The sequence below is a fragment of the Alnus glutinosa genome, chromosome 1 (genome assembly GCF_958979055.1).
Source record: "Alnus glutinosa chromosome 1, dhAlnGlut1.1, whole genome shotgun sequence".
In the NCBI taxonomy this organism is placed as follows: Eukaryota; Viridiplantae; Streptophyta; class Magnoliopsida; order Fagales; family Betulaceae; genus Alnus; species Alnus glutinosa.
Genome location: NC_084886.1, coordinates 5,833,775 through 5,904,772, shown reverse-complemented (window position 1 = coordinate 5,904,772; position 70,998 = coordinate 5,833,775). Strand labels below are relative to the sequence as shown.

Sequence of the window (70,998 nt, the reverse complement as noted above, 5' to 3'; positions counted from 1 at the left end):
AACAAGTTGCAACCCATCACAACGACTAGTCTCAAACTAAATTGAAATAAATCAATCTTCTCACGTCTTTCATTTATTTTCTCCAATTCACACTACATAAAAATCTTCAAAGAATTATTAATTCTTTCTTGACTACAAAAATTAAAATTGTCAGCTAACACGCCGAAACCAACATCCAACTTATTACTAGGTGAATTTGATAGAAATCTTTCAATCCCAATGAAATCAACATAACTAATTTCCTCATTACTCAACTGAAATCCCTTATTATGTGGACTTTCATCAAACACATGGTAATCATTATTTTCTTCAATAAATTTTATTGCATCAACCAAAAAACTTACCTCATTCAATAAATCATCTTCGTCAGGTTAGATGTCGTCATAAATTGTTGGAGAGACCCAATCTACTACAGATTCGTTCTCTTGATCATATGACAAAGAATCTCCCACAAGATCTTCATTATTAATATCGATATCATAAGTTGGTGGAAAATCTCAATCCATTCTTTAGCATCTTCATGTTCAACATCATCATGAACATCTCCATGTTTGAACTCCTCATCAACGAAACACTTATTTATAAAATTGTAAATTCTCAAATTATGTGAATTTATACCGTTTCATACATCGAACAACATAAAAAATACTACATATTAAAAATGTGACATGTTAATTACATTGAGAAATGAGTATATTTTTATCAAATTCTTACACTTTATGTCGTATAAAAGCTTTCAGCAAAAAATTGTGTTTTGGTTTAGTTAAAAAGAATCGTGTCTTCAAAAGTGAAGAAAAAGCATTTTGGAATGATTTTTTTTTTTTGATTACCTCGATAACATGTCATATATTTAATATGTAGCATTTTTTATGATGTTCGATGTAAAAAACGGCCTGAATTCATATAATTTAATAGTCTAAAATTTTAAAGAAATTGTAGAGGATCCTAATCCTGCCATAACCATACCTCAAAAATGAAAAATAAAAAGAAAATAAAATTAATGCCTTGCCAAATGTTCTCCACGATTTTATTATGGGGATGGAGACATGTCTTGCTTTCACACACACACCTGGCTTCTACATTTAATTAATAAGTTCTTTTTCCGCCTCATCTAAGCAAACAGAGACACAGACAGAGAGTGAGAGACATATATCCTAGATTAGAAGGAAGGGAAGTCAACAATGGAGGAACATCTCCCATTTGGTAGAACCGGACATTTGATGAGGTTGGACCCAGACGTGTCTACACAAAGATAAATCTGGTAAAGCAGATGGCTATTTCCCGATGCATCAACATTACATTCTATCCCAGGAGCATACCCAGTTGCTCCTCTTATAGCTTCACTTATGCTACTTTTGCTGTAAGATCTACCGTCTGCTCGGATTCCTGTCAAATTTTAAAACAGATTGCCTTTTGGAAGTTAATTAAACATGGTTGGGGTTGGAGATGAACCAGTTGGCAATTGCACGCACGTTAAGGAGATGGTCAGAGGTTAATTACCTAATTTACCTGAACTTTTGAGAATTTGGAGGAGGTCTATATACTTTGTCTTTGAGGCTCAGAGCAGCTTCAAAGTATCCATGCTGGTCAAGGTCTGACTCGGAGCAGGTCCCATGTTTCTTCCATTCGTGTGACCAAAATGCCGAACCATTGCTGCTTGGGGAAGCTAGCGATGGCCAACTTGTTTGCATTCTACTGATCAGGTCTGAAATCTATTGAACCATACACACTTAACTTTAATACTAAGAAAATGATAACATCAAAGTGATCGATGCGGGATGTGACATGAATAATTACGCCGGTTATCAGTATTTAATTTGAAGAGTTTGTTATTATGTAATTCAATAAAGGATTTGGTCTAAAATCAGTCAAATTAAGATAAAATTTTTTGTAGGTGTCTATTTAACTTAACTGTTCTTTTGTACTCTTACGGAGACAGATTAAAATGGATGAATACACATATATTTTCTTTTGAGATGTAACTCCTCTTCCTCTCTTTCCTTTCTTCCAAATATATATGAATAAACATATATTTTCCAGATCTACGTTTCTTCATTGGTTTTCTCAAGACACGCGTGACGCATTTCCTAGCCGTAATCACCGTTATCATCTGGTCGGCCATCTCACCGGTAGCCTTGCTGTTCTTTCTTGCCAGCGTGTGGTCTGCATGTGGGGGGATCTCTCTCCCGAAATGGGCACGTGTGGGTCACGCCATCTTGTCAAGTTATGGTTGGTGGTGGTCGGTGGATGGAGATGGTTGTTTTGCTTCTGGGGAGTCTCATGGGACGGCACGTGTCCTTCACGCTCTGCCTCCAGTGACAGTTTGGCTTCTTCCGACGTTTCTAATAGTGATGGTACGGTGCTTCTTGTTATTGTGTTTGTTTGTGTGTATTCTCTGGTTCTCTTTGTGTTTCACAATGTCTTTTTGTAATACACAAATATTTACTGAACTTATTTGTAAAGTGAGGCTTTAAAGAGTATTCATGTAATAGTTGTGTATCATTTAGAAAGCTGTTTTGTTAAACTTGTTTCTGACTATGGATGTAGGGGTGATTTGTACCCCTTATCTGTCTCTGTAAAAGCACTCTCATCAGACGCCCTAAAATGCTTCCCTTCCATATATTTAGGGAAAATATCATAAAAAAACCAGGTCCATCATCTTCCTAAATTTACATATTATTCCCTCACTTTCTCATCAACCAAACACAAAATCACCGTTATCAGAGAGAGACGAGAGTTTCTCATCAACCGTTCGGGGTTCTGAGATTGGTTGGCTTGTGGAGGATTGACTGGAATGGAGAGAATAGAAAGTGAAGAATTGGGTTGATTCTGATCGGCATTTTGCATCCACAGAGAAAACCCAGATAGGAAATAAATTCATTTGAGCTATAAAACTGGTTTTCCTGTGAACTGGGCTGATCTGGGTTTTCTCTTCTTCCGGGAAAGCTTGGGGTTTCAGAAATGGGTCTTGGGTGAGGGCCTTTTGAGAGAGACGAGAGAGAGACGGAGAAGACGCAGATGAGAGAGAGAGAGAGAGAGAGAGAGAGAGAGAATATGGAGAAGAGAGAGGTTGAGAGGAGAAGAAGACAATACACAGAGAGACAAATAAAAGTAGGAAAGAGAAAAGATAATAAAATAAGAATAAAAAATAGTATTTAATTAATATAAAAAAAATTTAAAGTATTTATTATGGTGTATTTTTTTATAAGAAAATAAAAAATAATTTTGTTATCTAAATATAAAAAAAATGGTTAAAAAATGATGAGAGTACCCTACTAACTTATGACTTTGTTTAGAAACGGATGAAGCACATGCTTCTCGTTAAAAATAAAATAAAAAATTCCTTTGTCCTTGATCACAAAGTCTGAGCCGTGGCATATATGTGTGCTATATAATTATGTAAGATATTATGGAAAAGACAGGTAGCTCGGATTGATGGAAAGGGCTGTTAGGATCGCAGTTTGGACGGGTACGAGCCGTCGTTGTAGTTAGGCCAAAGCCCATGAATGCCGAAATCTGTTTCGTTTGTGTCGCAGTATGATCCTGGCCACCGCATTATATTGGAGAAGAGTTACAAAAATTAAGGAGATAAAAATTATAAGTCCTTAATTGACAAAAATTATAAGATGATAAATTAAATTTATTGTTGTTAATATAAAAATAGAAGAGACTTGTAATGTTTAGACTATAAATGCTTTCTTTTATCTCTCTTTCATGGTATCAGAGATATAGACAAACGCCAATTTCGATTATGTGGAATTTCAATTTTTTTTTTTTTCTCATCGATTTGTGTCTAATCTTCACATATATCAGAGAACAAATCCATCAGAGTCTACGTACATAATTTTGTCTTTTTGCCTAACATACTGCTTTTCCATTGGAGACAGGGGCGGAGGGAGGGGTTGGAGAGGGGTCAAATGCCTCCCTCCCCACCTAAAAATTTCTTGAACTCTTTGAATTTTTTTTTCGAAAGTCCTAGTTGCCCCCTCCTAAAAAACTCATCAAAGGGCAAATATTTTTCTAGATAATTGAACTTTATGAATCACACTACGTTCTACCATTTTTTTCGCTGGTTTATTTCACCTAAAACCAGTAACCTGCTGCTGCCACAAGTTGAAGACGACATTCTTTACTTTTGATAAAACGCACCGTTTGTTTGTAGGACCGAGGACACGTTTATGACAAAGTAATGAGACTTGTCTTACTTGAAAGGACACGTCTTATCTTAAAAAAAAAAAAAAAAAAAAGGGACACGTCTGAAAGAAGGTCTTCCGCTTTTCATACCTTTTTTTTTTTTTTTTTTTTTTTTTGTCTATAATTCAACAAATTAACCTTTCTATTTTTATTTTTTTTTTATAAAAAAAAAAAAGACAGACAAAAAAGTCTGGCCTTTTAGCTTAGCCAACTTCTTAGGGTGCGTTTGAGATTGCGATTTCGTTGACAATAAGTGCGATTTTAAATCAAATCGCAGAACATATATCGTTTGGGAACTGTATTTTTAAAAATTGTGATTTGAAAACGTAAAAAATCTGCTTTTTCAAATCGCAAGTAAAATGATTTTTTTTTTAAAACACAGAATTTTAAAGGCTAATTTGCGATTTTAAATGCTAAACTGCGATTTTGCCAAACGCTTAACTGTGTTTTTAAAAATCACTTTTTTTCAAATCGCACATTTTAAAATCGGAATTTTAAATTGCACTTTTTGAAATCACAAACCCAAACGGACCATTATTAGAATATGTTAGATGAGAGTCATGATACCTGTAAATGTAAAAAAAAAAAAAAAAAAAAAAAAAAAAAAAAAAAAAACTTAACTTGGCCTATTTTCTTAGGTAGTATATATTATAACATTATTTGTAACCTTGAGTGCCATATTTGCGATTCTTCATTGTCATTCCTAAAAGTTGCCATTCAAGTTTCAACAATTCAACAATTTTGAGATTTGTGATTTATTTGGATAGTATTACTTTCTAGTTGAAGTCTTCAACAATTCAAATAAATTGCTTCACTATTTTGTTTTAGAGCTCGAGAGGTATGTAATTAAACTTTTACATTAATTAAAAAAAATTATATTTAAATTGTTCTTTGAAATTAATTGTTTATATATATTACATATTTTAATTATATGAAATATATAAATGAACACTAGGTGCGACACAATAATTTGTAAGTTAAATTTATAAATGATAATTAAATTTTGTTGAATTATTTATTTATTGTGTTAGTTATTTTTTAAAATTTTATTTATTTATTTTTTATTAACTTCAGATTTTTTTTTCATCTATAAAAAAAAAAAAAAAAAAAAAAAAAAAAAAAAAAAAAAAATTGACCCCCTAGCCTCAACTAATTTCCTGGCTCTGCCACTGGTTGGAGACCATAGAAGTCCTAAACTACTAGTTGTACTTTTAGGGACTCCATTCAGGTTGCTTGTAAAAACAATGAGTTAAATTCTTTTTTTTTTTTTGAACAGAGAAAAGAGCTCCAAATATTCATTCTAGTAAAAGCCAAATCACAGTGAGTAGAAATACAACCATCCTACACACTAAGTCAGAAAAAACTGACTTGAGTGCTGCCTACAACTATACAAATATTACAAGAACTGGCAATTGAGCCACTCTCTCACAATAAACGCTCCACTACTAAAAAGAGAGGGCTGATCCGAACATACAAGCCCTAAAAATAGACTCATAATATCTTCAAAAATCATAAGCAGACTTTGAAGAAAACTAAGAAATACAAGAGAAGAATAAACACATGGCAGAAAAAACTAACACAAATCCGCCCAAACAGGGAGTTCTTGAACCACCGGCAACGACGCATGGGTGACACACGCCGGCTCTAGAGATCTCCCCACTGCAGTCGACCATCATGGACCATCGAACACCAGCCACCAAGACCTAGAAGATTGGACGTAACCCTCACGCGCTAACCAGGGAGACAACTCCCTGGCGCGTGCTGGTCACTAGCCTTGAAAGAGAACTCCAACGAGGCCGTGGAGAGCAGCGGTCGGACCACAAAATGATGGCAAAGACGACGACGAGGTGCGTGTCGAGAGAAGACCGGCGGAAAATCCCAGATCTAGCTTCAACAGAGCATAAGAACGAATAGAAGAGCGGCCAGAGATCACCGGAGACACGACCGGAAAAGACTCCCTGAGGACTTCTCATGATGCCTTCCTGCCAGAAGAAAAACAAGAAAAGAAAAAGAAAACAAACACAACAACCTCCACCGGTTCAAGGCCGGGAGGACCAAAAAGCTCCAATGGATCTGACCATGGAGAAAACAAAAGAACCAAACTAGCCCAAAAGGGCTAGGTTGGAAACCAAAAAACCCAGGAGGAGGGAGGCGTGAAGCCTACCTCCCCACAAACAACAATCTCTTTTAGAAGCTTCTCTCTCTAGAAAACTCAAAGCCTCTCTCTCTAGAAGCAAAAAGCAGAGATCGGTCCAATGAGTTAAATTCTTTTGGAGCAGATTTCTTGCGGAGTTGCTGGCTGCTTATGCCGCGACCTCCTTTTAGTGAAGAAAAACGTAATGAAGATTTGGTTGCAGATAGCAAAGCACATTCAAGCATTCAACGTGATCCAGCAAAACAGGGAAAGCTCATCAAGGATGAAGATTTGATTGCTATTAATATAGCAATTCCACCTTGCGACAGCATTGATATTCAAAATTTCTTATTTTGCCTTGTATCCATTTGTTGTCTCTCAATAACATCTATTTGCCTTTGTAGTTCTCTTGGCTGCATGTTTAGGATGAAGTTGGAAGGCAAAAGCTGAAGCTAAAAAAAATAAAATAAATAAATAATAATAATAATCTAAAGAGGTTTGTGTTTGTTTCGAATAATATTCGGAATAAAATTCTATTTTTTTCAAAAATAAATCATATTTTATTCAATTTTTTCTAAATTTTATCTCACAAAATCAAACCTCGTAATTCGCACAGTGAATTTGAATAATATTCAAATTCAACACCCAAACGGACCATGTTGCCCATTTCAGCCAACAGTGGTTCTCATTTCGGCCCATAGTTGGCTCATATTTTGGCTCATAGTTTGCCCATTTTTTTGGCTTTTGTGGTATTATTTAAAGACCCAGGCCTAGCCTTTATTGTTTAAAACTCAGGCCAATTTCAGCCCATAGTTTGCTCTATTTTGACCCATAGTTGGCCCATTTTTTTGGCATTTGTGATATTGTTTAAAACCCATCCCCATTTTAGCCCATAGTTGACTTTGATTTTGTCTCATAGTTGGCCTATTGAAATTTATGGTGCATCTCTAATCACTGTCACCAATCTCCTCCAGTCATCATTCTCGACCATCTTTAACCGTTATCATCACTAGCAAAAAAAAAAAAAATCAAACTCAAGCTTCCAGATTCTTCCACCTTGAGTTTAAGGGGATGTTAAAGTATTATTTACTCTCATAATTCTCATACGTTACATATTAATTATGTAACTCTCATGCATTACCCTTAAATTCTGTTAATGTTACATATTGATTATGTAACTCTTCTAATTCTCATAAGCTACATATTGATCATGTAATTATTTTATTCATGACTTCATTCGACAAATAAATAGGTCATTTTATTGTACAATTTCTATCAAGGAATAAGAGCAACAATATAGCCTTTTGGACTTTACCCTATGAATAAAAGTCATAGACCGAACCATGTAAAATATTGTATAACTTTCTCTTTATTCTGCATTAATGTCTTTATTTTTCTATCTGATTCTGTTTTCTTTCATTAGACCATTAAGGGTCACTCAAGAAGTTTGGATGCATGTTAGGAGGGGCTCATATATATATATATATATATAAAAAGAAGACAGTAAAAACAGGAGCTCAGATCATAAGGATGATATCTCGATTGAAACAAAACAACTCCACTCACATGTTGTACAAAGTAGAAGAAATCGAAACCCTGTGAAACACAACCAATTGCTAGACATTGTACACATAACAGCTTGATGAAGATTGCAAAATTGGATTTCATCTCTCTCTCACTCTCTCTCTCTCTCACTCTCTCCTGGACTTAAAGGTGGACCAGGTGGTAGTACTGTCCTGGTGCAAAAGGCTGTATTTATCGGCCAAAATGGAAGTGTGGCACTGGACAGAATATTGGCGGCGGCTCAGCATATCCTTGCTGCTCTTAAATTTTAAGGGATAATTTTACGTTTGGTCTTTGAAGTTAGTCATAATTATTTTTTATTCCCTATAGTTTAAAATGTTTATGGGAGGTACTCGTGAAAAATAATAATTACGAATCACTCTCTGAACCAATTTTTATATGGGAGGTACTCGTAAAAAATAATAATTACAAATCACTCTCTGAACCAATTTTTAATCAATTAAGTTAACAGATTCCATTAGTCAGTCATATCACACCCAATAGAAAGCTAACACATGTCTATTACAATAAAAAAATATAAAATCTAATAAAAAAATAAAAAATATTTGTTTTAAAAAAAAAATATAAAATACAAAGGTGGCAGCCACCCCCAAAGGGGTGGCCCCCCAAATGATTTTAGGGGTGGCCTTTCCAGCCCCAGGGGGAGGCTGCGGCCACCCCCTAAAATCATTTGGGGGTGGCCTTCTGGCCACACCGGCAGCCACCCCTTTGTATATATATATTTTTAAAAAAAAAAAACAAATATATATATATATTATATTTTTATTAGATTTTATATTTTTTTTATTGTAATGAACACGTGCCAGCTTTCTATTGGGTGTAACATGGCTGATTAACGGAATCTGTTAACTTTTGGATGAAAAATGTGTTTAGGGACTGATTTGTAATTATTGTTTACTACGAAGACGTCTCATTAACTTTTTGAACCACAGTGAGTGAAAAGTAATTATGGCCAACTTTAAGAACCAACAGTGTAATTATTCCTAATTTTGATCTACCGCATAAATTTTGTGTGTGAACACGTGGACTTAATTTTTTATAATTTCCTGCTTATTATATGATGTCTGTTGTCTTTGTCTTCATCGGAGTGATTGATGCCCATGTCAGCCAGAAAATATTTAAAGTATGGAAAATGATAAAACTACAACCCCATCACAACACCATTACAAGATCTAATTACCCTTTGAGAAAGGGATTTGATTCATACACAACAACTCTTCATATGAAGGTGGGCCTCAGTATGTGAGTTCCACCCTCTGGTGAGGGATTGTTGTATGATTGTTGTGTTGGTGTTGCAAATTTAACATTTTCCTTTGAGAAATGATCAAAACACTTACGATGCACAACAATAACACAACACCAAGGTACATTGAGGTGGAGCCTACACATTGGGTGGAACCCAATGTACCTTAGTATTGTGCAATTGTTGTGCACAAAGAGTACAAGGATCACTCCCCTTAACCTTTTGTCCCATAAATTTAGAAAGTTTATTACCGATCAAGGTAAACAAGATGGACTGATGGAGGTAACTCTGGTTGCATAACTTTTGTTCGTGGCAGTTTCGGGTAGGAAAACACGAGCGAAGGCAAGAATAGTATGGCTTAGACAATAATGGAACAATTTCACCATCAGCAATGTTAAAACCCAACCTAATCGAATTTAATAAAACTAGACCTTTTCCAATTATTGATGGGTCTCAAAGTAAATGCGAGAGTTGATTTACAATTTGTTTCAAGGAAAAAAAAAGAGGTGCCCAAAACACCAATAAAAGACCCTGTAACTAATATCCCCAAGATTATCATCAATAACCCTAACCAAAAATCAGTTTTGTTTATCTTAAGTTGCAAAAAGAAAATGTGTCCTCAATAACTGTAGCAATCGGAGTAATTATAACTGCATACTTGTTTAGAGGATTGATGAGTGTAGCATAAATTGTTACTTTTAATTTGTACTGATTTTAATTTCTGATATATAGGAAGATTAATGTCACTTGAGACTCTCCGTACATCAAGTAGCCTAGGATGCCCATTGATACATAATTGATGGTGCGGTTGAGTTTTTGATATTAGAATATCACAACTTAAACAAGTTGTTTCCAAACACGTCCTTCAAAATTGCAAGCCCTAAAAAAGGCTTTGTTTGCTCACAGCCCTTGTAATCCATCCTGCCAACTACATGGTTGAAGAGTTTCGGCGTGCTGGCCTATTTGTCTGAAAACCTGCAATGAGAAATAACAACAGTAAAAACTGAAAAGGGAAAAGGAACTTGTAATCATTGCCTTCAACTTTTCTATCCCAAGTAGAATTCATGTAATCCTTGCATAAACTTGTCTAAGTTGTCACCTTCTAATATCAAAAACTCAACCGCACCATCAACTATAGATCAATGGGCATTCCTAGGCTACCTGATGCACGGATAAAATTTGAATAAAATTTGAAGTCTCAAGTGACATTAAATCTTCCTATGATAAACAAAACTGGTTTTGAGTTAGAGTTGATGATAATCTTAGGGATTTTAGTTACAGGGTCTTTTATTGGTGTTTTGGTCACCTATATTTCCCTTAAACAAATTGCAAATCATCTCTAACTTTGAAGGTGAGCCAGAGATGATTCGCTACCTTCAAAGTTAGAGATGATTCGCAATTTGTTTAAGAGAAATATAGGTGTCAAAACACAAATAAAAGACCACAGTACTATTATCAACTCTAATCCAAAACTTCAAGCAGTTTTGTTTATCTTCAGGTAGCATATGTAAGGTAACACCCGTAAAAGCACTAATAAACGCCATAACGTTGCTGAAAAATGGTACAGTACTGCACGCCACAAACACTGCTGATGCCGTTCTGATTTCCACAATGCTTACTTTTATAGACACAAAGATCCTTTTTTTTTATACAAACACACCAAGATCGTATTTTTTTTTTTTTTATACGAACACGCAAAGATCGTTTTTTGTTTTATATGAACACACAAAGATCGGTTTTTTTTTATACGAACACACAAAGATCGTTTTTTGTTTTATATGAGAACACACAAATTAAGATCGTTTTTTTTTTTTAACGAACACACGAAGATCGTTTTATTTTTTTGATCGTACTGCGAGGTTTCCGCTACAATACGAGTCATTAGTTGTTGAAATGAAACTGAATCGCACAGAGGGAACACTACCTCTTTTGATTTAAACAATATTTTCAGCAACACAAAGATGAAAGATCGTATTGCGAGGTTGAAGCCAAAATGCAAGAAATGCTTGAACGCATCCTATATTTTCTGTACACTACGTACTACGGGTCGTCATTAGTTGTTGAAATGAAATTGAATTGCATAAAGGGAGCAGTACTACTGAATATTGAAGCACAAGATAATTAAGGAGAAGGATAAAGATCCTCAACTAACCGAGATACTCTCAACAGCAAATTTGAAGCCATCGTGATACTATACTATCAACAAGACTTCAGCAAACAACGTACTTAATCTGTTGTGATATATACTTAATTCAGTACACTTTAAAATTTCAAATAAATAAGAGTTCGTTGTTGTATTCAAATTCAAATTGTAATTATCTTACAGTTATTATTCTTGTAATCTTTCTATAAATGACAAGCATCATATCCCAAACGTTGAAGGGGATTGTTAAACTCACAAATATTTGTTCGTATACCGAAATCATGGGAATTCTACCGAAAACCCATTATTAATACTCGGTGTACTCTTGTGAATGAAGAACAGAGAACTTAGGAATTAACACGTATATAATCGGTACCCCAAATGCCCTGGTTTTTGGCTTCTTTTTTTTTTTCTTTTAAAAAATAAACAATGGAATTTTAGAAATTAACATGTATAATAATAGTTACTTTGGATATTTTTATAGAAAAAAACGCATGTGTTTTGTGTCAAAGTAGATGGAAATCAGGATCGGTCACATTACAACTTTTTAAACATTAGAGACAAAATTAAAAAAGTTGTCAAACTTTGGGGGTGTAAATTGTATTTTTCCCATTTTTTTAATAATAATAAAAATAAAAATAAATAAATAAATAAAAACTTCACTTATAACCCATATCTTTCATCACTTTTGAAAAAAGTATCCAAACTTTAGAAAGTGTCAATTTAGAGTATCAATCTTTCAATTTGTTTTAATTTCAACCCTCCGTTAGAATTTTCCGTTAAATCCTGTCAAAATTCTCAAAATACCCATATTTCATTTTGGAAAAAATAATAATAAATAAATAAAATTGATAGGATTAGGCATTGGTTAAAATTTAACGGAATTTGAAAAAATACTCCTTTAAAAAAATTTATAATTTTTTTATAAAAAAAAATAAACATAGGGGTATTTTATAAAATTTTGATAGGATTTAACGAAAAAATCTAACGGATTGTTGAAATTGAAAAAATTGAAAGATAGATAGCATAATTTGACACGTTTTAAAGTTTGAGTACCCTTTTAAAAAAAATGATGAAAGATCAAAGATTATAAGTAAAGCTCTTCCTATGAATTTTTTTTTTTAAAAAAAAAAAAGAGAGAGAAAAGAAAAGAACGAATAAAAAAGGAGATCAATTGATGGCGCCAGAGGTTCAGAAGAAATATGGGTAAGTGACGATTAGTTCTTGTTTACTTCCGTGACTTGATATGGATCTTCTCGTTTGATAATATATAATAATAATAATTATCAGTTTTAGCAATTATATATGCCTAGTTATAACCCGTAACCGAGTATATATATAATAAAATAATAAAATTAAAATATGAACCTTAGAATTTTACTTTAACACATCTAATTACCTCGAAAATTTCATTCGTGACGGCCGAAGAGACGTACGATGAAACAAATACCATGGCGAAGTGTCCAAGCAATATGTGGTGCTTGATGCTTCCCTCAGAAGTGAGGAGTGAGGCAAATGGTCTTAAAATACTAAAGTAAACTAAAACAGTAAAACGTTAAAAACACCTCTCAACCAATCTGCACACACGATTTCGACGCCTTCGTCTTCGTGCCTTAGTCGTGCTTGTGGGTTGTGAGAACAGTTGAGAGAGATTTTCGCCCCCTACTTTATTCCACTGTTATACATTATATCTACAACATACTCATTTGGCCATTTGCATGTCAACGCTGTTTCTTCAACCCCAGCTATCACACGTGTTGTGTTTATAGGTGGCCGGATAGAGAGATTGAGAAGGATTTACGAGTCTTAGCCAGAAAGGCATCAACACTTTTTAATTGGTTGCTGCATAATGTAGATTTTTTTTTAAAAAAAAAAAAAAATTCAGTACTCGGTCATGATAATCGAGTACCAACCGGTAATCGCCGGTTATTACAAACCTGATTAACCGGCTACCCGACTACCAGAGCCGATTGACGATTTTAGCCAACTGACCTCTGGTTTTCACCCCTATATATGGGTCAGTGACTATTAAGTCTTGTTTATTTCCGTGACTTGATATGGATTTCTCATCTGAGGTGCTAATTGTAGTGGTCATTTGCAATTTGATGGGTGATTAGTAGCAACAGCCGATGCCTTTCGTAGCCTAAATGGTGTCGTTTTAAATGACGTGTCAAAGCCTATATATGGATAAATGGTGGCTCACCCTAACGGATGTCGAGAAATTGGACGAAAAAAGAATGAAAAAGGAATGGCCTTTTCAAATCTGCAAAAAAAAGTTAAGGCGCAAAAGTTTATTTTTAAAAGTGAGAGAGTGATTTCAAATCGCATGTTGACTCAGAATTTATAATACATTTACCCTTTATTTTATGATAGATTAAAGAAAGAGTGAAAATATTGAAAAAGAGCATGGAAGAGCTTGCCAATACTTAACACAATGAAAAATTACAACTAAGAATAACAAACTAAGGCTAGGCAACCCAACAAAAAGTACTAGAGAAAACAGAAATTAAAAGAGAATGCATCAAATGAATAACGCGGTCCTATTGAATCTTGGGACGAACGCCAAGAAACGTGGCCGCCAATTAAGGCAGTTAAGCAAGACGTGGATAAGGGTATGACTGTTGCAAGACCCTTCAACCCTATCCGAATTCTTCGAAAAAGGAATTCAAATAAGAGCATGAACCTCGTGATACCCTTCAACCCTACCCAAACGTCTGAAGGAGAACAGAGACAACAAACACATACAATGAAAGGGAAAGATACAAATTTAAGAACAATGATACAAAAAGCCAAGGAAAAACATAAGCAACACAGCAAAATCAGCACCGGGAACAAGCAGGAGGCCGTTGTCCTCGATCCCACTCTTCGGCGAGTGGTGATCATTCTCCGGCTCGAAATGGCCTGGAGAGAGAATACCACCTTGGGAGACCCGTAGCAATGGCGCAAGACAGCGAAGGAGGCGGCAGGAGGCAGCACCCACGTTGGAGCGTGTACAACATGTGTCGGCACATGCTGGCCGGATGGAGACGGGGCTTGTGGTGGATGTAAGCGGTGAGGCCAAGAAGCAAGGTGGAGTGGCAAGTGTGAGAGTGGAACTTTCTAAAATTGACAGATATGAGTTTGAAAAACCCAAATCCAAAAACTTCAAAGAGAAGTGGCGGATCCACATATGAAAGTGGTTTTAGAAGGCAGAATCCGAACGGTTGTCAGTGGAAAAGGTGTCGGCAAAGCTGGTGTATAGAGATAAATGGCCAAAGACGATAAATAATACTTCAAAAGAGGCAGATAGGACCTATGAATAGGCAGTTTGGGCCTCAGAAGAGGTGAGAAAGGGAGGGGAGTAGAGTGGGTTTCACTCCCTCCTCCTTGGCAGCCATGGAAGGTGTGTTGGTTGTTTTCAGGAGAGAGAAGAGAACGTTTTGCTCTCGGCAGGGGTTATTTTACAACTTTGCTTACCAATACTTTTTACGTTTACAGAAAGCAGACATTTAGAGAATTGGCCCATTTGTAGGTTATTTAAAATTAGTGAGAGAATTAATTAGGACTTCTTATCAATTTAGTTTAAGACCATTTGTTAATAAGAGAATCAGAGAAAGGAGTACATAATTAGGCTTCTTTTTCTTTAACTAATAGACTTCTCCCATTTATGAGAGGCAAACTTTCTAACTTATCAGGTTTCACCACTAAAAGGCTCATGTCATGTGATTGTCATATGTTCTTAACTATGAGGAAATAGTTCAATATATGTGATGTTCACAATCCTGCAAATTACACCCGGAATTTTTTTATGGTCCAGACGCAATAATTCTCTTGTTAAAATTGCTCAAATCTATGACTGATGTGGGAATTTAAAGCAGAATAAGCATAAGCTCTAATATTGCGGATAAAAGCCTTCAAAATCCACAAGCACAAAAACCAACAGAGTTTATTATGGTGAAGCGATTATATCTGTACAAACTGATACCAAATGGGCAAATATGCGAATTTGTAACAAGTATTCCAACGGCAGTGTGACGTGGAGGGTATGGGATGTAAAATTGAATTCTGTTAGTTGGGTTTTGGGTCCCATATTCTGTTAGGCAGTTAGGCTTTTTGGGCGGGTCTGGAGCTGCTCCTTTCTATCTGGGTTTTATCCTTTGTTTTATGCATTTTATTTGCTAAGTGCTGTAGGCCAATATATAAGGCCAGCTTAGAATCATTTTAGGTTAGCTTTTGGAATTGTGAAGATTGTTCATGGAGGCTAGCAACCTCGAATTGTGCCATTTCTATGTTTTCTCAACCCTATCAATATAACTACTGCAATTTCTCTCCATCTTCTTTCTAATTCTCCATCAAATTTCCATAAAACCCAAAAACAGTAATCAGCGTGTTACAGAATTCATGCATCATACATCATCCTAAACCCAGTTAAAGTATTTGGGCATATTATATAGTATTTTCTCAATACGTACAATCATATATTTCTAATTTGAAAATATACATTTGTCAAAGTCATAATCAACAATGAGTAATGAATTATATTAACCCAGAAATTAAGTTAATGATCCATACCAGCTTGATGTCAGTAACTTTACACTTCTGTAGCCGAAATACACCAATGATGATCCCAAGCCGATATCTACAAGCCCAAACATGGAACTGATCTTGTTTGCTCCTAACAGCTCTCATCACATAAGCATCACTAATAATGTCATAATAAGTGGAGATGCTAGATGCAACTGTAATTCAACTAGAACTCCTTCCACTAACTGCGACAGTCTGACAGAGAATGTCGTGACGATGGCAAGTAGGTCTCTCTGTTACAAGAAACACGACTTTTTATTCAACAAATTCTACTACCAGTAATCCCCACAAGAGCACTTCCCATCCTTGAAATGATGGAATCGTTGGACATCTCTAAGAATTATCTGCCTGTCAAAAATCAATGATATAAGTTTTGCGGCAGAATGGCAATCCCCACATACTCGTAGGTTCTTCACCACTCGAATTGTTATACCAGGGGGAGTGTTTAGGAGCCCAAAAGTAATAGCCAATTTCTCACTGTGATATCTTAGAGTAATTTCTTTGTCTTTATCTTCCATGTCTGCATGAAAGACTAAAGAAGTATCGGGAATGTACCCAACCAACTTCAATTCCTTGACTAACTCATCAAGTGCTCGGAGCAAATCTGTAGATACATATTGCACCCCCTCCCCAGCGAAGAATTCATGCACTACATTGTTCACCTCCACTGAGCTACACCCAGGCACCTTTGCCACCCCTTTATCTTTCATCCATTTCCTCAAATAATTCACATCTTCCCATCTCCCAGCCCTTGCGCACAAGTTTGATAAGATCACGTAGTCGCCACCATGAGAGTCATCCAGTTCAAAAATTCGTTCAATCACCTGCTTCGCTAATTCTACATTGCCATGGCTGCTACAAGCAGATAACAAGGTTCGCCAAAGTATGGGAGTGGGCTTGATTGGCAATCCATCTATGAACTTATAGGCCTCATCTAAGCGCCCAGCTCGACCTAGCAAATCCACCATACATCCATAGTGCTTGTTCCCAGGAATGATCCCATACTTGTCAATCATACTGTAGAAATACCCACAACCTTCCTCTACTAAGCCAGTATGGCTGCAAGCATATAAAAGACCCAAAAATGTAATCTCATCAGGTTGCACTCTCGCCTTCTTCATTTCTTCAAACATAAATATGGATTTTGAACCATGCCCATGAGTTGCGTATGCCACAATTATTGCTGACCAAGCCTGTGTATCTCTAACAGACATGTTCTCAAAGACAGACACTGCATCACCCAGGCTTCCACACTTTGCATACATATCTATAAGTGCAGTGTTTACCTTTACATATTTATCAAAACCATTCTTCTTAACATACTCATGTATCCACCTCCCCAAGTCTAATGCTCCTAACAAAGCACAAGATGAAAGAACACTAAGCATAGTTACATCAGTAGGCTTGAGATTACTTGCTTGCAATTCTCGGAACAATGACAATGCCTCATTGGGCCGACTACTTCGAGCATAACCCGTGATTATTGCATTATAAGTAACAACACACGGCTCTGCTATCTTATCAAAGACACGGCGAGCTGCATCCACATCATTGCACTCGGTATACATATTTATCAGAGTAGGACATACGTATACATTTTGGTTGAGCCCAAGTTTGATAGCAAGGCAATGCAATTGTTTACCTTCTTGCAACGCCTTAGTGCGTGCGCATGCCTTGAGGAGGGACGGGAAGGTATAGTCATCAGGGGCGAGGCCAGAGCATAAAATATCAGCAAAAAGAACAATGGCTCGAAGAGGGGTATGGGAGCGGGCGTAGCCGCGGGCCATGTAGTTGAAGACCAAGATGTCAGGTTGGGGAATTTGATCGAACAGGTGTTGGGCGTGCTCCATGGAGGTCCCACTGGGATTGACGGTACAGAAACTGATGAGCTTGGAGAGGACAGCGGTGTCATTCTGGAGGTGGGTTTTGATGGTAAGGGCTTGGATTTGCTTGAGCTCTCTGAGAGAGGTGCACAGGGGTATGAGGAAGGGAGGAGAGTTTGTGTTGGGTATTGGAGAAGAGAATGGGCTTATTTGCAGAGCGTTAGCTGCTGCCATTTGTGCTTTTGACTGTGTGATTGGGTTTCGTTGTTACTTGTTTGCGCGTGTGTGACCGTGAGGCTGTGGATGGAAGAGTGCTCACGTGGTAACCACGGTCCACGTCCATATGATTATTGCTCGTGACTTGTTAGCCTAATGTTTATCAACAGAACAGAACCGCTAAATCACCAATTCAAATTAGATCCAAAGAAATTTTTTTAATTCAGTCATTTAATACGTAAAATGTTTAATTTAAATAAAAAGTGTGAATTAAGGATCTTAGAAGAAAGATGTGGCATACATTTTTATGCTCATAAGAAATAATAAATTTTATTATATAATACATGTAATATTTAATTTAAATAAAAAGTGATTTAGAACAAAGACAAAATTCGAATTCAAAATTTTTGTTCCGAATATTATGTTAAATTACTAATTATATTAAAAACTATAATTATTTAATTAATATTTTAACAAAAGCCAAAACATCCCTCACAATTCCATATCATTTTGTCATCTTTAGACAGCATTTTATACACTACACGTTAGAACTTAGTTGATTGCTCTCTCTAGCCAAATTTCTTTTTAGGGAGAACTTCACTTAAGAGTATTGAAGTATCGGTTTATTTGATTTAAATGTATTGAACTTCAAAACGTCTTAAATTAGGGTATCAAATTTTTAAAACGTCTCAATAACAGGTACTCTGTTATGATTCGCTATTAAATCCTACCAAAATTCTCAAAATATTCCTCCTGTTTGTTGGGGAAAGAAAGAAAGAAAAAAAAAAAAAAAATTACTAGAATTTCGATATTGGTCAGAATTTAACGGAATTTGTAAAAATACTAATGCCTGAATCTTTGAAATATTTTATAAATTTTTTTAAAAAAAAATAAACCAATGATTAGGCCTTCTTTTTTCTATATTACTATATAGCAAAAAGATATGCTGTCTGATTTCAAAGAAATCCTTAAACCAAGATATCATGCCAAATCATGGAAGAAAATAATGAAAGATGCACTGCAGCCTTTGCATTGAAGACAAAGAGTGCAGCGGTTGTTTGTCTTTCGCGTCTAAACTCCTGTTTTGTCATTTATGCATAACACGTAGTTGTCTGTTGCAACCAGATGAATGTCTCGGTAAAAGACTTGCCAAAATATACGTACACGTGTTTCTGACATGCCCAGAAGGAAGTAAAGATATATACCAAGTGTTTTCGATTGGTAAAACCAGATATTCATTATTTACTCGTTCTTATTAATTACTTATAAGTTCAGGTGGGCCAACCACCTTCAATCTCAGATATGATTTACAATTTGTTTAAGAGAAATATAGGTACCCAAAACACCAATAAAAGATCCTGTAACTAAAATCCCCACGATTATTATCAAGTCTAACCCAAAACTTCGAGCAGTTTTGTTTATCTTTAGGTAGCACAGGCATGGTAATAACATTGACCCTGTAACACTCAAAAAGGCACCAATAAACGCCATAACATAGCCGAAAAATGGTACAGTGCATGCCACACACACTGTGCTGATCACAACTGTTGTTCTGATGAGTATACTAATAGTATATCGGCAGTTGCCAAAAGAAAATGTGTCCTCAATAGCTGTAGCAATCGGAGTAATTATAACTGCATACTTGGTTAGAGGATTAATGAGTGTAGTATAAATTGCTATTTTTGTACTGATTTTTCTGAGGGGAAGATTTAATGTCACTTGAGACTTCAAATTTTCTCCATACATCAGGTAGCCTATGATGCCCATTGATCCATAGTTGATGGTGCTACTGATAAAGCAGACAAGTAAAACCTGCAATGAGAAATAACAACAGTAAAAACTGAAAAGGTACTTGTAATCATTGCCCAAAATCAACCTTTCTAGATGTTACTATAGCTTACCTTAGAGAACTGGCTTCTATCTTTCATGGAATTGCATAGTGTGGGGAAAACTGCATGACCACAGTAACAGAAGGCAAACAAGCTTATAGCAGTTGGCAGTCCACCCAAATTCAAAAGCTTATCCCCTTCATGGAACCCAACACCATCAACTGCACCAACCCAGAAAACACAACCGGCCACAATAACAGAAGCAAAAACCCCTCCAGCAGACAAATAGGCCAGCACGCCCAAACTCTTCAACCATGTAGTTGGCAGGATTACAAGGGCTGTGAGCAGAACAAAGCATTTTTTCCCTGCAACTTTTAGGCCTGCAATTTTGAAGGACGTGTTTGGAAACAACTTGTCTAAGTTGTCACCACCTAATATCAAAAACTCAACCGCAACTAAGTACAGCTCAAGATACAGGAAAATGGATATCACGGCTCTTCCTTTGAATCCAAAAGCTACCTCACCTATATCAGGATAAGTTTTGATGGCAGGGTTTGCATACATACACCGTTGTAGAAGCAACCCTGTGTACCAACAGAGAATTGCTACTATGAGAAGAAGTATTAAGCTCAGCCACCCTCCTTGAGAAAGTGCATATGGAAGTGACAGTATCCCCACACCTGGGAAACAGGGGAATGAGATATTTGTTAGCTCTGCCTCTCTGTGTTACACTGTTAGTACATTTACAGTGATCACAAGTAACGATGACAAGTTATCTTCTGAGAAATAACTCAAAATCAGACTTATTGTTTGGACAGTCAGACCAACCATATTGTTCTACTGGTGAAAGTAGCTTAATATAAACAAAAAATGGGAAAATGAAAGGTCTACTTGGCGAGGATTCAAATGGATGCAATATGTGCATCAACAATCACTGATATAATATATTATTTTGCATAACATTTGAATACATAAAAGATCCATGATCTAGAATGGAGCAATTATGCAACTATGAGCTGAAACTCTCAGTGAAGAAGTGATTCACATGCAGAATTAATATAATGCATGCGTTCATACTAAATGCCCTTTTCGGCAACGTGGACAGCATTCAAATGCTACTTTTATAGCATTTATTGTCTAAGTTGGCCCTATATATGGTATCTAAAACATACTTGCCAAGAGGCAGAGATGGACCTGATAAGGCATTGAGCCCATTGAAGCAAGTTTTAAGGAAGGTGGTTCCTTTGCCTTGATCCTCTGATTGTGGGAGCTGGTTTTGGCTCTCCATTCCCTCTGCTTTTAGACCTTCCATCTTTTGTTGCCGACCACCCAAGCTTTTGGTTCAAATATATAAAAAATATTCAGACACTTGCAATTTGCAATAGGTGCATGACACACTATCTCTATTATTGGCTTTTTCTTTTTTTTTTCTTTTTCAGATAATAAAAAGCAATTGCTTTCTTAAAGTTGGTAGATTAGGATGAGTAGATAGGCATCCAACTTGAACAATTACAACCAATACTTTGGGTGTTCATCGAGTTGGTGACAAACTGACAATTACAAAAAAGGAAGTGCACTCACATGTCACAACTCACAAGCATCTTCTCCTTGGCAGCCCGGCCCTCAGAGGAGTCGTGCGATTTTCTACTATTGCTCACTCGTTGTCCATGCATCCCTACCGGCACGGCTGCATGAGAAGACTGTTCTTTTTATCTCATTAATAAAAACTCCAGTTTATAAACCTACCAAGCTTTTGAATAGCGGTTCTGAAGCCATATATTTCATACTTGTAATTTTTTTCTTTTCTGTGGTAGAACTGTTAAGCGAAGTTGAATCTGCCATGCCAAACTGCAACGATCGATGGATGCAGGGAATCGGCCGGCTTCTTAAAGTCAAACGCAAAGGAATGTTATTGTTGAATAATAAACTTAATTTTACTTGGCTTGAAAGGTTGGCTTTTTTGGTTTTCAAGAGTTATTTTAGAGTTACACGGGATTTATATAAGATGTAAATGAATGATGTAAATGTAAGAAGTTGAAAGGATCATTTGTATCTTATAAATATTCATATAAGCAAATTATTTTTAATCAGGTTGAATAAAATAATAGAAAGTCATCTATCAATTTATTGTCTCTCTAAAATGTTTGGTAAATTTCAACCGTAAAATCTAGCCAAGGACGATTGATTGCTATGCACTAGGGGTAAAAAAGTGGTTGCGGTTAGCGGTTACTGGCTAAAACCGCTAACCGCAACTGCCTAGGCAGTTGTTGGAAATCAATAACGGCCGGTTCCAAACCCGTTACCTGCTAACCGGTTTTTTTTTTTTTTTGCTTTTTGGCTGTTGGACCTTTTTTGGCCCTTTTTTTCTTTTTTCTTTTTTTTGGTGTCAATATGTCCATTATAAATTGTAATATTTGATTATTTACTTGACAATCATATAAATGAAAATTCATAGTCCAACACAATCATATAAATGAAAATTCACAACATCAAAAAATCAACAATCCAAGACATTATATCCATAGTCCACACATCCACACCAGGGCTAGCTAAAGCCTTAGGTGGATTAGGCCTCCAGTTTAATAAGGACCCCAATTAAAAAATAAAAAAAATAAGACCTTAATTACCATCAATACACTTTAATAAGTCTCCAAATTAAAAAATGCTAAGAAGATATGGAAAGTCTCAAAAGTCATGAAGGTCTTAATTATCAAAATTGAAGGTCTTAAGTTAAGTCCAACGTTCAAAGACAAAATAGAATGAAAAAATTAATTAATTAATTAAAAATTAAAATAAATAAATAAATAAATGTTAAGAAAATATGGAAAGTCTCAAAAGTCATGAAGGCGTTAATTATCAAAATTGAAGGCCTCAATTACCAAAATTGAAGACATTAAATTAAGTCCAACGTTCAAAGACAAATAGAATTAAAAAAATTAATTCTAAGAAGATATGGAAAGTTTCAAAAGTCATAAAGGCCTTAATTACCAAAATTTAATGTCTTAATTACCAAAATTGAAGGCCTTAAGTTAAGTCCAACGTTCAAAGACAAAATAGAATGAAAAAAATAAATAAATAAATGCTAAGAAGATATGGAAAGTCTCAAAAGTCATGATGGCTTTAATTACCAAAATTGAAGGCCTTAAGTTAAGTCCAAACGTTCAAAGACAAAATACAGTGAAAAAAAAAAAAAAAAAAAGAAGCCAAGAAGATAGAAAGACTCTATGTTTCCATTTCAAATCCTACTCTTTATAAGTTTCCATTTTTTATCTCAATTTCTCTATTCAAGTCTTATTTGAATTTGAATTTCTCTCTTCTTCTCCGTTTTCATCTTTCCCAATAACTTACTATTCAATTCCTTAAAATCATTCCAGAAATTTTTATTTTCAAAACTAAAAGTTTTAACATAAATTTTACAAATAGAAAAAAATGCTCAAATTGACACATTAAATTATATAAAAAGACTTGATTCTTTTTCTAATGCAAGTATCGCGTATAGAATTTTATTGACAATACCTGTTACAGTTGCTTCTATAGAAAGAAGTTTTTCAAAATTAAAATTAATAAAATCCTACCTAAGATCAACAATATCACGAGAAAAATTAAATGGATTAGTCATATTATCAATTAAAAATGAAATGTTAAAAAAACTCGAATATAAAAACTTAATAAGTAATTTTGCATCCCAAAAAGTGAGAAGAATGAATTTTAAATAAAAATATAATTTTAAATTAAATAATATTTAATTTAAAATAAAAGGCATCACTTAAACTTCTAGCCTAAGGCCCCAAAATATATCGAGTCGGCCCTAACCCGCACTCAACATATAAATGAAAATTCAAATAATCAAACCCAACATAATGAGATTCACTTCCACTTCCACTTTCATCCACTTCCATTCCCACTTAAATGGATTCAAACAAATAAGGTTTAGTAGAGAAATTCAACTAATAAGACATTAAATACATCAACAGTTTTGCATCTAACATCTCCTTTATTCAGTTGGCGGCCATCCCTAGACTTCACCCTTCAAAAAACATATCTGAGAGGAGGAGGTATGCTCCCTCCACTATGTATCCGTCCATCTACCTCCGTGTTGTGCCGTTCACATCCTCCTTGACCGTTGCTGCTGTTTGCTGGTTGTATTTTTGCTTTGTATATGAGTTTTCTTCTCTTTAGATCTGCACTCATGGACGATCTATGAGATGAAGGTAAGTCAAGTATGAGGAGTTATCTCTCACAGCCTGGATAATTTGGTGTGAAGGATTATCTCTCACGGCCGGTTTAAATAAATTTTTCTAGGATATTTGGCTACCCTTGTCTTAGATCCAGTCTGCTCAAAGCAGATCTGCTCTTTAACTATTTTTGTATATGGGTTAGCGGAAGATGAAAGTCATAGATGGCAATTTTTTATAAAAATGTTGTTTGTATCTATGACTTTGTAACCTCAAAACATGTGGCTATGATTTTGCAGAGCTTTATGCTTTGTAATATAAGAGCTTTATGCTCGTGATCTTTGATCAATGAAATACTCAAATCTTTCGTTCAAACAAAAAGACAATAACAACAACAACAAAAAGGACAACGACACGACTCCCATTTAGTCTTCTAGCAAAATCCATTGGAGATAACAACAAGAAATATTATAAACTTAACAAATTTGACAAACTAAGCAATTGTATTGTAATATAAATAGTATGTCAAGTCAAAAAATGATAACCTTCCTTTAGGCATAAGATGTTTCACTCCTTGAATTTGAAGGTTAATTGTGAGACCCATCTACATAGAAAACGTTTGAGTTAAATAAATAAATAATGAAAAGTAAGTGAAATGAATTTATAAATAACTAATTCATAAACATTTATCATGCTCATCATAGCTTTCTATAAAGTCCTCCAACTCCTCTTCATTGTTGATTGAGCGGTTCTTTAACCAGTCTTGTGTACAAATCAATGCATCAATAGTAAGTAGAGACAATGAACTCCTAAAGGGATCCAATACATGTCCTCCGTTGCTAAAGGCAGACTCGGAGGCAACAGTGAAAATATGGATGGCAATACATCACGGGCTATCTCTGCGAGAGTAGGATATTTTTGTGCATTAACTTTCCACCAAGTTAAGATATCAAAATATATGATATCTAATTCACACACATCCAACAAATATCGATCCACCTCTGACCTACATTCCAAGTCATTCTCTGCCACAATGTGTTGGGAGAATATCTTCCTAAATTGTCTCTCTCAATCTTCCTTACTACCATCACTACGAACATTCAAAGGATTGACACTTGATCTTCCTATATCTACAACAATGTTAGACGACCCCCCCTCCTCCCCCATGAAACTTATTGCATTACCCAATTAAACGATTCAATAGGTCTCTCACTTTTGCCTTTATTCAAACAGCCCATATAGGCCCATTGCATTTTCTCAACCAAAATACCAACAACTTCATCTTGGAACGTGGGTCAAGAATAAAAGCAACATACAACATTAAGTTGGTCATATCCATAGTCCCTCAATACTTCTTATATTTATTTTTCATATTAAAACTCACAAAACTCAAGACTTGATCAAGACTGAGACAACCATCATTCAAGGTATGTTGAATAATACAAAGTTGCAAGAAATATGAATTGGAGGTGACATAAGTTGAGCCATAAAAAATAAATGTGGCATCATAAAAAGTTTGTAAAAAAGTCACAAATGCCCTAGCATTTTCCCAATCAATAGTTTGAGGAACAACAAAATGATTATGCTCATCCTCCCCCAATAGGTAAAAAGTTTTTTGGTACTTCTCAGCGGTACTCAACATTAAATATGTAGAGTTCCATATAGTTAGAACATCTAGACACACCATATTCGTACATTGAATATTTTTTCACTCTATACAATCTTTAAATTTTGCCATCCTCTCTAGTGAAGACCTCACATATCTCACTGCGTTCCTTATATTAGAAACACAGTCACCTAAGCATTTCAAGCCTTCATTTACAACAATGTTTAAAATATAAGCAGCACCGCATGTGAAGAAATTCTCCTCCCAAAACCGTAGAACTCTTGTTCTACACCCAGGGCTGAGCATGGGGGGGGGGGGGGGGGCGGGGATGGGGTTTTTTTGCCCCCGCACCCCGCTAATTACCCCATGCACCCGCACGGGGAGGGGTTGCGGGGCGGGGATCCCCGCGGGTTATACTTCATAAAAAATTGGAAAAAAAAAAAATTGCAACAATACATCACAGGAGAACATGAAGAACACAAGTTCTACAGACAATGATTGTCTGTACAAATCTAAAACTCCACAAAGACAGAAAAACACAAACTTTGGCCACATAGCATTGTGAATCCTTACAGAGATCGTAAGTTACAAAGTTTCCCAAGCTCCGGTGCCAGTGTCCCTTCCAAAGAAAGCCCACTCAAATCCCTACAAGAAGAATTCAAAAACAAAATTAAAGCAATTACTCTGTACCATACGTATCAGAGAATCCGAAAAATGGGGTATCTACTAAAACGAAGTCTTTCATCAGAAAAGTTTCAGAAGGTCAGCTAAAACAGGGTCTCATACAAAAACTGTGTAAAACAATGCAACATATCAAACAAATATTACCATTTTTATCTAAATAACCACACAAAACTAAGCAAACTAAAATTTATACAACAAGCTAGTAATTTCAAAATACAATTACGAATCAATAATCTAAGATAAGTTCCCAACAGACCCACAATAGGTTAACGCATAGTTAGAGAACCCAAAAGGAGGAAAAGCCCAAAAGCGTTAAAAACAACACCGTTGGGTTTCAAGGTCGTCATTGGCATCTTCAGCTTCTTCGAAGGAACCAGAATCCAGCGACGCATCGAGAAACGTCGTGAAATCATCACTGCTCGATGAGTGAACCGGTGAATCGGTTAGAAACTTAAAGAAGTTAAAGTTAGGGTTAGGTTAGAGAAGTTAGAACTTAGAAGGTGAAAGGGGCCAAAGGCTGAAGCCAGCGGCTGCTTTAGGCCTTTAGCCTTTTCTGCCCTTTTTTTTTTTTTTTTTTCAAAATTTGCGGTGCGGGGCGGGGCGGGGACCCCCGAAATTTCAAGGGCCACCCCCCCCCCCCCCCCCCGCCCCCCGCAACCCACCCCACACCGCACGGGGGGGCCCAAAAAATGCCCCTAAACCCGCACCCATGGTGCGGGTTTTAGGCTTTGCAGGGCGGGTTCTACAGGGTGGTGCGGGTTTTGCGGGTATTTGCTGACTCCTACCTACACCCTCCTTCTAATATACTCAATCCCCACATCATTGGCTGAGGCATTATTGATTGTAATAGTGAACATACTATCAATTCCTCATTCCATCAATGAATTATATCATTCTTCCAATAGTTTCACCCCTATGATTGAAAATTAGGCCAAACTTGAGTATTTTTTTTATGCATTGTCTAATCAGAATTTATGAAGCTAGTGGTAACACACATGTAGCTTATATTTTGCAGGGATGTCTATGTATCAGTAGTGATGCAAACCTTTTTACCGCTCAAATAGCCTTCAACCTAAGCTTTTCTTCTTCATATAGTTTCATGCAATCTTTTTGTAAAGTAATACAACATGATACTTTGAACCTAGGTTCAATTCCATTCATCAATTCTCTAAACCCATCACTCTCCACGTGCCTAAAAGGCAGCTTACTTTTGATGAAATACCGAACAACCAAATTTCTTACATTGTTCGAATCATACTTCATGAATCTCACTTGTTTACCACTAGCGCCTTCTACCGTTTTCTTAAATGACATTTGCAACAATGTTTTGTTTTTGGGTAGTTTCGATTTCTTTAGTGGAGAATTTTGGCAATTAGAGGTCAGGTGGGTCATCATGGGTAAAGTGTCATTTCTCTTATAGTGGCACCCTATCAAACTATTGCAGTAATTGCACATAGCTTTAGGGTTCTCCTTGTCGACCGGTTCCGCTTTTTTTTAAGTGATTCCATACAATAGATTGATCCACATGTATTTTTTTATATTGTGACTGTTGTGATTGGATAGAAGGTGCAGGGCTTCCAACATTTGTAGAGGAAGGTGTTACAGGATTGTCCTCTACCATAATATGGTTGGTTGCATCAATAAAAGTATTATCCATCTGTTATTAGATAGATAATAAAATGTATTTAACAACCAACCAGCAAAACATATTAGATACAACCTATTATACTAATAAAGTCTTGTAATTAGATAAGTGAGCTTCCATAAATAGTTTGATTAAATTTTTAAATGAAAACATATAAAAACAGAAAAACATCTTCCAACTTGGTATGAATCGAATACTCAAATTTGAAATGAACACTACCAATAGTAACTATTACATATTTACCAGAACCAAAAATCTTGAGTAAATCAAGATTTTATTTTGTTGGATTTAACCGTATATATTGTTTCACATGATTTGAAAATTTAAAATGACATGACAAGGTTTCCACTACATGTTTAATAATTGGGATCACAATTCATAATCCATAATCCATTATGAAAATGTAAAAAAAAAAAAAAAAAAAAAAAAAAAAAAAAAAAAAAAAAAAAAAAAAAGAGTACTGCAATTTATATGCTGATTTGGACAAGTCTGCTCTAGTCTTTCCATGTGATTTGGCTTTGGTGGTGTTAAAAAACCTACAGCATATATACCGTAATTTTTTCAACAGTCTATCAAAGCTTCAATTTGTTAAAAGACAGTGATGGTACAAAGTGATCAATAAAAAATAATAAATAAATAAATTGCATTTTGGATTGAGTCCTTTGTAGGGTACTACTGGGCACCTTGAACACTTGAGAGCCGACTCCAATTCTCATGACTAGCCATAATGGGGAAAAAAAAAATCACAAATGCATTGAGCATAATGGGATCAAGTGAAGTCTTTATTAAAATAAATAAATACAAAATATAGAAACAATGGGAAGGAAACAATCAAACAAACAAAAAAACCAATAAGGAAGTCAAGAAAAAAAGGAAGGAGAATAAATAAGCATCAAATCCTACAAAAACCACCACCACATTTTGGCAGCAAAGGCCTAACCTTTCTATAGTTGCTGGTTCTATTGGATATGTCATGTACATATAAATTTATAATAGAAATTTTGCAATGATTCTCATCTAAAATCAGCGAAGAACCTAGAGATACCAGTGAGATATGCACGGTGATAGTGCTTGGTAAAAAAAACTTAAAAGATATGCAATCAGTTGATACCTGAATGAGGGATGCGCAGTCCGACAAGGGAGAGAGAGGTAGTGCAATGGTTAGGGAAGACAGTGAATGTGGCGGCAAGAGAGAGAAGGACGGCGTGAGAGTTTGAGACGAAATGAGAGAATGGAGATGAGAGGGTTTTTTTGCTCTTTAGGGTTTATGATGAAACGACTCCATTTTGGTGTTAAGTTTCATATATATACATAAAGGTATAATCGCTAACCGCCTTTTCAAAAATTGCTAACCACCTTGCGGTTATAGGTAGTTAGCGGGCAGTTATTTCACCCCTATTAGTCAGTGCACATTGTTGGACATAAAGAAATAAAAACTATTAAATTATGAATGTGAAGTTTAGCTGAACGTTCTAAACAATTTAATTATTATTTATATATAGGGTGATGCTAAAATCCTGCACAACCAATTTTACATTTGTTAAATCCATGTTAAGCTTTTGGGACAAGTTGTGATTTAATATGGTATCAGAATAGATGTTCTAAGTTCAAACCTTGACTCTATCAATTTAAACTTTTGGGATAAGTAATGATTTAACATGGTATCAGAGACAAAAGTCCTGAGTTCAAATATTGACTTCATCATTTACCCCAATTTTAATTAAATATTCTACGTGTCGGGCATCACTTATTAAATAAAAAGGGAGTTTGAGCTTACACGTGAGGGGGGAAAGCGTTAAAGTATTGATTAAATGATTAAATTTACCTTTTCCCTATCAGTTTAAGCTTTTGGGATAAGTAGTGATTTAACAATATTAACGAGAAGTTGAAATCACTTAAACTAATGGCGTAGACGCTTGTTGGGGTGAGTTAGTAGAAATACTTCCGATGCTTAAGTCAGTTAAAAGTTTAGTAAAAAATATTCGAGAGAGAGAGAGAGAGAGTTCTTGAATCATTGTGTTTTTTTTTTTTTTTTTTTTTGTTCCTAATTGAATAAGAAAATGGTTATAAAGGAGGATCATTCCCATTCCTGATTCGAAAGGAAGAGAGAGTAGATAATCCTATAAACGAAAAAGGGATGGGTTCCATAACAATAGACCAAAAACAAACTAAACAGTGTTGAGATAATTACAAAGGGTAGGAAATGGGTGAGACAAGTGATCCGGTCCTCTCAAGGGGCCGGACAAAGCAGTTACAGAAGCTAAAGAGACACAGATTAATGCGAACCTATTTGAACCCCCACTTGAAAACAACGATAACCACCGGAAGAAGGCTGAGGGGGTAGAAGCATTGTTAGAGTCTGAGCCTAGGACTGCAGAAAAGAGACACACCAACACAAATCTAGTTACAAAAGTCTCCACAAAAAAGATTAAACCACATTAGAACTGGGAGACAATAACTCACACAACACAAATGCAGCAAAACACAAACATAGGTGCAAAAACACATAAGAAAATCAATAAAAAACCAAACAACAGAAAAAGCAACAAAAAACCCAAACTACAGCAACACGGGTGAGAGGCATGACGAGGAGGCGAAACACTGTCGAGCATGTGGTGGCGTGTCGACATCAAGCAGTAGCACATTAGTTGGCGGTAAGGAGCGGAGAGGCTGAGGAAGGAGGCGGATTGGAGCATGTGAGGACTGGAGCAGTGGAGAAGAGCATATCTAACTTGGAAGGAGGAGGCGAAGCACCGATGCGTGGAGGCGTGTGAAGGAAGCGAAAGCAGCGAGTGGATGAACGGAGACCATCAGTGGAGAGCTGAGAGGCTGATGAGGGCAGTGAAGTGGCGTGTTGAATGATAGGAGTACGAAAATGAACAGACCTGTATTGGAAGAAGGAGATAACGCTAGGTTGGGCTACACCGTGGAAGAGACACCAACGAGTTGAGGACTGGGAAGATGGCACGGTTCGGCATTGGTAGAGGTGCGGAGGAGCATGGCGAGAAGGGTGGCACTGTTGGAGAGGAATGACAAAACCAAAAACAATAAATGAAAAAGGAGAAAAAATGGTAGAAAAAAAAAAGGTGGGGAAGGGAGGAAGAAGGAAGAAAACTCCATTCCTCCTCCCCCGGAAAAACCCCAAGAAACAGTGGAAACCCACACGAAGGAGGTGGAAATTTTCTCAACCTAGAGAGAATACAGAGCTTTTCTCTCAAGAAAGAGTTAATGTGAATGAATCATTGTGTGTTTGAATGAATGAATAGCTTAACTCCCTTTTTTATCCTTTTTTTCCTTTCGTCGAAGGTTATTCCTTCCTTGTACGACCTCGTAACGTGTTGTTTTTCAATTAGGTTGCGTGTTTTTCGTCCAAAAATCAAGATTACTAGCTCTGGTGAGCGGTGTTCCCTATTAAAATATTGATTAAATGATAAAATTTATCTCTTTTTATTAGATTAAGTTTTTTGGATAAATAGTGATTTAACATGGTATCAGACCCAAAAGTCGTGAGTTCGAACATTAACTCCGTCATTTACCTTACATTTCAATTAAATATTTAACATGTTAGGCGTCATTTATTAAAAAGAAGACGTTTAAGTCAACACGTAAGGGAAAACATTAAAGTACTATTGATTAAATGATTAAATTGACATATTCCTACTATCTTAAATTTTAAACAAATGAAAATTTAATATAGAATCTCTATGATCTTGCATGTTTTTTCCTCTAATTAATGCTCTACGTACAATAGACGATGACGACCTTAAGACATGTCTCTGTTACTCTCCATCCTTGTCTCAAATCATATTCATATGATTCTCTTTCTCTTTAACCTCTCCGGCCACTTTTTAAACACGAAGATCAAATGCCCGTATAAAGATTGATTCCAAACGTTACAACACCAACAACATGGATAGAATAAAGCTTCGATATCAACCCAGCACTCCATCCGATCTTTTTCATCAAACCATGCACGATTGGTTTGTTTGACATGAGTGGCTTAAATTCATCAAGTCACGTAGGGTTCAGCCCTCCTTTCCCTATTTGGACTGGTATCAGCCGCCTACTTTTCCTTCTCCTAGCTACTAATAGTTGTTATCGATCCTTTTCTCAACTGAGATGGAGACTTCTTCTATAAAAAAGGAGCTTCAAAGTCTTCAGCTGCGAGAGCAAAAGAAAGGAAAGCAGCCGCGCGCACGGTGAAAACAGGGAGAGAAAGCACAGCGTGGAACAGAGAGTGCGTGAGAGAAAGAAACAGCCGCCCCTTCTTTCATACTTTTGTAGTGCTGCACGTTTTACAGATTAGAGATTGTTTTGTGCGAGAGTAAGAATTGAATGTTATTGGAGCTTCCACGTAAACAGTTCGTTGTTGTGGTATATATTATGAGAACTCGCGGATTTCATTACAAGAAATTAGAGGATTGTCGAGGCCGAGTTGAGTTTCCTAAGTTCTGAACAAGTTAAAAAACATTATAAGGAGCTCGATCCGCCTTACAAACTTCAACCATTTCTCTTAAGAACATCTCCAGATAGATTAGCTAAAGAATAAGTAACATGCATAAAATATTACAATGAAACAGTAACTTCTTGCCGTTTACTGTACCATAATGTTCCATTATTTTATTATTTCTCTTTCATCAGATCTCTCCCTCGGTCGCTCAACATGTTGCTTAACGGTAAAAATAGGGTTATTATTTTTAGATATCCACACTCGCATTCACATTATATAATTATTATCCGTATCGACACGGTTATTAAATACAGTTATGATCCGTTATTTGCATATCATAAGGTAATTGACGTTTTGAATTATTATCTAAATCTATTGAGGTTTTTTTTTTTTTCTCATCCTACGCAATTGGAACAGGTGTCACCATATTAAGAGCATTCCTCTGTTCTCTAAATTTTAAGAAAATTTTTAAAAAAGTTATAAAAGTCATTCCACAGCAGTTTTCTAAAATTTTCTATTTCCTTTAAGTACTTTTTACTTTCCATTTAATTGTTTAATAATAAAATAAAACTCTCTGCTCTCTGCGCATCTCTTCTTCCTCTCTCTCTCTACAACACGCTCCCCTCTCTCTCTCTCTCTGATCGTCTCTGCAACACTCATCCGGCACTGCTCCGATCGCCTCTCCATTTCTCTCCCGCTGTACTCGAGTTCGCCCCGTACCCAGACTCGTTCCCCTGAGCATCAAAACCCCCAATTGGCCTAAACCCATTTCCCTGAGAACGGGGTGAGGGTCCCGCCCCACGAGTTTCTGGCGAGGCAGATGGCAAGGGACGAGGATTGCCTCCTTCTCCGAGCACGAAGGTGTAGGATCGCCTCCCATGGCAGCCTCTGCCAGTTTCTCTTCCAAATCCGTCCACTGCCCATGGTGGCTGCCTGTGAAATTCGTGTAGTATTGGAAAAGTTTTTTTTTTTAATGAAGGTGGCTGCAATATCTTTTGAATGATGGAAAATTGTACGGCAAGAAAAGTGAAGTTGCATACAAGTCAAAAATGCTGATAAGGTGCCGCCATTTGTATTCCACAAACCATTTGGGTACAATGAGAGAACACTGTAGGGTGCGGCCTCTGCCAATTTCTCTTCCGGCCGCCTTCATCGTCTCATTTTTTCCACCATCAAACCCTAGAATGAATTTGGAAGGCGATGAACGGCAGAGATGGGAGTGGGTTGGTGGTGGTTTTGGTGTGAGGGAGAGTCTGGGTGTTTGTGACGGAGAAGACGAGATAGGGAGAGAGAGAAGAAAAGAAATGAATAAAAACAAAAAGAAGGAAAAAGTAAAAAATTAATATTTTAATTATCTATTTATTTTATTTTATTTTTTTTAAGGGGAAAAAAGTGGCTTTGTTTCCTATTCATAACAAAAATGATTAGAAAACTGCTGTGAATGCTCTAAGAAGGTGATATGGACGGCCGTTTAAAAAATACGGAAGTACCAACTGGATTTTTTCATTAACGACAGGTATCACCGGTGACAAGTTTTAAAACCGATGCGGCTTTTGATTTCGGGCCCTACCACAGGTACCATTAAGGTATTTAACCTTAAATAATATTTTAAAGCAAGTAGACAAGATAATAAAGAATCTGTTTGAAAGTGTATAGAAAAAGCAATAACTAAAATAGAGAGTTGCATTTTTTTACTAAATATTTTACCTACTATTGTGGCTAGAAATGCTCTAAGTAGTGACACCATACATGGGTGTATATTATAAATATTTGAGTTGAATTTTTTTTTGAGCCGTATTTATAATTTTTTAACAGTAAGAAAAAGTTATTAATGTAATATAAAATATAAAAAATTTATAAATAAAAGTTAAAAAATTTTGTATTTTAGTCAATTTTTTTTATTTGAATAGTAATAAAAAAATTATTGATGTGATATAAAAAGTGAAAAAAAATTAAAATATTTTAAAGTTAATTATTTTTTAGAAAAGTGAAAATAAAATATGGGAATATTGTGTTGCTTACCAAACACCCACTATTTTACCGACTTAAGTCTTAGATTGTCCACATGCATCATTGAAAAAAAAAAAAAAAAAGAGTATCAAATTGTCCACCACCACTTTTTTTTTTGGCGATTTACTTATGTTTATTTTCTTCTTATCTTTGTAACTATTCTTGGTCGAATTATTGGGGTGCGGTAAATTGTCTCAACAATACATATAAAACGAATGAGTACAATTAAGAATTATCTTTTTATTCTATTTTTATGCAACTTTTAAAATTATTATTAAATTTGAAATTGATTATTATTAAATTTTGACCCAATAAAAAAAGTCCTAACATTACTCTAAACCGAATATATACACGTGTTATAATGTGCCTTAACAGTATCCTTCCTATTTTGAATTGTGGAATTGGAGTGATTGTTAACCGAGACCTGTTATATATGCTTCGATGCATCTTTTATATATATATGATTCAAATCAACTAATTAAATCTGTTGACATGATTGATTTGAAAATAAAAATAAAATGTAAGATGTAAACGGCTCATGCAGGTAAAGAACCGGGCAAAGCCCGAAAGCAAAACCGAACCGGACAGCGACGCGTATAAGAAAAAAAGCTTCTCTTCGCGGACCGATTAGACCAAAGCAGAGCAACACGGAGAGAGAGAGAGAGAGAGAGGGCGAAACTTTGAATGATTGCCCTCTCCGTCTCCGATCCCAATCTCCAGCACCGCAACATCGTTTTCCAACGAAGACAACAACAACAACATCGAAATCTAACTTTTATCTGATTTTCTTTATTCATTTTTGTTTTCCCTCTCAATCACATGAATCTCTCATTCTCATTCTCCACGCCAATTCTTAGTCTTTGATGCGACGGTCGAATGCCCGTACACGGGTCAACTCCAGAGCTAAAATGGATCCCATCAAGCTCCAAATCAGACCCACCAGCCGCTCCAACTTATTCGCCCGCAATTCCAACTCCAAACACACCAAGTCGAACCTCTTGATCTTCGCTTTGATTTCGATCTCTTTCGCTTTGCTGTTATGTTACTTGGTGGTGTTCGGTAAAAGCTCGCGGAGCTCCGCGAAGAGAAAGTACGGGATCGTCATCGACGGAGGGAGCACTGGGACCCGGATCCACGTGTTCGAGTACCGGGTTGAGAATGGGAGTCCGGTGTACGATTTTGGGCCGGACGGGTTGGCGACGATGCGGGTGAACCCAGGGCTCTCGGCGTTCGCGGAGGATCCGGATGGGGCGGGTGGGTCGTTAACGGAGCTCCTGGAGTTTGGGAAGGGAAGGGTCCCGAGGGGGCGCTGGGGAGAGACCGAGGTTCGGCTCATGGCCACCGCGGGGCTCCGGTTGCTCGAGTCGGATCTCCAGCAGCGGATTCTGGAGTCGTGTCGGCAGGTGCTCCAGTCGTCGGGGTTTAAGTTTCGGGACGAGTGGGCTTCGATTATTACCGGTATGCCATTCTGGTTTTCTTGTATTGTTTTAGCTTCCTGTGCTGTGTCATTATGCGGGTCCTGTTTTGCTTGTGATTTTGTACGTGATAATGGAGAATCTTTACGAATGTGACACCAGTTTGATATGACCAAGTTATGCGACGTATTATAGCTTTGCTAGTGCAACATTATCTTACTGCTAACTAATGGAGAATGGGTTAGAATTGCCATTATGTTTTGGAAGAGAAGAGAAAATGTGTTACGGATAGAAGCTATGGTGAGAAAGGCTTAGAAGTTGTGTTAAATTAGGAGTTTATTTAATACTGATTTGTAGTTGTTTTAAGATTAGTTTCATCATTTTATGATTAGGATTAGTTATTTTAGCATTAGGTTGGTTGATCATTAGTTTGAATGTTATTTATCTTTTTCTATTGTAAGTCTATTTATAGACTGCTGATTCGCTGAATGAGGCCAGGTTTCCGCTCTAAATTTATCCCGTAACAATATTAAAAGAGAGGAACCATGCAATGGCTGCCAACCTCACAACACGGGTTGGAAAAAACCCAAGGAAATCCAATGTTCTCGACAGCTGCAGACACTGTCACCCCAACACCCATCACAACAAAAAACACCCAACGACCATAGCCACCAATCCATCAATCCACGTGAGCCACTCCATCACATTGAAGTCTCATCACCATTAATAGTGACATTCCCACACAAATTGTTAATTGCTTAATTTTTCAAGCGCGTAACGGGATAAATTTAGGTAGGTTCTTAGAGAAAACTTGGCCTTCTTCAAAAATAATTCTCTGAATGCCTTTATTAAAATTCAGCAGTCTTTAAATAGACTTACAATAGAAAAAGATAAATAACATTCAAAATAATGATAAACCTAATCATAAAATAACTAATTCTAATCCTAAAATGATGAAACTGGTTGTAGTTCAATTGGGGTATGTGTTTATGAATGTGGGTTTGAAGGTTGGCTGGAAAAATAGGAACAATGAGAGCTAATCCCAACAGAAGACCACCAAGATTTCCATCTGTATCTATGAAAAAGACGGGAGAGCTTATGGGTGTGTTGTTGGTCGTTATAAACTTTGCAAGTGATGTGCATGGTTTGGGTACAATATCAATCTGCTCAAACAGGCTGTTGATAATGTCACGTTAGCAAATCCAGAAATTATTGGTACAATCTATTGTTTATGGCGGCTGGCTAGCTGGAAGCAGTTGTATCTGTCGAAGGGGGGCAGGGTTACCCTTATAAAGAGTACTCTTCCAACCTTCCTACGTATTTCCTCTCTCTTTTCCCTATTCCATCCAGTGTTGCTAGTCGTATTGAGAAGTTGCATCGAGATTTCTTGTGGGGTGGCATAGGCGATGAATTCAAATATCACTTGGTTAGTTGGTCCAAGGTTTGTTATCCTATTTCCGAAGGTGGTTTGGGCATCCAGAACTTGAGGATTTTCAATAAGACGCTTTTAGGGAAGTGGTTGTAGCGTTATGCTTATGAGAGAGAGGCTTTGTGGAAATTTGTGGTAGATGTAAAGTATGGTTCTACTAGGGCTGGTTGGTGTTCCTTAGACCCCCCTGGGTCTTACGGTGTGGGGACTTGGAAGTACATTAGGAAGGGGTGGAGATTGTTTTGTAGCTATACCAGACTTATCTTGGGTAATGGGTCCAGGATCCATTTTTGGGATGATGTATGGTGTGGGGAGATGTCCCTCAAGGAAGCTTTTCCAGTTCTGTATGAAATAGCTTGTGTCAAGGATACTCTGGTGGCAGACCACTTGGTAGTAGTAAGTGGATCCTATCAGTGGGATGTCAGATTTTTTCGAGACGTACACGACTGGGAGGTGGACGTCATGGCTTCCTTTTTCTCCTTACTGTATTCCTCCAAGGTTGCTCAAGATGGGGGAGACCGGCTCTGGTGGTCCCTTTCTCACAAAGGGTCTTTTGATGTTAGTTCTTTCTATAAGGATCTTGCTTGCAAAGATGCTATTTTATTTCCCTGGAAAAGCATTTGGCGGACCAAGGCTCCATTGAAAGTGGCCTTCTTCGCTTGGACGGCAGCGCTAGGGAAAATCCTCACCTTGGACAATCTCAGAAAGAAGCGTGTCATTGTGATTGATAGATGTTGCATGTGTAAAATGACCGGGGAGACTGTGGATCACCTTCTTCTTCATTGCGAGGTTGCACGCGCTCTTTGGTATGTCATCCTCAGTCGCTTCAATCTGTCTTGGGCGATGCCTTTTCGGGTGATAGACTTATTTGCTTGTTGGTGGCCGGGGGGACCCTCCCGAAGCGCGGTCGTGTGGAAAATGGTTCCTTGTTGTCTTATGTGGTGCTTGTGGACGGAACGCAACGATAGACAGTTTGAAGACAAAGAAAGAACCATAGAGGAGCTCATTTCCTTTTTTATTCATTCTTTGTACTCCTGGACGGCTGCGTATCTCGCACCTCTAGGGATTAGTTATAACGATTTCCTTGTATTGCTTTCTTCTTCTTCTTAATTGTCTCTCTTGTATACCCCCCTTAATACTTGATTGCGCTTTGCGTTTTTTAATAAAATTCTCTTACTTATAAAAAAAAAAACAATCTATTGTTTATGGCGATCTGGCTGCATCTGTTGCATTTAAGTTTTGCTATTGCTTATCTTGGCATCATATGACTTTTTAGATTTATGAATTATGATGAAGCTTTATCTCTTTTTTTTGGTCATTATGAATCCTGTTGCTAAATCGATCCTCCATCATATAGATTATGCTTGCTTCACTTCCTTTGTGGAAGCTTAATGCTGAATAATGTGTTTGTGTTAGGCTCTGATGAAGGGCTTTATGCTTGGGTTGTTGCAAACTATGCTCTTGGGACTCTCGGAGGTGATCCTCTGCAGACCACTGGGATTATTGAACTTGGTGGGGCTTCTGCTCAGGTTTAGCTCTTTGTCCCTGCTTCGAAGTATTTTTGAATATTTGGAATTCTGTTCACTGTATTTTGTCCCATACCAACTTGGCATTCCCACTGCGTTACAATTGGGAGTCAAACAAAGCAAACAAGTTGGATGTGTGGCATTGCAGGTCCAGAGTAGTATGCATCTATTAGATCCTTCCCAGCAATTACCCTTTGTGTATGGAAAACTTGATTAGCCAATATTTTTTAGTAATCTAGGTCTAGAGGTCAAGAATATTAGTTATTCTAGGTATGCTTAACGTGTATGTTTTATTCTCAACAATCTAAGTTAGTGTCATATTAAGATGTAAGATCTGTGCAAAATGCAAAAGTTTATTGTTTTGGGCCCATGTAGTACTCAGTGCTAGTAATCATTTAGAATGCTGAAAATAAAGACTCACCGCAACTTCATTTCATTCTTCAACTAGGAACTTATTTGTTATATGTGTATCCTTTTGTGATGATTCTGAAATGAATTTTCAATTTATCTGCTTGTTTTTTAAAGTTGAGAAACATATCTGACATTGTTACTTGGAATATCTGGTTTTTCATCTTATTTGAGGTTACCTTTGTTTCAAGTGAGTCGATGCCTCCTGAGTTCTCCCGTACCGTCAGATTTGGGAACATTACATTTAATCTCTACAGCCACAGTTTTCTTCATTTTGGTCAGGTAAGTGTTCGTTTCTATCTGTATCAAACTTCAAAAGGAACGAAATCTGTTCTTATCATTATCTTACTAACGTAATGGTCTGAATTTTCATTTATGTGCTACAATATGATTTGGAGCTTTTGTCATGTGTGCTTTTTTGCAGAATGTTGCCTTTGACTCATTGAAGGAATCACTTATTTCAGCAGACTTGAACTTGGGTAAATATACATACTTTTGCTCTGTGCTCTGGTTTTGTAGTTTTTGAGAGAAGGTTTGAACATTTTTCTTATGACTTGTACTTGGGTCGTCAACCTGAATCACGCTTAATTTTGCCTCTTCTGTTATGAGTCTTGAAACATTGAATTTCAGTATCCTGTTAGACAGCTGCATATGAGTCTGTTGTATATATTCTGAGTCTTTTAGAAAAGTCAGGGTTTCATATATTGAGGATGAAGTTTTAAAATTTATTTTGTAGTAATTATTTTTCCATATTTTTGGCTATTAGTGCCAGATGTCATGATCAATATCAATTGCCCATAATTGAAGTTTTTGTTATTTATTTTTGTTGGATCAGGTATTGTTCTTTCTGCTTGTTATTGATCTTGTTTGATTTCACTACTGGAAATTAAAAAGTACCTAAAAATAAAATTGAATGGGCTATGGAGTGTTGGGTGAGGTCAAGGGGTTTAAATCCCATTGGTGCACGAGTTAATTGCCAAGCAAAAAAGACAAAAAATACAAATTGAATGAGGCACTTTTGAGATGTCTTGTGGAGGTGAATTGGATCATTGTGGTTGTGATGCAAGGGACGAGACAAGAGTTAATTGGATCCATGTAGTTTTATTTAGGTCCTATTAAGTTAATTGGTTATTATTTTGTAGTTTTATGTTTTATTTAATTTGTAAGAGTAAGGGTGTTTTGGATAGTTCAATAAGTGGGTGTTGCCCTAATTTAAGGTTTAGTCGTAAGTCTATTTAAGTGTAATTTGTACTCCAATGAAGGGAGACTTTTATGGAATAAAAATGATGTGGAATTGGTTCTCCTCTCTTTCTCTCCCCTTAGCTTTTTCTTTATCTTCTTTCTCTTTTCCCCTTTTAACTTCTTTCTCCTCTCTTTGCCCTACTTTTGTCGTGTGATTTTTTGCGATTATTGTGGTCCTACATCAAATTTGGTATCGGAACCTAACCCGATTTTTTACTACGACAATTGCATGATCCACGACCGTGCTATCCCAACTGAGCCAACGCCATGACAACCACCACTCCAACACAGTTGTTGTCCGCCATCCCAAGCCTCTCCACTCCCGGACAAAGCAAACCATAAAACCCACCAACTTTCAGACACCCAAGACTGCTTCCATTAAAAAAAAATTAAAAAAATCCCCGAACAGCACCACCGTGCCAGTGCCACAGCTAACCACCCAAGCAATCCGCTCACCCCACACTACTATGCCGCCGCCACCCAAACCCACCACCACGCCGCAACCAGCAACCCACAACAATGGACAGTCCTTCGCACGGCCTAAAGCGCTGCCACCCAAACACTCACACACCCAACTGATAACCACCACACAAATCCAGCCCACCATCCAATCCAAAAAAAAAAAACCGCCTAAAACCCATCGCAACAATCTCCATCCATCGGAGCCAAACCCTTGCAGGAACCAACCACATCACCCAACCGCCTATCATCACCAAAATTGGATCCAGAAACCCACCCGGCATCAATCGTGGTTGCTGCCGCTTGTACAAGCCTTGCACCGAACGTCTTGGCCTCGGGATTCGCAAATGCTGGCTGATCTCGATCGGTGAATCCCACACGTCTTCCCCTTTGAATCGCCACCATCAGCCCACGTTACCGCCACATCATCAAACTCCCGGTTGTCGCTCGACCCTGGTCGGCCTCGCCATTGCCATCGACACGAGCCTTTGGTCTTTGCCTGCTGAGAAGCCTTTGGCCTCTGTTTTGTGCATGTTTTATTGAGATGCGGCCGGGTAATGTTTTGGACGCTTGCTGTTAGCCTACATGTTAGACCGGACCCTTTTCAAGACTTGAGAGGTTGAGCTTGGACCCAAAGTGTTTTGCGCATAGATTTTCAACATTTCAATAATTTAAAACTTGAGGTCAACTTTTCTCTAAGCTAGGGAGAAAGATGTAAGGTACAAGACAAGAATTAATTGGGTTCGTGTAGTTTTATTTAGGTTTTATTAAGTTAATTGGATTATTAGTATTTAGTTTTATTTTTTATTTAATTTTTAAGAGAAAGGGTGTTTTGGGTAATTCAATAAACAGGCGTTGCCCTAAATTAGGGTTTAGTTGTGAGTCTATTTAGGTGTGTTTTGTACTTTAATGGAGGGAGACTTTGATGGAATAAAAATTATATGGAATTGATTCTCCTCTCTTTTTCTCCCCCCTAGCTTCTTATCTCTCTCTCCCCTTTGCTTCATCTTTCTCTCCTTTCTCTCTTCCCATTTTAGCTTATTTTTCCTCTCTCTACCCTATTTTTGTCGGGTTTTTTTTTTTTGTGTGTGTGTGTGTGTGTGATTATTGTGGTCCTGTATCAGGTTGAAGTAAAATTTGTAGTTACAAATTGGACCATGTGAGAATTTAATTTGTCGATGCAGCTGATGTGCTAGAAATATTATTGTATTTTTATTTTTTAAATGATTTCATCAATAGACACTTCTGATTGTTTACCGTCAGTCCTGACATAGTTCTGCTTCTGATATAGATCAACTGAAGTCAATGATCTTTACTGCCTGGTGTATTCTTAATCAAATATGAATGAAGGAAGCCATTTTCTTGCTCGGTATATTCGTAGTGTTGAATTTGCTCAAAATTATGTTCTATAATTATTTTGAATCATATGGGAGCCATGTGTAGTCCCAGAACATCTAAAAGACAGTTTGTGTCCAGCAGATCTAGGGGATGGTATTCAGAACGTCTGGGTATTATAAAAGTAATTTCTTTGTTGTTGAATATTGTTCTTTTCCAAGTTTGACTGGAATTGGATATTAATAGATGTCAGAGTAATCACACATGTTCTTGCAGAATATATTAGATGACTTACCTCCTCGACAAATTGAATCTGGAATATGCAAGTGATGAAGAAAAGATAAAGAACAGTAGTTACCGCTGTACATTCAGAAAGTTTTCTTTATGGCAGTGATGCTTCAATTATGCCAAGTGGGCAAGAAAAGCCCTTAAATAATTGTTAAACTGCTTCCTTCACTTCATATTTACCTGCTATTGGTTTTACAAGTGAGTTCGTCACCAATCTTTTCCTGTCTTAACCCCCCCTCCTCACAACAACAAAAAATGGCCGGCAAAATAACCCTCTCTCCCTCTCCCTCTCTCTCTCTCTCTCTCTCTCTCTCTCTCTCTCTCCTTAAACCTCGATTTGGGATTGTTACAGTTTGGACAGTTAAATAGAAGTTTCTTTGGTAGATAATATGCAATGAATATTGCTATTGCTCTTTACAGTTTTTTGTCATCAGGTGTTACCTCTGATTGGGTGGGTATGGGGCATAACTATTTAATGTCTTGTGGTCAGTAATAGGAGGAAATTCTTTGTCCGTAAATCTTACATCTGTTTCTGTTAATGCAGGTACTGAATCTGTTAAAATGGGAACTTTATTAGATCCTTGTACTCCTAAGGGGTACTCACATAATGTAGAGTCGTGGAAGCTTTCTCCAGGTTCTTTGGAAGAAAAGAGTAAATATTTTGCTACTCTTCAATCTAAAGGGAACTTTTCAGAGTGCAGATCTGCTGCATTGATGCTGTTACAAAAAGGAAAAGGTTACTAATCAGGGCTGAATTGTTAAATTCCTGCTTCACAAAATTTCTGTTCATTTTTTCTAGATAGTGGTGGGGATGATCATTTCTTTATCTGAATGCAGAGAAATGCTCGTATAACAGTTGCTACATAGGATCAACTTTCATACCTAAACTTCGGGGGAAATTTTTGGCAACAGAAAATTTCTTCTATACGTCAAGGGTATTTTGCTTCTTTTTTTTTCTTTTTGTAGGTCAATATATCATGCTTGCGTAGTGTCCTGCTTTTATTGTTCTTGACTTCTATATGATCCATCTGGAAGAATCAACAGTACTTTTCTAAGACTCTTTAATTTCTATTCTGACCATATATAGCATATTTAGATGTAATGATTACATTTTTTCTGATTTTTTTTTTCTTCTTCTTCTGTCTCTTTAGTTCTTTGGCTTGGGTCAGAGGGCATTCCTTTCTGAGCTGATGATGGCTGGACAACAATTCTGTGGAGAGGATTGGTCAAAGTTGAAGAAGAAATACCATTCTCTTAACGAGGAAGATTTACTGCGCTATTGCTTTTCTTCGGCATATATCGTGGCCCTACTTCATGATGGTCTAGGAGTTTCTTTGGATGATGAAGGGTATGTTCCTTTAGTAGCCCACTGGTTTTGTCAAAATTGAATATGTTGATCCACCAGCTAGCATTATATGCCATCTTCTGTGACTATTACATGTGGTTCACCCAGCCCTGTTTCCTCTTGAACAGAATTAATTGCCGCCCTACATGATGTTACATGCTTCTTGTTGTTCTTTTTTCTTTTCTTTTTAATGACATCCATATTTGTGTCTGTAGTCCATCATGCTTGTGCATTTGTATATGCATAGGCCTGTATTTTTGCAGTGAGTTGAATCTTATTGTCTGGAATTACTGTTGACCAGGATTGAGGTTGCTAATCATGCGCGAAATATTCCACTTGATTGGGCTTTGGGAGCTTTCATTGTGCAGAGCACAGCAGAGTTGGATGTAGAGCACCCTGACTGGATGGCTAACATTGTAAGTGATGAATCACCCACGCTGCTCTCAATAATTGCCATCTTTGTAATTTTAATGTTTGCAGCATGGTCTGTATCAAAGTGGAGGAAGCCCCAGTTGAAGACAATTTATGATCTAGAGAAAGGACGGTATATAGTTACCCGAGTCAATAGATATTGATTGTCTATCCATATGGAGATTGAACCTAGGGCTGGGGAAAAAAAAAAAAAGCTTTGTAATTACCATACATTTAAATTATTTTATGCATCCCCAGTCTATGCCCAAAGTTCTTAAGGCTTCAATGCAGATGGGAGAACAAAGAGTGTATGTGGGGTATCAGTACAGAATGTAAAGTTTTGTGGGGAACTATTAGAATATCAGATTCCCCTTTTGTAATTAGCGGCAATCCAAAACTTCAGTCCTTTTCTCAGACCACATACTCTGCCATTACCCAAACTACGAGTCTACAAGGTTTAAGTTAAAAAGATATAAGGATTCACAATAGATTCTCTGGATCAGGATGTTCAGGATGTTCAGCAATTTAGGCAATACACTGTGAAAGAGTTCATATGAGATTTATCTGCTCAAATAAATTTTGGATTGTCTGGCCACTTACTTGGGAAGATGGGTTCCGTGTAGGCTCTCTCTTTCATGTCCTAACTTAGCAATTTGGACAAGAAATTGTTGGAGATGCTTATCCTAGATTCTGTACATTTCTATCTAAATTAACTAACCAAAAGCCTTTTTTTTTTTTTTTTTAATATATATTTTAGCTAATGCCAGTACATCCAATTATTTATTCTTTTTTCTTTATACCATTTAAATTTATTTTTTTTTAATTTTTTTTTTCAAACATATACTTGCTGTTTGATGAGAGAGAGAAAGAAAATAAAACTTATTGCTGTTTAATTTTTTTTTTTTTTAATTTATTGTTCGATTGAAATCTTAAAAATAATATTGAAAGAGTAATGCTAGAAATTATATTTTAATTTTACAACTATTTCAAACTAATGTGTCAGTAATAAACTATTAGATTTTTATTTTTATTTTTTTAACAATAACTAATTCAATGGTTGGTTGGAATTGCTACATCAGCATTATAAAATAGAGAAATGATAATTACACAACAATGCTGATGTGTTCAGTATTTTTATTTGAGAAATGATTCCTACACTCATTTTTTTTTTAAAAAAAAATACTGGACACATCAGCATTGTTGTGTAAGAGTTGTGCAAATAACATATGACAAAATATCTCATTTCTAAAGACATTCGATTTGAAACCATTATATGTCCAAGGTCCAAAATTGAAATAATTTCAAAGGTTTGCCTTGACTTTGTTCGTGTCAACAAACAATTCGAAATGTCTCGATTTTTTTTATAGCAGGTCTGAGTCAAATAGCAATGATTTGAAGCACTTCTTTTTACACTATTTCGGAAAACCAATAACTTAATCGTATGGATATGAAAAATACAGGATTTTCAGTCCTAGCAGGAAAATGAGGGAAACGGATACTCAATTTAAAGTGAGTAAACAGAATTTCATACTTGATCTCATAGATGCATATAGGATTCTATGGAAAGTCGTATTCGATGAAAGTCATATGTACGGTTTGGAGGGAGATCTTTCATGTCTTTCGAGATCCATCCTACAATATGGGGTCAAAATGTCAAAATAAATGATTTTAGCCCTTATAAAAAGAAAATTGATTCTTGAACCCCTTCCATGCTCATGCTCAACGATGTACTACAGAAGAAAAAACCGCAAAATTCGATCCAATTTATTGTAATCGATTAGTTAACATGTTGGTTAATCGTACTCTGAGACACCAAAAAAAATAAAATAAAAAAATTATTGTAGAATAAAAATATAGTTTATAATATTACTCATAGTAAAACTGTCGCCGGTTGTTTCCTTGATACAAACAAATTCTATTTCCCTGATACTTAAAAAAAAAAAAAAAAAAATCTATTGCAATCATAAATCAATTGAAAATCAATCAAATCGTTAAACACCATTAAGTGTTGTAGCCAACCATATTTTTATATAAAAAAAACAATAATGTTACACGGCATCTTTGTTTTCAACAAAATAACATTGAACAAATTGAAGTTGGGTATCTGCTACCGAGCGTAGTGGTATATTACAATCTTAAATATCACGCATTAGTAATGGTTGATCTGGAGTGCCACATCAACATTATTAGACAATTGTAAGATAAAAATACAGTATCTAGCATTATTCATAAATTATTTCTATTACTGACCAAAAAAATGTAGGGTTAGTTTGACAAAACTTTTTAAATATTATTTAATGTTTGTTAGGGATAAAATTAACCCTAGAGACACGTGGACTCAGAAACATCTCGGATCTATGTCTCGGACATTTATTTCGGCCAGCGAAGAAAAGATTGCCTAGGTATAAATAGATCTCGGAGGTATAACGACATCTCGGTACAAATAGATCTCGGAGGTATAACGACATCTCGGTACAAATACATCTCGGAGGCAAAACGACATCTCGGTCTTAACACTCCAGGTTACGGTATATGGAACATCCCGAGATCTCCTAGTCTGAATGGAGCGAGCATATCTCGGATATTTGTGTCTCGGAGTAATAACGTCTCGGTATGATATCGAGTCGGTGTGATATATCCTCGGGGTGATATCTATTGGATGTGTCAACATCTCGGACTTACATAACCCCGTTGTGGTACAGATATATCCCGAGATCTCCAGGTCGGAGCGAACACGTCTCGGATATCATCGCCTCGGAGGTTAGCTGAAATGTGCTACAGACTTCTAAAAGGTGTCATGCGCCACGTCCGTCTTAGAGTGAGATAAAGATAGAATCTCAGAAGATCAGGGATAAACTACAGATCCATAATTTATGGGATAAAATGGTTATTGACATGGAATCAAGTTTAAAGAAGTACAAACGCGATCAACTACGGACTTCACACTCCTACTCGAATTCCCTGAAGATATAGTTAAAGTTCAACCAGGCTAGGACTCAAACTCCTAATCCAACTAGGTGTCAAGAAGGTCCGGCCTATAAATAAAGACCGTCACACCAGGTATAAACACGAATTCTCTAAGCTCCTGAGTTTAATATTCAGAATACTCTGCAGAAAACTTTTTAGACTGACTTAGGCATCGGAGTGGGCGTGGTCGGCACCCCCGACGAGTTGTTTGTTCCTTTTTGCAGGGTTGAGGTATTCGGTGGAAATCATCAGCGAATCTTCAGGCGACACGTCACCATACCGAAAACTGTACCCACAATGTTAAAAAGTGTTCTCATATAATATAAAGGTGAAAAAGTATTCTATGCATTCTAATGTCACGTAAATATAACATCCTGAAAGTTAATGACTTAATGAATCAAGGTCTTCTATAAGATGTTTTATTACGCAGAACTCCTTTAAGTCTCAACAATTGCTTTAAAGTCAAAAGATTAAAATTTGCAACATTAATATATATTATTATAAAATATTATAAAGTATAATAAATAATTTTTTTAGCATTAAGGTATAATAAATATTGAGTTAATAAAAATGACAACTAGTATTGTAAAAGAGATCATGATTATTTAATTTAAATCACTTTTCAAAATAAAAATAAAAAAATACCTTCCAAAATAATGAAAATATATTTAGATATGAACAATAGCTTTGAAAATACTCATTCAGAAAGAAAGAGATGTCACGACTGACGTCAGCTCGTGGTGATATTTTCCAAGGCATTGCCTTTTTTTTTCTATTCAAATTTCAAGGCATTCAATTGCCTTTTTAGACGTGTCAAGGAAATTTCCTAATGAATCTTGATCTTGTCATATACTGTCATTTTCACCCCAATTCAAAGAAAATACTTTTTGTTCTTAAATGACTCACTGGCCCCTCCAAAAGAAATAAATTATTTGAAGGGAAAAAAAAAATTATAAATACTTGAAAGTCTTCTTTTTTTCTTTTTTCTTTTTTCTTTTTTTTTTTTTCTTTTTTCTAAATAGAATAAATTATGAGAAGGCAGCAAGTCATCAAGAATGATAACGCATCACTTTTATATTTACACGCTTTGGTAAATTTTTAGAACAACATAAATTATTCAATAAACATAAACTAAATGCTTTTGCTTTTACCTATATATGTGTTACATTATTTTATCATTGGATATCGGTTAAATCGAGAACAATAAAGGTATTGTTGCTTACCAAATCAAAAGGTTGGCTAAGTCGGTTAATTAATTGACTTCATACCGACAATAATAAATTTTAATTATTTCGATTAAGTTGGTTAAATGTTGGTTGGTTAACTCGATTTAGTCATGTGCTTTTTATATTGGACCAAAATGAGTTTTTTTTTTTTTTTTTTTGGGGGGGGGGGGGGGGCCAAATAAGTGTTTTTATTGAACATATTTTGAGAGAAACAAGTGATGCCAAAAACCGAGGGTCAAAGTTGGGTACGTTGGTTTGGTTAGATTGATTGAGAAAATAAAAATTTTACCGCCTACCGAATCGAACCAACATTGAAACAATTTTTTTATTCTGACTAACGACAACCGAAAGTCAATAGGCGATCAGAGACTGTTCGATGACGGCCAGTAAGCAGCAATCGAATATTTTGTTCACCCTACACCATTCAAATGTAAGCAAAGGTTTTAATCATCGTACAAAATGCAAAGTGTCTTAAATCTTTGTTATTTATAAATCGATGTAATCAATATGGGTCAGCAAAAAAAAAAAAAAACTTACACAGAAGTTAATCTTAAAAAACAAAGATATTGTACATCAAAAAATGAATTAGTCAATTTGACATATTGACTCTCTTCTAACATTAAGCTCTTGGAGTGTTAGAAAAGTCGATAAAAGTGTAAATTTTTGTGTTCATTCAACGATACATTAGACCGCATCTAAAATTTTTTTTGACCGCAATCTCACTATTCCTCACACGTAATCCCTATCGTATGTGAGAAATACGTCGTTAAGTTATTAGTTGTTTTTGGTTAATTTATATTCTCTCTTTTTTTTTTTTTAATTTTTTTTTTGGAGGAAAGTTGAACTTTCATTGATACAATAAAACAACATTACAATATCAATCCACCCAACCTGAGTCTAAGACTCATACAAGTACAGACAATTGCTACTAAGAAAAACCCAACCAACAGAATGGTGCATCTGCGTTGACATATATATTTACTTGAACAGGGAGTCGATCATACATTCTGGGCGAAAGCCAATGACTAGATTAATACATATACAAAACAAACTATTAGAGAAAACTACAACCAAAACAATACAGGAAAAGCTCAAAGGAGAATTTATCTTTCGGGAGAACAATCGCCAGAAAAGGCCATTTAGCATCCAAAAACCGTAAAGTCTCCGATCACCATTAGCACCACCAGACACAACAAAAACAACTGGTTTGTAGCCATCACGCAAAGCCCAATACAGAAAAAACATTCAGGTGCGTAATGACCACACGACACGCGTTGACCATCGAGAGACTACATGACCGTGAAAAGCGACTGAAGCACTAGAGACTGACGACGAATAAGGCTAGAGGGCGCATGTCCAACAGAAGACGACGGAAACTCATAGATCTAGCCTCCAAAAATCTGACAGTGAAAAAACTCGGTCACTAACTCGGCCGTCAACACGCCATGGACGACCACACCCCTCCGACACCTTCACCAAAAAACTCACCTGCCATTACAAACTAAAAACTAGAAATATATAACAAACTCCACCGAATCCACACCAAGAAGACAAAACTTTCACAACCCTAAAGTTGAAAGACTATCTAATGCTAAACAAAAAACCCAACGCCTCCCTCCCCAAAACAAAGCCAAACGACGGCTATCTCTTAAAAAAAAGAAAAAAAAAAAAAGGAAGAGAGAAATTACTATTAAATTTTGGTCATTGGAGTGACAGGCGCGTGGGTTAAAGTGTGGTTTTTTTTTCTTATGCCACGAGGCTTGTTTTTGACCTTGGATCTCTCTAAAGAGATCCAAGCCATTAACTGGCTCTTCTTAGAACTGAAGAAGATCCGGATCCATGATTATGACGGTCAAGAGGGACTGAAACAAAGTCCCATCACAATAAATTACATTAAGAGCTAAAAAAATCTATTCAGTTCTGGTCTACTTTGCCGCCTGTGTCTTTTACTTTTCTAACCTCTCTAATTATTGCGTCATTTACTCCATTAAAATGATATACATTAATTTCTGGAGTGCACTTGAATCTTTTGAGCTGTATGAAATGGATTTTTGAATCACCAAAATTGACATTTGATTACTCTCTTCGCATTTGTGAGCTTCTTTATTCAACTAAATCCATTGATATGAGCGGATGAAAAATGTTAGACTTATCTAATTTTTTTTATCAAAGGATGGATATTAAGATGACAAGTGATGCAACCGTGCAACAAAAGGCTCAAACCTAATCACCAAATTTAAAGCCTTGATTGGGAAACACTAGAGTGGGAATCGGTGTCAGCGACTCGGCTGTGGCCGGTGGGTCGGTCACAAGTGCCTTGCCCTTTTTATTCACAAACCCAATCCAACCCCAAAATTCAACGCATGCGAACGTCAAATACGGAACCATTAATTGGCAATAAATATATCTATAAAATTTAACAAAATAAAATGAATTAGCTAAAAATAAAACGCCAGCATTATTATGTGAATATTGGATAGAATTATAGTATTTAATATTTTCATAAATATAAATATGATGTACGTAAACTTTTTTTTTTTTTTTTTTTCTAAAAAAAGGGTTATTTACTTATTTTAATAGGATGGAGATTCTTTAGATTTTAAATCTATTTTGGTAAATCTTCAAAATTTCAAACGAACGGATTAATTGAATAATTTCACTAAATTCTATGGATTAAGATCTTTTCCAGTGAATTGAGACAAATTTATTCAATAGTTTAGATTAGTTTTTATAAATCTAGTAATATATATTACGTATTGTCTCGTTATATAACACATGTATCTTTTCCAAATTTTATTTTTAACATTAAACATTGCCAATAAATTATACTTTACTCTTACGGTCTCATAAGTGAACAATACTAAAAGGCAGACTCGTGTATTCTTTAAGTCATCTTAAAATTTATGTGAGTTTAAAAACTATCGTTAGATGTGTGAGAAATTATTATTAAATTTTGGTCAGTAATAATTTAAAAATCACACATATCCTCCTTGTAGTATTATTCCTCCTCACACGTACCAAAATTTGAACAAATAAATAATAGCCATCATAATAACTAAAATATAATATTTTAGTGAAAAGAAAAGAAAAAAAGCTGGGTCACGAGTATTTGTGGGCCCCGGATCCGACTAGGTTGGGAACGGGTCGTTTACGCGGCAATGCATATGTAAAATGACACAAATACCCTTGAAGCCGTTGGAAACAAGTTTAGAAAACCCCGTTGACGATCGGTGAACCCGAGGCCAAGTCCGAAGACTCCCCCACCATATATTATATATAGGCCACTTTTCGACAACTTCCATACAAGTCAATAGGAAATCGCGGAGCAAAATTCCATTTTTTGTCCTCGTTCTTCGCTCTCACAAACATTTCGGCCGGTAAGATTTTTATACCCTCATTTTCTCTCTGGAATTTTCTCGGAAACCTCTGATTCGCTGCTCTCCCCAGGGCGATTAAGGAGTCCTCTACTCCCCAATTTCGCAGAATTTTGTTCAATTTAGGGCTTCTTTTTTTAGTTCCAGGGTTTGGAAGCTGAGACCTTGGGGGAGATTGTGGTGAATTTTAGGGGTTCTGGAGAGAAAATGAGCGATCACTTGGTGGTGTACGTGGACCGTCTGATTCCACCTCCGGCCGTACAGCCAGTGGCGGAGCCGCAGACCGAGGGTCCTTCTGGCCCAGGCCCAGAAACTGCAGGGCCGTCGCGCTCGGTGGATGAGCGAAGCGAGGGCTCCGATGAGAAGGAGCCGCTGATTCAGATGGCGGAGTGCCGCATTTGCCAGGAGGAGGACTGCGTCAATAACTTGGAGACCCCTTGTGCTTGTAGTGGCAGCCTAAAGGTATAAGCTTTGTATCCCTTTTCCCATGCGGTAATCGAATTGGAAGTATTTGAATCTGTTTGTGTGTGGTCGTGTGTTGTTGGTAATTGTAGGATTGAGAATAAGAAATTCGTGTTTGGTTATCGAAGAAGCTCGTGAAAATGTGTTTGGTTTATTGGGAAGGAAAATGGTGTTTATATAAGGATATGGAAGTGATAGAGAAGGATTTCTATTGAAGGAGAAGGAAACAAGAAATGAGAACTTGAGATTGTTTGTTTGGAATTTGGATTACCAAAGGCACCTTGATTATGTGTTTTTGAAGCTGTTGAAATTTCTTGTCTGTTTGGTTGATGTGGGGTGGCCCTGTTTAGGGTGATAGGTATAGTAATCATGTTTCTGTTGCCATGAGGTCGCTAAGGAAAAGTGGTGGTGGTTCAAATTGGTTTGGAGTTTGCTGTGCTATCTTGCACAATACAACCTTTTTAGAGGTTGGTAGTTAAAAGCTAATAGATTCTATTCTAGGAGTAAGGTGTGATACTATGTTCCACCCATTTTGAAAAAACATCGCTCTTCATTCAGTCGGTGATTATCTTGCATTTGAACAGTGGATTGATGACCATTCTCGTTCATCCTTGGTCTAGATTTCTGGTAGCTTCTGTGATTATGAGAATTTATGCAAACTTTAATAACTAACTCAAAACAATGGCTATTCATTTTTTTAAGGATTATTTCTGCGGATCACAATTGTTAGAGCTAACAATTCATTTCTTTTGGTATAGAAGTGAAAATGTTTTATTAAGCCATGGGTGCCACTAAAAACTACACTGGGGAGTGACGGTGCCCGTCTTTTTTCTAATTTTCTTGTTATTCTCTTTAGCAATGAAATTTGTATTAGTTCACTTTGCTATTTTGATTTCCATGTATTAATGACTTCCAATTTTTGTTCAGTATGCGCATAGGAAGTGTGTTCAGCATTGGTGCAATGAGAAAGGAGATATAACTTGTGAGATCTGTCATCAGGTATGCCTTTTGAATCTTATTCTTTATGTTGTGTGCTATTTCCTAAGCAGCATACATGTTGTACAAGTTAATTTTCTATGATACTGATAGTTATACGATATTCAATGTTTTATCTTCAAGGCATTCTTGAGTACTAGTATGCTTGTGCAATGCCATTTCCTGGGAAATGAGAAAGCCGACTTGCTCATATAACTATTACCTTTAGATAAGTGATGGTTAAAGATTTAATATGTCGGGGCATGGGTTGAACCACCAGTTTCCTACTCTCTCAAGAAAGAAATTTTTTAACCGAAATGGAATCCATTAGTATAAACATTTATATATATGCTCCATGGAGTTGTTATGCACAGTATCTCATATAGCACTAATTTTTTTTTTCATTGTGTATGTACAATTTTATCTTTAGATCAAAGTGGATGGTGGCATCTTTTGGAATATATTTTGGCTGTAGCTTTTGATTGTTAAAATCTTATAGGTTTAGTTATTTTTATATGTACTTCACTGTTGATGTTGCTCCTTGTTTTTGATATACAGCCTTACCAACCTGGTTATACTGCTTCACCTCGCCCTGAAGAAACTGCCATTAATATTGGGTAAGTTAAACGCTTCTTGTGTGTTTTAAATTATATAAGTATATACTTTTGTGATTTTTATGATCAATTTGGATCAGTCTCACGAAAACTTGGGGTGATGGTTCCTTTTTTCAGTGGAGGCTGGACAATCTCTGGCACCCCTTTAGATCTTAGTGATCCTCGCTTCCTGGCAATTGCGGAAGCAGAACGTCACTTTTTGGAAGCTGAGTATGATGAGTATGCAGCTTCAAATGCTAGTGGAGCCGCATTTTGCCGTTCAGCTGCTCTAATTGTAAGCCCATAAATTATGAATTCTTTTGGGTGGAATTATATGCAGAATTCCATGAATCATCACACATAGGCATACGCCTACACGGTCATGCATACATGATACATACATACATATGTATGAATATCATGAACATTCTTGTGTTAAGAGGTCCATTAACCTCATACGGTCATGCGGATAATATTTATCAAAATATGTATACAAATTTTAAGCTCTTATTGATATTCAATATTTGATGGAAGAGAGAGGTTTTGGGAAATGAAAAAACTAGAACTGCTTACCATGATTGTTAAGCCCTTGAAGGTGTTTCCCCTTTCCAGCATTAAAGTTGCATTTATGCCAATTACAGTTGGTCATGCAAATGACATTTTTCTGTTAAGAAAAAGGGAAAAAAAGAAAATATCTCCCATTCTTAGAAATCCCATGCATCTAGGATCCTGACTTGGTCTATTTGGCAGTTAATGGCCCTCCTGCTCTTGCGGCATGCATTGAGCATCACAGATCCTGATGGGGACGATGATGCATCTACTTTTTTCTCTGTAAGTGGAATTTGAACTTAAAAGTTCTTTCTATTCAATCGCCACGTGGCGCTGCCCTATTTATTTCGAAGGTCATTCTGTGGTTAACCGAGCTGATATTTAGTTGATTTTCTGCAGCTCTTCTTGCTTCGAGCAGCTGGGTTTCTGTTGCCCTGCTACATTATGGCTTGGGCCATCAGTATCTTGCAGCGTCGACGTCAAAGACAGGTCAGTCTTGCCTTTAGCTCTAATCTTAATTGTAAATTATGTTAGTTGTTTTTGTTTTTACCTTTTTTTCTTTCTACAACTAATTTTGCTAGTTATAACAAACTATTTGTAAGTATATTTTTATGTTACATGCAGAATATATTCATCGGTAAATGTATTTTGCATTTAATAATTAGAACATGTAATATTGTACTCGCTTTTGACAGCTGTTTTTGAGAATTCGAAATCGTAATGTGATGCAAATGGATTGTATTTACAGGAGGCTGCAGCATTGGCAGCAACACAAGTTGCTTTTGTGCTACAACCTGGGCAACGTAGGGGTCTGCAATTTGCGATAGCATCAGGACCCCCTGTGACTCCACACCAGGAACCTGTTTAATTTGCATGTGCACGCACCAACTCTTCATAGTTTCTATGCGATAAGAAGAAAAAATTAGTGAAAAATAAATCATGAAGAAGCAATGACGTCGTTGGATTTTCGCCATATTTTGTTTTCCCCGACTCTATGTATGTATAACAGAATTCGCGTGCCTCATCTTGCGCACCTCAAAGCGCCTGAATGTGCTCTCTTGTTCACATAAACATCTGTTGTAACTTGTTTTACAATAATTATTCTTAATCCATCTTTTTTTTTTTTTTTTTTGTAATCATCACTATTCCTTTTACTGATATTGGGCCTTCAATTGACTTTTTTTTTTTTTTTTTTTTTTTTTTTTTTTTTTTTATAATTACCAATTTGATGTTTCATTATGTGATGCTGTGACAGAGTTTCCTTTCATTGTTCTTTCTAAATTCTCTTCCTCCCTCCCTTTTCCTTCTTTTCCTTCCCACCAAATGGAACTTGATTGAATGAATCTGGAAGAAAAGAAAAATACCGACCATAGTTGTACATGCGTCTCATCTCAATACATACGTGATAACTGAGAATTAAGATCCCCTCAAATTCTTTGCCCGAATTTGATAGAATTCGGGCAGGTAGTTGTGAGTGAGCATTTATGGGATCCACCTAACCAAATAAAAGTTGGGCTGCTCAACTACTAATCCGGTCAGGTGGATCCCATAAATGCTTACTCACAACTACCTGCCCGAATTCTATCAAATTCGGGCAAAAAATTTGAGGGGATCCTGATCCGATAACTGATACGTGACATGGAGGATAAATTAGTAGATAGCAGGTCTCACTTTTTCTCACACACGACAACCATTATTGAGCATAACTACGAAAGCTCAGCAGGCGGGGAGGATAATCATGAGTTCTTCTTCTGGCTTCGTTGCAAATACAGAGATCAGCCTTGATAAAAGTAGCGGGCGTGACGAGGGTTTAATATTTGGTCATGAAGTGGCAAAAGCATATATTCTCCCCAAGTCTTGGTAGGATTGTGATCCGAGGAGATCAATCTTAAAGTAGAGCAAGGAACATGTCTTTAACTTAATAGTTTGATAACATTCTGTTTGTTGTTTCCACTTTTGTCTTTGCTTTTTATAAATAACACATGCTATTATGCTAACCAACACAAATCTATCTGTTCTTCTTTTCAATTAATTAGTTCAAAGACTAGCTCTCAGATATGTATATATGTTAGTGCATGAGCCAAGACTCAGTTCTGAGTTCAAAGACCATATCAAGACTGCTAATAACAAATCTAGGCCATTGTTGACCATCTCTTACTAGATGGTGCACATGATCAATGGTGGTGGTTTAATTAGGATGAGCCATGGACCAGGGTGCAGCATAAACGCTCAAATTCAGTCACATGGTTCTTAGTTCTTACAGTATAATCAAAGAAATAAACTTTGGAAAAGCGATGGAACAGGGAATTGTTCAAAGATTGGTAATGATCTGTGAACTCAATTTGCTTTATCTTCTTTTACTTGCTTTGATGTGCTCCTTTTCTTCCCTTTTCTTTGGTGGCTTAGTCTCTAGACCATTGCACTCATGAGACGGTCGAGGTGCCCTTAGATTTTAAATAGAATTAACAAAAGCCACAACTTTAAGACTCACCCCCCGAGAATCTAGAGATATTATATATATATATATATATATATATATATATATATATATATATCATAAGAGTGCGTGGGATCCACCTAATTATTAAAGATTCATCTAATGGTATTAAACTTAAATAACATTTAACATAGTACATGCCGTACCATAATCTAAGTAAAAGGCCCCACCTAACACTAGTTTATTTCCTAATTTGGCAAAGGCTTGAAATGGAACGTTAGTATTACGTTCAAATTCAATGGCGGAGCCTGCAAAATTAAAAGATAAAGAGTTGGATTAAAAAATTAGTAAAGAATATAACTAACAAAAATAAATAAATATTTTAACAAAATTTGACTATCATTTAAAATATATTTATGTAACTTTTAATTAATCTATTTTTTTTTTTTTATACCTAGCATTAATTTATTTTGTTCTCCTTCACGGATTTTCATATTTTGAAATCGCTACATGATTTCAAAATTATTGATTAAAATGAAGCCATATTTTTCAAATTGTATTCATGAAAAATTGTCCCTCCATAAAAGATGAAGTTTGCTTTTTTAGTAGGGAAAATATTTTTGCACAACACAAGACATATGGGGTGGGACCCATGTGAGTGAGACCTAACACATGAAAAAATGTTTCATGCATACAACTGTTATGCATGAGATGGGTCCCATGTGAGACCCATGTAGTAGGACCCACCATGTGGGACCTACTCATGTCTCTTGATTCTTGCACAACAGTTGCACAACTGCTGTGTAAGAATCATATCCTTACCACATGGGTCTCACCCCATGTGTCTTGTATTGTGCAATTGTAATATACATTAATTACAACTCTTTCTATTTTCAATATATGACAAGTTTGTATATCACCTATAATGTTTTATACTAGGGGTAATTCTTTTTTGTTTTTTTAATGGTGAGCGCGCAATAAGCTAAGAGCTAAAAATGCAAATTATACCTTGGCCGCTTAAATTTTAGGCAGGCCAAAAGAGGCGCTTATCCCCTCTCACCATCTCTGGCTTAGCCTATAATTGCATTATATACATTCACAATTTCACTAGGATCCGAAATACCCATCGACATTTGGACCCAAGATCAACAGATTCAGCATGTCCTTGTGCTTTTCATGGGTTTAATTTTAGAATCTAAGCATAATTTTTAGTGTTGCCTGCATTTGCTACTAGGGATTTGATTCATGCACTACACCATCACAACAAGTGCACAACACCCCCTCACATAAGAGCGGACCCTACACACTGGGCCCCACCCTCATGTGAGGGGGTGTTGTGCTCTTGTTGTGTTGATGCTGTAAATCTAACATTTTCCTTAAAAAAAATTCTCTAACAAAATCATAAAATTAAACTCAATTAATTCGATCAAATTCGATAACTTAACTGAAAACGTCACAATAAGGGCAGCGGAGAGGGTGGGGTGGTAGAGGCAGGGTCAGCTCAATAGATTTTAATGTCTAAGTTGACAAATTTAAACAGAAACTGAATTAAATATATTAAAGAATATAACTAACGAAATAAATAAATCCACAAAAATTAATTATCGTCTTAAAACATATAAATATTATTTTTAATTTATTTTTTCATGCTGAGCATTAATTTATGCTATAGTCGTCGACCGAGTTTTCATATTTTAAAATTGTTGCATGATTTCGAATTTGGTTTCTATCGGTAGGATGGTAATCAATTTTGGTAGATTGGCTAAATCTACCTCTGACACATTACCTACATGTGTATAACACATCCCACTCAGACACAAATTGGGTACCGTCCAACATGCATCCTTGATCCTTGAATCGATAATGTGCAAAGGTTCGTTGCTATGGAGATTAATTGGAATTCTTGTGCTTTTCAATTCATAGTGATCGCAGAAGAGATTGACAAGTATTGCAATTCACATGGGTTCATGCATGATGCATGATGCATGGTGCATGAAACACTCAAAAGAAAATTCAAACCTCATGGAGAAACGTAGACCAGAAAGCAACAACTCATCCTACCCCTTTTACTTTAATTGGAGGATAAAAAGCAAAGAATCATCCATTAACAAAACGCCCAAGCTGGGGGCTGCATTGCTTGGACCATGACCAGTCACCCTTCAATATACGGCATTATGTCACCTGTTTGATAAAGTGTAAGAACTTATGCTTTAGAATGTTCCTAGTTGCATGTGATATTATATATTGTGATATATAATATGATAAAATAATGAAAAAGATGGTCTGCATGAATAAACGAGAAAAATAAAATATAAAAACAACAGAAGAGAGAAGCTTGAAGCGGGTCTTATTAGAGGTTGGCAACCTAAATAAGAGCGAAGAAAAGCATAAAGAAAGACATTTAGCACAAGAAACCAAGTGCTGTAATTTTTGTTGCATGGGGAACAGAGCTTGGAATTCTAAAGTAGAGGGGAGATCTTAGAATGGCATAAAGCAAGAGTTTGTTTCTTTTGGGGGCTGTTCTATTCCCCCCTTCTTTCCCTCCCCTATCTATTCTTTATATGACTTGCTTGCCACCATAGCAACGTTGTAGTTTTTGGGTGGTCCATGGATTCTGTCTGCCCTGTTAAAAAAACAAAAACTTCCTTTTCTTAATAACCAAGGAACAATCATTTACAAGAATACCCCTGCATACAAATATTCATTTTATGGAAAAAGACTAACGAAAAAAAAAAAAAAAAAAAAACTCATATTCGCCTGGTTGCAGGTGATATTGATACATACCCTGCATATGTTGGACCTAAAAGTACAGTTTGATGGCATCCACATGAGCTGAAACGATACTGAGCATGAACCATTGGCTTAGCAAGAATATATCAGTCTCAGGTGCATGTACACGCAAGAAAGGTCGGGTAAATGCTCAGAAGAAGAAAAAAAATGAAGAAAAAAAAAAAGAACAATGGTCGGGTAATGTGCCAAGATGGCTATGAGTCCGAGAGACACAGTTGGCCTTTCCTTAGTAGACAAAAGCATGCCAAATGATAGAGAAGTACCAAAAAAAAAAAAATTGAAAAAAGATACTTGGCTTCTCAAGGGTATTTGTCCTTGTCAGATTCTTGTATAACAGCCTTAATTTGTTTAGATTGCATAGTGAATCTAAAATTCCTTAAGGTGTCTTGGGTCCCTCTCTACTTTAATGCTTTAAAGCTCCCTCCATATCCAATAAGAGATAAATAACTGGCCTATCTACAGGAATGGAACATAAGAATAGAAGGTTTACAAGCTCAGACCTGCTTATTCTGTTCTTATCCTAGGCAAAAGGGAGATACTTCAATTCTCCTTGTTTGTTCGAGGGTAGAAACCATGGTTTTTAGTGCTCATAGAGCGTTCATCCTTCTTATCTGCGTTGGGTTCTTAGTGGTTCAGCCAGAAAAAGTTTGTGGCTTGAGAAGAATAGACCCTGCCCCCAAACAAGGCCAAGAACGTGGTGCACTGGCACAGAATCGACGTATTCTTAAGGCTGTCGCCATGGAGGGAATGAACACAGAGAAGAAGTCGGCACATGTAAACAAGAAGTTCGATCCAGATGAGTCGAGCAAACGGAGAGTGCGAAAAGGATCGGATCCTATCCACAATAGATCTTAATACATTCTTGTTACTCTGACTAGAAAGAGGAAGAGCAAGTTGACATCAAGTGAAAGAATTAGCTTCTAGCAAAGAAGAGGAAACTAGAAGGCAGTGATTCTGTCTGCTTTGTCAAGGAACTTTCATGAGGGTTTGTTGGTTAGTTCGTTGGTTGGGTTTCTTTTCTTTCTTTTCTTTTCTTTTTTCAATCTTGTTTTGAGAGTTCTTTATCATAGAGAGATGTGTATAGTCAAGCTACTAGAGGAAGTCCTAAATGGCATTCAATGGCAAGCATCATATCTGTATTTTAAGCTGAAATCATAATCAATGACTGACAAAAGGACAGTGTAGATGATGATGCAGGCTCCCAGAAGAGAAACATATATAGTTGTTTTTCTTAATTTTTCTTTGATGGAAAAGAGTATATTTGTTCGCATTAGTGCTACAGTTTCTTGCAGATTATATTGATTTTTTTTTTTGTAATCTTCTGGCTCTCACAAATATCTTTCAAGTGTGACAAGCTTATTATCATATTTTGATTGTTTCAAACTAAAACGAGAAACCTTATTTGTCAACAAACAAAACGCAGTGGCGCACACAGTAGCATTCATGATATTATTCACTCAACATACACCTATTGAAAACCCTTTCAGCTGAAGTAAATAAAAATTGATATGTTAGGAAGTAGGAAAACGTAATTGATTCTTCCTGGCTAATTTATTAGTCATTTCCTAATGAAATAGTGCCTACAGGTGATGCTAACTAGGAAACTAGAGCAGCTCTTATGTCTTTCTACAAAGAGCTTTCATCCCAATGTCTTAGACACCACACTTCTAGGGGCATCTGCTATTCTTTTTAATCTTTCTCATGACAACCATAGGGACTATCTTATTAGATCTTAGGTAAAATATCTAGCTAGAATGGAAAATCACGCAAATTGGAGTAGAATTTCATATCCCACCACCTGGTCTAGCTGTCACCTCTAGTCTCCCACATACTTCAGATTTATTGCACATAAAATCACTATTGACATTATGTACCTTGAGCAGCCTAAGATATCATCAAATGTTAGCTCATCTTTATTGCTGGAGACCATAGAAAAAGGGCAAGTGGTGATGTGTGAGGGAAGTGATTGGAGGAAGGATTCTCACCAGCTGCAATTCGCATCACTCAAGTGAAGACATCGGCTGAAGAGTTGTTTCAACAAAAGTTTTTTTAGAGGGAAAGTGGTCATTTTTTACATCTTTGACAAATTACAAGGTTCTTAATGAATGTCTTATCAATATCAAATGACTATAAGCATAAGATACATAACTGTAGAGAAATGACATAAATGACATAAAGATAACATCTTTAACAATTATTAAACAAGAATGTCCCCTAGGGCATCTGCAGAAAGTAAGACATCGGGATTGGGTCAAGGAACGGGACAGAGGCAGTATTTGGTGGAAAAGGTAAGGAGGCAGGATCAACAGAAAAATTTATCCAATATAATATATTGAGTTTATAACTTTCCATACGAATGAAGAACGCATGTATGCACTGATTTTTTATCTGCTAGCCTGGAATTTTAACTATCTGCCCTAAAGCATCACTTGACCCTGGTTAACCTTACTTGGTAAGTACTCCCAAGTCTACTGGTTCATGTTTGAAAAGATCACATGCAAAAGCTCAAAAGAAAGAAGACTAGTAACTTCAGGCACAGGTACTGGTGGTGGTGGGCAAAGAAGATTCAGCAAAATTCAATCTAAACGTGTTTTATGTTTGTTTCAAAAGCAAACCACACGTCAAGGGAAAGTAGTATGCTGATTGATAACCCATCGATATATGAGATGCCATTGAAAGTATTTGCATAAGCAGCATAACAAAGAAACAAGTAATATGAAAAGAAACCGCCTATTCCTGAAAGTTGCTTATCATTATTTCTTCTCATTACACTGCTTTCCTTTATTTTGGATAACATTAGTAAATCATCTACTTGCACCATGAACTCAAACTCAACTGTAGTGTGAACTCTATGCAATTCCCATGTAAATTTTCCATGTCATGCCATCATGCAGAAACCAGTGTTAAAAACCTTATGAGGCAAACTAAGAGACATTAGGCCAACACAACACAAAAATCTCAGCATTAATAGTTAGAAACACTTATAATCTCATCCCATGATGTTGAGCTGAGTTTTTTTCCTTTTCTTTTCAATTCTTATCTTATCTTTTGTATATTTTTAATTTCTTGGCAGGACTGGGAACTGTATGCAAGCCCAGTTTAATTGTTACAAAAACAGAGAGAATACAAGTAGAATAACAATCTGGGAGGTCCTAATTAATTCATCTGGGTTTCGCTACCAATCAAAATCCACACTTTTATCACATATATTAGAGAACTCAAAAGCAACAAAATCACACGCACGCAACTGAGGGGGGAAAAGCCACTTTATTAATGGGTAAATGAATCCAAAACCAACGAACAACAAAAACAACTCGCACCCATTTAACATAAGAGCTTGTTCTTAAGTAAAAACATCAGTAAAATCGAAAAAACACAGAGAACCCCATCTCCAAAAAGTGAACCCCACCAACATTGACAGGAAACTCACTAATTGGTGTGCACCTGGTTCATCTTCAATCTGTGCACGCACGCGTTCAAAGTCAAGGCGCTAGATTCCTTGAACCCCAAGCTAGTTGGGCGCATTTGTACAGGTGAACTTTGCCCTAAAGCCACAGTAGCCTTCGGACCAGGAAACAACGGAGACAAAGGGGGGAAACGGCGACGTTTTATCGCCTTGGCCCTATTACTTTTTTTGGGCCTGGTTGGCTTTTCAGGAGAACCCATACTTTGATTTGGGCTTCACAACAAGAACTCCATGGGCTTCATCCTGGGACATTCTGGGCTAACCCGAATATGTTCCAGTCATATTGGGTTTACATTTAGTTAAGTACTTTATATATACAAAACGTTATTTAGTAAATTATTATATAATTGAATAATTACAAAAACAAAAACAATTATTAATTTTTATAAACACGTATATCAAATTAATTTATTAAATAGCACTTTTCGTGATTGTTATTGTACTAAGCTAACCATGAACGCTACCATGTAGGCAGGCATGTTGCTTGCTGAATTAAATTTCCAGTCACTTTCGTACGGTTATGATTGTATTTAGGTTACAGTTACAAGTTACCTCACGCACAGCTAGTAGTTGTGCTGACCGCTGAACGTAAAACAAAGAAGACATTTGACCACAACTTGGCACGTACGGTGGATGCCGGATGGTCTTAATATTTGGAGGATAAAAAATAAAATATTTACTCCAATCATCTTTTAATCGAGATTTTACAAATTTAAGGATATATATTTTGTTTATTTTTCATTCACTAACATTTAAATTACGTGATATCATATGACATGTATATCATTAAATGTAATAAAATAAAATTTTAATTTTACTTGAAAACATCTCATTCTCTATTTTACAAAACATGATCTACAACGCCAAATCTTAGTAGCCGATAGACCCAACTCAACCAAAATCTTATGGACCGGTCGACATGCTAACTATTTAAGAGTATTGGAATGCTACTGAATGACCATACTACCGACAGGTCTTCAAGACCCAACCTTGGTGGTCCATCAACCATCTCTTGTCAAGCATCTTGAGCCATTCCAAAGGGCCTCTCTCATTAAATTTGAATAAATCCTTAAAATTAGGTCGGCTCATTACTCTCTCACATTCATGCACATTCACCTAGAGGTAAAGTTAGGATTTTTTTTTTGTATTTAAGATCTGGACCTACGTAAATAAATAAGCAAGGCTGTGAGTTTAACAAGGCTATAACAAGTATTTTTATATGAGCTTTAAAAAAAATTGGGGTTGCCAAAACCTCCCAACGACCAATGTAGGTTCATCCCTAATATATCAAGTCTTCTTTCTACTATTTCCATTATATTCAATTTTCTTCTTTAACAAATATACTGACTTAGGCGTCGGAATGTCTGCGATCTCTACGGAGCAGACAGTTTTCTGTAACCCTTCTTCCATATTTTGAAGGTGGCCTATCACCTATCTGGCCGACCGAAAAATTGTTTCATCAAGTATAAACATTTTGTCTAGTTATTACCACTTTAATGCCTATCCAAATGAGCAAGAGTAACAATAGGTTATAGTGTGAATGCCCATATCATGTTGCTCCTACATGGAGCTCATACTTGCTCAGTCGTATTCGTGTGAGTGGTGCATAAACTTTTAGGAGAAATGCAACCTCAATCTTCAATTTTTGGTTGATCTTGATTCTTGACTACATTAGATTATTTGTCGCAAGCGTTTTGATTCCCAACAATCTTTCTTAGCATTGAGAGGATAATTTTCAGTTGGTCTTGACTACATTAGATTATTTGTCGGAAATTAAAGTGCTTTGATTCCCAATAATCTTTCTTAGCATTGAAAGGACAAGGAAGAGATAAGAGAGAGCTATGAAAAATGTTGAAAAGGGGGAGGTTCATAGGCTCATAGCTTAGTTTTTTTTTCAATGCAATAAAGTTGAGTGTTTATTTGCCTCTCAGTCGGCCAGAATAGCAGATAAAGTACATATATACAAGTATTAGTACATAATAACATCATACTCTTCCCCCTCTTTTCTTTCTAGTGATCACGGGCTTGCAATAGTAGTCTATAAATTAACCAAGTGTTACTAAAAAAAAGGTTTTATCATTTTGCACTTTAGGAGGGCCGTAGTCATGAACTCGCATTTCAAAACAGTAGTTATAATTCAAACCGAATATTTTATAGCGGGTGAGAATCCCAATTATTACTCCCAATGAAGTAATTACACTGGTTGTCCCTTCTCACATTTTTAATTAGAGAAAAAAAAAAAAAAAAAAAAAAAAAAAAAAACACACACACACACACACATAATAACGCATGCATTTCAATTTATCATTATTTTCTATATATTTTATCTGTATCTATAACTCTCTTAAAGACTTACAGTGAGGTTTTTATTGCATATTAGTATGTTTCATATGTTCTTAACTTACTAAGTCGTGAACTTACGTTTTATTCTTTTCACTTGTAAAAAATATTTATTTTCATACATTTTTCACTCATGAGACCCAATTTTTTACCCACTAATCGCACCGAATATTCATCATGTTCTTTCACCATTTGTGATGGATGAACTGCCTTAAACTCATATGAGAGTTAGTTTAAGCGCTTTAAATATGGCAAAATATTTTTGAGATGTTAGTTTATGTTTGTTTTATCTTTTGTTTATGTTCCCTTCTCAATTTAATAGGCAAAACATTTCTAAAAATATAAAACCAATTTTTATGTTTATGTCATATTAAAATATTTTTTAAACGAAAAACAAAAAATACCTCCAAAATACATTAATAAAAGTACCCAATTTTTATTTTTTTTTAAAGTAAAAAGGCCGTTCGAGATATTATTGCACGATTCTATTTAGGTAATTAATTAAAGAACCTAATACAATTTGTTCTCTTCCACTAAAGAGAGGTGATCTAAGAACCTATCACATCTTTGGACCCGTTACATTTCCTTCTCTAGAGTCTAGAGAACAGGAATTGAATTCTTTGGTTGTGTCACAAGATTTTAGGCACTTTAATGTTTTAAGAACAAATAAGATAAGTGAGGAACTAAAACTAACCAACCAAAATCGTTAAAAAACGAGATTATATGCAATATTCTATTCTCTAGTATTGTCAGACAATCCTAATCATTGATTAAAAATAAATAAATAAATAAAAAGAGAGAGGAGATAATCCTTATCGTTACTTCTTTTGGCAGGCCGTCAAGATAATTTTTTTATGTTTATATTTTGATCGGTCCTTAAGCTTATCTTATCTTCACTAATGTTGCATGCAGGAGATCGAATAAATGCTTTTAGGTGGATGCTGATCCCACCCACAGCTTCTTAATGCACTTGCGGTATCTTTCACTGTCGCCAGTTTCATTCATCACCCAAATAAGTTGATAACCATCCCCAGTAAAAAAGTGGGGGAATTTTCCTGGCTATGTGGGCCCGCATCATTTGGGGGGGCTGGGATCTGGTTTTGACTGAAGAACCCTTTTTCAACCACGGCATTTGGGCTACTTTTAAGTCCCTAACTACCCTTAGCTGTAGGACATGTCTTCCCCTAACATAAGACAGCCTCAATTATTGTAGAGAACCCACGTTAGTTGGTCTGTTGACCATGACTCGAAAGATCATGATAAGGGATATTAGAGCTACATTTTTTTTTTTTTTTTTAGGTGGTATTCATATCCAATAATATTTATTGTACAATTTTTATATAATTTTTGTACGATTTTAACAACTTTTTTTTAAGATTAATTATTAAATATTTAGGATTAACATGTAAGAAAATGAATCAAATGGTTGATCATAAAAAAATAAAATAAAATAAAGTTGTACAATAATCATTTATCCTTCATACCTTATTCAAATTACCACTAATTTGTAATGTCCTTTCAAGTTAAAGATTACATCAATGTCTTTTCAAACTATGAACAATTTGTAATATACTCTTTTTGTCTCGCCAAAAGATAAAAATAACCCCAAAGATTGCATCAACGTCTTCCCATGTATTAAAAATTTGTAGTATAGTCCTTTTGTCCTGCAAAATGACCCCAATTAAAAAAAAGAAAAAACAAAAACACAAAAACAAAATAATAAAAAAAAACCCCTACACAAAAATTCATAACTCTTCTAAACCATTTTTTTTTTCTTATTGAAAATTTTGTATGGCAATTTTTGTCTTTTTACTGGATATGGGGGGTTACACTGCAAATTTTGGATAGTTTGAGAGAACATTATTGGTTTGAGGAAATTACTTGTACTTTTTTCTTTTGTTCTTGTTTTGATTTTCCATTTTCTTCACAAATGTGATGATATTAATCCATTAGCATGAATAAATTTGGCATCGGAGAAAAACAAATCTCTTAGGGACAATAATATATGCTTTTTTAACCTTTTTTTTTTTTTTTTTGAAAATTTGTTAAATTGGTCCTGTGGTTTGACCTCATAACAAATTATAACAAATAAATCCATATAATTTTCAAAATGAACTTATAAATCCATGTGGTATGCTTTTAAACAAAATGATCTATCCATTCAAATTTTGCCCATTTTTTAAAGAGAATCATCATGAACTTTCAATTTTACCATTAAATAAAAAATTATTAAAAAACAAATAAATACTGGTTCGGGGTGGTCAAACCCAAGGGCAGAACTATGATTTTTTGTGTGGAGATCTAAACCTACATAAATAATAACTCAATCGGTTGGGGGATCACGCCTCATGAAGCGGAAGTCACTAGTTCGAATCCTCCCTCCCCTTCTTGTGTGGACATGTCAAAAAAATTAAATACATAGATATAGTCATTCTATGTGTGTGTGCGCACACACGTTTATGTAAAATAAAAGCATTAAAGTCTTAAACTTAATTTCATACTTAGTAATAAGTTAAAACTTTATATAAAAGTTATATGTCTATAAAATCATATTTAAAAATAACTTCCCTTTTGAATTTTTTTAGTTTGCTATAGACATATAAAAATAATAATTTAAAAATAAATTAGCAAGTCCTTCAAATTATGTTTGACGACTATCTTTCATAAAATAAAATTCGTCAATTATCATCTCTATATTAAAATCTTTAGCAATTTTTTTTCTCAATCTTTAACAATCTTTAGCAATTTCTATAGAAAGATACATCATATCTAAGGGTATGAAAAAATCATCATTGTTGGGGCCATATCATAGAAAAATATACTTTTATAAAGACTTTTAAAATTTTGGGGTTGCTAATGACCCCCAAAAGCTTAAGATAAGTCCACCCTTGGTCTAACCACTCCCGTAGGTCCTTGGGGTTGGTCGTTCATCGCTTCATCCCCTCTAGCCAATTCTAAGGGCGGTTAATCACCCAAGGGGCTATTGGGGGGTTTTGGGGTGCCACTCTCATAACCAATCTCTTTTTTCTTTCCTTTTCTTTTATTTTTATTTTTTTTATAAATATTTTATTTGAGGATAAAATTTTAATTTCATAAGGTCCTGCTAAAAAAAAATAGTCAAAATTTGTACGGATGGTCATTTTGTCATAGGGACATCACAGAGACTTTTGTTTTGTATAGGGGATCATCTTGTCATTTTGTTGTTGTTCTTTTTCTTTTTTCTTTTTACAAAATATTTTGATGCGACCTAAAGGTTAAAACAATTTTTTTCAAATATCTTGTAAGTATTTATATTTTAAATCGTATGTTAATCTTATTTATTTTTTTATTATTTTTTAAAGGAGAGAGAGGGAGAGAGAATGATTTAAGAAAGAAAGGTATGCATACAGCATAACTTGGTGGACGGTATGTTGTTCATCCATTGGGTTGATCCAAATCTAGTGCCCTACTCAGCCTGAATATATCATCTTGGACACGATGCGCGTGCTCGTTGATGATGACATGTTTGTCAGAGCATTGTTTTAAGCCATTAAGAAGTCGTTTGACTCCTTAGTCCTAAAGGCCTGTATTTTTCATTACCATGTTGCCCAATTGCCATCATATTCCTTTTATAGCGCAGCAAAATTGACACATCTTGGCAATTTTTTCATTGGATGACTTGAAACCCCTATGAATTATATTTGGAGAAGAATTTTTCTTGGATTCTAATAGAGCATGATTGTGGATTAGGCTTTATTATAAAGGACAAAAACATCACATCTGTCTTCCTCATCGTCTATCATCAATACATCTCATCCCAATCGCTAATAGAAGTATGAAACTACAAAACTGGGAGTTTTCTTTTGGGTTAATCAACTGGGTATCCAAAAAAAGGAGCCTAAATTAGCTCTTTTTCCATAGAAATTCATTCAGGGCAAAGCTTATGATCCACTCAATAAAATTACCAAAAAGCTTCCTACATCCAAGCTTTTAATTTGGAGAGGCTTTTTGCAAAGCTAATTATTATTTTTTTTTCTCTTTCCTCTCAAATAATAATAATAATAATAATAATAAAAAGAATATTTAGATAGAGTAGTGAAAAAATAGAGAGTAAGATGTAGGATTTTTTTTATTTTTTATTTTTTAAAAAGGAAGTTATTTGTAATTAAAATGTAGAAATACTTTACCCAGGGGGTATGTCCAAAGATGTGGAACTCGAATAAAATTTTGTTAAATAAAAATATACATAAACAGAAAAAAACATGGCATGTCGCCGCTTTAGAGCTTTCTTTCCAACACGTGTCAGCGTGGAGAAACGATAATTAAAGGTGACCTCACATCAACCGTCCCTTCTTTTTTTTTTTAAGACTTAAGAGTTATCCCTAATCAACAATTTAATTTCCGTTTTTAGTATTGGAAGAAGCAAGTTTCATATAGACTTACTATTTGAATTATTAACGATCATGGAAATCTCTATTCATCCAAGTTAACTTGCAGGTGGGTATTAAATAGCATGCTATCATCATTTCATACTTGGCTTATAAGATTAGGATATATATTAAAGATTATGGTCTTAATGTTGTTAGTTGTCATGATCTGAAATTGTTAAATCACTATTTATTTTAAAACATAAATTGATAAAAAAAAAAAAAAATTAATTAATTATTTAATTAATATACTAATACTCTTTCTCACGTTTAGATTTAAATTTCCTGTCAATGAATGAGGCATATAGGTGAAATATTTAATTAAAGAGTAATGCTATAAACCACATTTTTATTCACAATATTTATCTCACTATGTTGACGTGATAGTTTCAATTCGTCATTGATTTTTTTTTTTTTTTTAACAAGAGTTGATTCAATGTTGGATTAAAATAGAAACTTAAAAACTTAATATAAAATATCTAAATGTAATTTCTAACATTACTCTTAATTAAAATAGAAAATCGATGGTCATGAAGATAAAGTTTGAACTAATTAAAAACATTTGCTTTGATACACATTAAATAATCACTTACTTGAAAACTTTACACTATATTAAATTATCTTTTATCCTCCGAGTTTAAACCTTGAAATGAGTGAAAATTTAACAAGAATTACGTAAAATTGGCACGTTTTATAGTGAAATTTTTTTAATAATGATTTGGTAACCCAAACACGAGGTCCAAGTCATATATGCCAATAACATAGGACCCTCAAAAAATATTTGAAGATGTGCGTCGTACAACAAAAAGGGCAGACACGAGAGTGCACCGGAGGCTAGCTGGTGGTGACTGCCGACTGGTGAAGATTTCAGTGGGAAAATCATATTGCAGAGAGCATGATCAATGTACCTTGGTACTTGGCGTCCATCCATCCATCCTTGTGCATGAGCCACGTATCAGCTTAGGACCGAGTTTACACAACACTCACCAAATTCAATTCAGTGACTCCAACGAATATAATTCTTTCCTTTAATTTTGCCAGTATATTTCAGACAAATTTATTGCCCACAACTAACTCGTGAAATCACAAGCGTAAGCTCATATTATTAGAGTAGAACGGAACCCCGTTGTATCTCCGGAGCCGTATACCCTGGCCTATCCTTAAAGATATTTGTCCTCATGTCCATCCTGAGCGCCATGATGTTCTGCCATTATCATTATCATTATCATCATCATATATATGTCTTAACCCATCAA

The 70,998-nt window shown here is 35.9% G+C and overlaps 7 protein-coding genes and 1 pseudogene across 13 annotated transcripts in view; 3 read left to right on the top strand and 5 right to left on the bottom strand.

The window, feature by feature from the left end:
- Positions 1 to 5,617, bottom strand: part of LOC133868576 (extracellular ribonuclease LE-like) — a 7,782-nt gene extending 2,165 nt beyond the window's left edge. The window contains exon 1 of the mRNA XM_062305509.1: positions 5,614 to 5,617. The gene's annotated coding sequence lies outside the window, so the exon portion shown is untranslated. The remainder of the gene's footprint in view (positions 1 to 5,613) is intronic.
- LOC133868586 (extracellular ribonuclease LE-like) lies at positions 1,043 to 8,033 on the bottom strand (annotated as a pseudogene).
- Positions 8,034 to 15,733: 7,700 nt separating this feature from the next.
- Positions 15,734 to 18,067, bottom strand: LOC133858431 (pentatricopeptide repeat-containing protein At2g02980, chloroplastic). Its single transcript, XM_062293901.1, has one exon. The coding sequence runs from the start codon at positions 17,916 to 17,918 to the stop codon at positions 16,134 to 16,136; it is 1,785 nt and encodes a 594-aa protein (XP_062149885.1). The 5' UTR covers positions 17,919 to 18,067; the 3' UTR covers positions 15,734 to 16,133.
- Positions 18,068 to 19,138: 1,071 nt separating this feature from the next.
- On the bottom strand, positions 19,139 to 21,647 carry LOC133858430 (amino acid transporter AVT1I-like). Its single transcript, XM_062293900.1, has 5 exons — positions 21,517 to 21,647; positions 21,311 to 21,416; positions 20,924 to 21,063; positions 19,802 to 20,409; positions 19,139 to 19,712 (listed from the first exon to the last, which is right to left on the bottom strand). The coding sequence occupies exons 1-5, from the start codon at positions 21,569 to 21,571 to the stop codon at positions 19,197 to 19,199; spliced, it is 1,425 nt and encodes a 474-aa protein (XP_062149884.1). The 5' UTR covers positions 21,572 to 21,647; the 3' UTR covers positions 19,139 to 19,196.
- Positions 21,648 to 34,928: 13,281 nt separating this feature from the next.
- On the top strand, positions 34,929 to 44,752 carry LOC133868568 (probable apyrase 6). Its single transcript, XM_062305500.1, has 8 exons — positions 34,929 to 35,757; positions 38,560 to 38,672; positions 39,252 to 39,359; positions 39,502 to 39,556; positions 42,946 to 43,137; positions 43,239 to 43,336; positions 43,553 to 43,749; positions 44,048 to 44,752. Exons 1-8 carry the CDS (start codon positions 35,163 to 35,165, stop codon positions 44,319 to 44,321), a joined length of 1,632 nt encoding a protein of 543 aa, XP_062161484.1. The 5' UTR covers positions 34,929 to 35,162; the 3' UTR covers positions 44,322 to 44,752.
- A 6,823-nt stretch (positions 44,753 to 51,575) lies between these two features.
- LOC133868552 (uncharacterized) lies at positions 51,576 to 55,481 on the top strand. 2 transcript variants are annotated; one of them, XM_062305489.1, is made up of 8 exons: positions 51,576 to 51,727; positions 51,866 to 52,186; positions 53,114 to 53,185; positions 53,720 to 53,778; positions 53,893 to 54,049; positions 54,505 to 54,585; positions 54,703 to 54,792; positions 55,052 to 55,481. In XM_062305489.1, exons 2-8 carry the CDS (start codon positions 51,932 to 51,934, stop codon positions 55,169 to 55,171), a joined length of 834 nt encoding a protein of 277 aa, XP_062161473.1. In that variant the 5' UTR covers positions 51,576 to 51,727; positions 51,866 to 51,931; the 3' UTR covers positions 55,172 to 55,481. The 2 variants fall into 2 exon arrangements, with proteins under 2 accessions (XP_062161473.1, XP_062161464.1); XM_062305480.1 differs by having other exon boundaries at positions 51,583 to 51,727; positions 51,798 to 52,186.
- A 1,394-nt stretch (positions 55,482 to 56,875) lies between these two features.
- Positions 56,876 to 63,258, bottom strand: LOC133868531 (uncharacterized). Of its 6 annotated transcripts, none has more exons than XR_009900358.1 (3): positions 62,961 to 63,258; positions 58,802 to 58,921; positions 56,876 to 57,048 (listed from the first exon to the last, which is right to left on the bottom strand). XR_009900358.1 is itself a non-coding variant. In XM_062305452.1 (3 exons), the coding sequence occupies exons 1-3, from the start codon at positions 63,194 to 63,196 to the stop codon at positions 59,291 to 59,293; spliced, it is 354 nt and encodes a 117-aa protein (XP_062161436.1). In that variant the 5' UTR covers positions 63,197 to 63,258; the 3' UTR covers positions 59,067 to 59,290. The 6 variants fall into 6 exon arrangements, 1 of the variants encoding a protein (XP_062161436.1); XR_009900357.1 differs by lacking the exons at positions 56,876 to 57,048; positions 58,802 to 58,921 and adding exons at positions 59,067 to 59,363; positions 59,525 to 59,583; XM_062305452.1 differs by lacking the exons at positions 56,876 to 57,048; positions 58,802 to 58,921 and adding exons at positions 59,067 to 59,363; positions 59,525 to 59,583 and having other exon boundaries at positions 62,975 to 63,258.
- A 7,318-nt stretch (positions 63,259 to 70,576) lies between these two features.
- LOC133868523 (zinc-finger homeodomain protein 11-like) overlaps positions 70,577 to 70,998 on the top strand; it is a 2,850-nt gene continuing 2,428 nt past the window's right edge. Inside the window, exon 1 of the mRNA XM_062305440.1 lies at positions 70,577 to 70,998. This exon is cut by the window's right edge and continues 1,037 nt beyond it. The gene's annotated coding sequence lies outside the window, so the exon portion shown is untranslated.

Excerpts from the sequence above, each read along its gene's own strand:
- LOC133868552 (XM_062305489.1), top strand. The coding sequence starts at position 51,932 with ATGAGCGATCACTTGGTGGTGTACGTGGACCGTCTGATTCCACCTCCG. Across the intron at positions 52,187-53,113 it reads CTTGTAGTGGCAGCCTAAAG|TATGCGCATAGGAAGTGTGT; the intron begins GTATAAGCTTTG and ends ATTTTTGTTCAG. Across the intron at positions 54,793-55,051 it reads AGCGTCGACGTCAAAGACAG|GAGGCTGCAGCATTGGCAGC; the intron begins GTCAGTCTTGCC and ends TTGTATTTACAG.
- LOC133868531 (XM_062305452.1), bottom strand. The coding sequence starts at position 63,196 with ATGGGTTCTCCTGAAAAGCCAACCAGGCCCAAAAAAAGTAATAGGGCC. Across the intron at positions 59,584-62,974 it reads ACAGATTGAAGATGAACCAG|TATCGTTTCAGCTCATGTGG; the intron begins GTGCACACCAAT and ends GTTCATGCTCAG. Across the intron at positions 59,364-59,524 it reads TTAGGTCCAACATATGCAGG|GGCAGACAGAATCCATGGAC; the intron begins GTATGTATCAAT and ends TTTTTTTAACAG.
- LOC133858431 (XM_062293901.1), bottom strand. The coding sequence starts at position 17,918 with ATGGCAGCAGCTAACGCTCTGCAAATAAGCCCATTCTCTTCTCCAATA.
- LOC133868568 (XM_062305500.1), top strand. The coding sequence starts at position 35,163 with ATGCGACGGTCGAATGCCCGTACACGGGTCAACTCCAGAGCTAAAATG. Across the intron at positions 35,758-38,559 it reads GTGGGCTTCGATTATTACCG|GCTCTGATGAAGGGCTTTAT; the intron begins GTATGCCATTCT and ends TGTTTGTGTTAG. Across the intron at positions 43,750-44,047 it reads GTTTCTTTGGATGATGAAGG|GATTGAGGTTGCTAATCATG; the intron begins GTATGTTCCTTT and ends ACTGTTGACCAG.
- LOC133858430 (XM_062293900.1), bottom strand. The coding sequence starts at position 21,571 with ATGGCAGATTCAACTTCGCTTAACAGTTCTACCACAGAAAAGAAAAAA. Across the intron at positions 20,410-20,923 it reads TGGGCTCAATGCCTTATCAG|GTGTGGGGATACTGTCACTT; the intron begins GTCCATCTCTGC and ends CCTGTTTCCCAG. Across the intron at positions 19,713-19,801 it reads ATAGAAGCCAGTTCTCTAAG|GTTTTACTTGTCTGCTTTAT; the intron begins GTAAGCTATAGT and ends TTCTCATTGCAG.